Genomic DNA, 71,606 nt, shown 5'->3' with positions numbered 1-71,606 from the left:
GTTTAACAGGAAACCTTGATTTACTTTATTAGACCTTCTATTGTCTTGAATTGTTAGCTTTCAAATGTTGAGCTTGTGATAGGAAATTGAACTTACATATGAAAGTCTGGAATAGATCTGCTCATAATTAAAGACTAATAGAAGAGAAGTAAAAGTAAGGAACTTTGGAGGTACTCTTTTTCCCCTTAAGGAAAGCACATCTCTCTTTATCAAGTACATGGTTTTTAAAATTAGCATTTATTTAATTGTATGGCATTTTCATAATGCCATAACAAATTAACGCTGAAACAGACTGTTCGAGGGTCCTTTACGTCCCCTTTATATCTTTCAATGTAAGTGACAATAGTTGAATTTCATCAGAAACTTTATAGCTTTTTGATGAGAGGAACTAATACTCTTTATTTTAGGAAATGGAGAATTAACAGAAATAAGGAACTTGTGGCTACCTTTCTCTTTACCCAGAACATTAGAAATAGCTTAGTTTGCATGACTTTGTGGACTTTCATATATACGTCAAAGATTGGACTTTTCATTGGAAAAATGTGGCTTATTAATGTTTTCCTTTTATAACAATCAAAAACCGAGTCCACCTTCTCTAGTATTAGGCAGAGGCCTGTGGTAGTAAATACAAAGTCTTCTACTCAGTAGTTCTTGATTTGTGAAGGAGGTGGTCTTTGTCTTCTCCATTGAGTTCATGTTGCAGCAGAACTACATATTTGTTGAATTAATGAACCAAGCATATGTAATACTGTCGCTTCCATCTGAAAGGGCAGAAACTAAGTCTTGCTCTTTTTCCTTCTCTCAGCCCATGAGTGGTGTTTTTTGTTGTTGTTGTTTGTTTTTTTAATTAATTTTTTTAGTTTTGGCTGTGTTGGGTCTTTGTTCCTGTGCATGGGCTTTCTCTAGTTGCGGCAAGCCGGGGCTACTTTTCATTGCGGTGCGCAGGCTTCTCATTGCGGTGGCTCCTCTTGTTGCGGAGCATGGGCTCTAGGTGCGCGGGCTTCACTAGTTGCAGCACTCAGGCTCAGTAGTTGTGGCTTGCGGGCTCTAGAGCACAAGTTCAGTAGTTTTGGCACATGGGTTTAGTTGCTCCACGGCATGTGGGATCTTCCCGGACCAGGGCTCGAACCCGTGTCCCCTGCATTGTCAGGTGGATTCTTAATCACTGCGCCACCAGGGAAGTCCCCCAAGAGTGGTTTTGATTGTCATTCAGGAACTGAAAAATAAAAGCCCAGAGAGAAAGAGGGTCTGTAAGCTCTAGAGGTCATCAGACTCTGACTTTACTTGTGGCTACATTAAGGCTGCTAATCTCTCTACTGACACTTCTTTCCTTTTTTTTTTACCTGATCTTCTCTTTCTGTTACCTTCTTTCCTGAGGATGAGGTGTTTCTTTTTCCTTCTCTCCCATCTCTGGCTGAGATGGAAAGTCTATACTTATCACTCCTTGGGAAGAAAAGTGTCCTTACAGAGATTGTTCTCCTTGGTCTGACTTCAGAAGCCCAAAGAATATGATCAGACTTGTCCACAGCCTTCTCAGGGCTCTCTGGCCACAGCTTGGTTTTTCCTGATGGGCAGACACTTCACTTAAACTGTCCTGTGTACCCTGGCTCAGTCTCTCCCTTGTAAAGGCAGTAGAGAGTGTTTTACTTTTCTTAAATGAAACTGATAGCACTGTTGGATAGTCTTACTAAAATTTTAGAATTATATTGCATGGTTGGTTTTTTTTTTGAATTTTATTTTATTTATTTTTTTATATAGCAGGTTCTTATTAGTTATCTGTTTTATACATATCAGTGTATATATGTCAATCCCAATCTCCCAATTATGTTGCATGTTTTTAAGGCAAAATGTTATCCGTACAGAATATAAATGTCTATTTTATGTTGAGTAACTTTTAATCAATCTGAACTGAATCAGGTATTCTCAAAAGCCTACTAGTGGTTTAAATTAAATTTGAATCTTGGAATTAAAATATGGAGATAATTAGATCTTCAAAAATTTTGACAAATTTAGGCAGAATGAACTGTAATTTAGGTATTGATTTATTTATCCATTTTGATATTTCAGCCTGTTTTAAATTGACTTTTAAATTTACTTTTCCATCTTAAGTTCACTGAAGCTAAACACTATCATGCCAAGTTGGTGAATATAAGAAAGGAGATGCTGATGCTTCATGAAAAGACATCAAAGTTAAAAGTGAGTTGAAAATTCTTTCACAGTCTTTATAGAAGTAGAGGTTTAATTGTCTGTTTTTCTTCAGTATTCATTTTCTGACTTCTTATATATTCATATACAATAGGTTACTTAATTCATGGTACATTGTTTTCTTTTAAAACACATTCTTATTAACCCCACTCTGGGCTTTTCTACTAATAGCTGGGCTGGTGGGCTCACATTCTCTGAATATGTCACTGTATTTGTCATTTAATAATAAGAGTTTTGAGTAATAGAATTTTTTTATCAAGGAGACCTTAAATTACCCAGAACATTTAAAAACTGTGAATCACTGTATTGTACACCTGTAACTTACACTATATAGCAACTATACTTCAATAAAAAAAAGTTACCCTGAACAAATTTAAAAGTTAAACATGAAATTTATTATTATGTATTGATTACCTTAAATCAAAGCACTATTACTTAAAAATTTTTTTAAATTTTTTATTTTTAATTTAATATTTAAAGGCTACTTTTCAGTTACAGTTACTACAAAATATTGGCTATATTCCCCATGTTGTACAATACATCCTTGAGCCTGTCTTACACCCAGTAGTTTGAACCTCCCACTCCCCCACCCCTATATTGCACTCCCCCATAAATCACTAGTTTGTTCTCTAAAAGCACTACTACTTTTAAATTAGGCCATAACCTATAAGCCTTTTGCTCTCTTGGTTTTTAAATTTTTTTGACTTAGAAAAGAGCACTTAAACTGCAGCAGAAGAGGCAAAAAGAAGAGTTGGAAAGGGAGCAGCAACGAGAGAAGGAATTTGAAAGAGAAAAGCAGTTAACTGCCAAACCAGCTAAAAGGATGTGAGAAGTTGGATGTTTGTGTCCTTCCTTCCCCTGTTGATGTTCTGGATTTAAGATGACCCAGTGTAGACTGAAGTTAAGGTAGTGCCTTATACCATTGTGTTATGCTTTGAAATCCTTTTCCCACGAGTGCTGTCTCTCTATCTTCATTTCAGCCATTCAAGGAGCTTTTTTTCCTGAATAGAAGACATAATATCACTTGGTTTGGATATTTTGTATGTAATTTTTCAACTTTGTTTTGCTTTTTAAAATTCATTATTTTGGCCTTAAGTCATTTATAAACTGGAAAATGGTTTGTTTTAATAGTCTAGACTATATGTGGTTAAAAATTAGTATGAATTATTTAGCTTCTTAATAAGTGTGGATTTAAAAGTTTCAGTTTCTTATTTTATGAAATGAATTGCCTTTCTGGCAATACAGCGCTGGGTTTTGGCAGTTGCCTTTTCATTGTTTGGTTAAGAAGAATTGCCAGCTGTTTAATCTCATATTCCACTGGAAAAGAGGTGGTATAAGCCTTTGTGAAGAACATGATAGAAAAGTGTGTACACAGGAAATAGTAGCATCTTAGACATAGGATAGGTGAGCAAGATGCCATGTAGATTCCACTAACCATATACTATATCTGCTTCCTAGCTTTGTTGTTGCTGTTTTTTCCTTATGCTGCTTCTGGGTTCAAAGTAGATTATATCTATTCCTAAAGTTTGGCAGGGGTGGTGTAGCTTTCACACACTCAAATGTGTTTAAATATTTATAATTCTTAGTAACAGTCATCACACACTGAGATACAGTTGTCAAGCTGATAAGATAATGAACCCAGCTTTCCAAGTGGAAAGTCTTACTGCTAGTTCTAGCTATCCTCTGATTTGCTGTGTGGTCTTAACATGTGGTTACTTTTTCTGTGCTTTTATAAAAAATTCTTAAAGTAGAATGATACATACCAACTACCCATTTTATAGATAATGACAAGAATGGTGGAAAATTAGTAAATAGCTTCTTCACAAAAGAGGCAGCATGATACCTTTAGTGTTTTCTAGATCCCCCCTCCCCCAGTATTACATGTAGAAATTTATTATGTGAGGGAAATATTATGAAGTTTCATTGTTTTAAATTGAGAGTGTATTATTCACTGTTTTAGTATTATTTAACATCCATGATGTCCAATCTCTATTACATAGAGACTGTACAGATTAGATTACAGATTATGATTAGAATGTGTATCTTTTATAATCTACGTTACATTTGGTAAGCTGGAATCACTCACTACCTCTGATCACATATCAGGCTAACCAATGATGGAGAAGGCATTAGATTTACGTTGAGTGCTAAGAGCTGGTCTGTTTAAAGGTTTAAAAAATTTGTTTGAAAACCTTTCCCTTCTTTAGTGAGTGAATTATGATCTCACAGTTCTCTTGGTTTTGGCCTTATGTTTAAGAGTATAAATATATTTTATTTTTAAAGGCTATGTGTTGCCCTCAAACACTGGCTAAAACTCCTAGGGCAGGATCATTAGCACTGGCAGGACAGTGTCATCTAAACTGCTGAATGTACTCACTTATAACCTGACAAAGGCTGTGCATTGTTTCTTAGAGTGATTTGTGGTGGCCAGCCGCAATGACTGTTTAAAATGCTGGTTCCTGGACACCACTCTCAATCTACTGAAGCAAATCTGTTTGTTTTTCTCTTTTTTTCCTTTTAAAAAAGTTTCCTCAAGTGATTCTGATGTACCTCATAAGTTGAGAACCGCTGGTCTAGTGATCTAGGTCAGAGGTTTCCACAGTGGGCTGCATATTAGCACCTGGAAACTTAAAAAATATATACTCTTGAAGATTTTTACTCATTAGTTCTTAGGTAGGGCCCATCCACATTTTAAAGAGCCCCCCAGATAAGTCCAATGCAAGGAACCACTGGTCTAGACTTTCTAGTGATTTCTATTTATAAGGAGTGAAATAGTTTGAAAGCTACCCAGTAACTCTTGGGATTAATCTTATGAAATAAATTCTTAAACTGCTGCTTTTGATATAAAGTCAGATTTAAGACTGAAATAAATAGCAGGCCAGAAATAGGTATAGAATTCTGGTTAATTGAACTTTGTGACCTATATTTAAATAAATCATGTTTATTGAATGAATGGCAAGGCACATGTACTTTTAGAAATGTATTACTTACATTTTGAAGATTTTTTAAAGTGTCAAGAATATATATTAGGATCCACTATTTTTAGGTCAATTGTAAATCAGAAGCACTGTTACCTTGGTAATTAAAATCTAAAACTTTAGCTGTATCTCAGTAGCGTACAAACATATTGTACTGACTAAAACTGAACAGAACCCTTATAATTAGTCTTGCTGTATTTTTGCACAAAATTATGAATTGGTACTTGAGTTGAAAAAAATTGCCTATGGTGTTTTGGTTGAAAAAAATTGCCTTTGTTTTGAAACTATATCATATATATACTGAACTAAAGTGATGGGAGTTAATTTTGTATTTACTTTGTAGGAGGTATCATGTAAATATGCAGACGTTGAATGTAGTATGGATTGTGTCCGCAGTGAATTTTTGGGTGGATACAGTTTATAAATATGCCAATTATATACCCTCATATACTTGTCTGATTTTGAGCTTGTAAAATGAGGACTCCTTTTTACACATTTAATAAAGAAAAGAAAGGTCTATGAATTATCCAGTATCATTTATCAAGCACTGGTGTGCACACACCACTGTACACTTCCCTTTATGTACTTTATTTCAGACATTCCTTTCCTTTGCTTTCCTCTCCTGTCATCTTCCTCTTAATGTTCTCTGTAGGTTGTGTCACAAAATGACTGGTCGGCTCATGAAATCCTTTTCGGAAAGGTGATAGAAAGTGTTATGAAAAGATTCTACCTGAAATAACCCAACTTCATAAAGTTCTTCACTATTTGAGAATAAGAATAATAGCTACTACCTTTTTTTTTTAAATTTATTTTTATTTTATTTATTTTATTTTTGGCTGCGTTAGGTCTTTGTTACTATGCACGGGCTTTTCTCTAGTTGTGGCAAGCAGGGGCTACTCTTTGTTGCGGTGCTTGGGCTTCTCATGTTGCGGAGCACGGGCTCTAGGCACGCGGGCTTCAGTAGTTGTGGTTCCTGGACTCTAGAGTGCAGGCTCAGTAGCTGTGGCGCATGGGCCCAGATGCTCTGCAGCATGTGGGATCTTCCCGGACCAGGGCTCGAACTCGTGTCCCCTGCATAGGCAGGCGGATTCTTAACCACTGCGCCACCAGGGAAGTCCCTAAAACAATGATTCTTAATCATTAAACCTTCAGACCTCACTGTGCACATATTTTTAAAAGTTACTTAGTTTCTAGGCTTTCCTTTTGGATCAAGATAGTTCCTATTTTACATATTTGTTCAGATATTATGCTTGTACAGATGAATCAGATATTTAAGATTTGTTCCATTGATAGCTTATTCACATTGTTTCAGCTCTGCTTGCATGTATGAGGCCAGGTGCCATCTAGTCTTCAGGTTAACATTTGGGTGAAACTAGGTGTATTTTCAAAGCCATTAAGAGAGTGAAGGGGAGTAGTCAAGGGAGATGGTTCTAATGACTTAAAGCAGAAATTCCAAAGAAATACAGTGTGAAGGAAGGGCAGTCAAAGAGAAGATCGGTGAAATTTGGGGTGGGTTGGGGATGGTAATAGAGGAAGAGAAAAGGAAAGGCCAAGTCTGAGGTAGAAGGGAAAGGTGATGTGTCTTTTACGTACCTTTAATAAAGGAGGCTTATAGGCTTGTGAAGAATAATAAATTAATAATATCCACCTGTTTTAAGATGAGGTCGCCCCCTACTGTCACTTCATCGTAAACTGAAGAAAAGGTTGTAGCCTGCTGTTCATTCTGGTTTAGATAATGTATATTCCTAAAGTGCTTCAGGAGGCCTGCAGTGCTCAAATTTGGGTAATTGTGTATGGGTGCTGCTCACTCCTATTCCAGGTTTGACTTTTATTAGGACTTTGGAAAAGAGAGTCAAAAAGTATATTGAACACTTAGTACAAGAGAATAAATACTAAGAAATAAAAACGTGTATATAGACCTGAAGTTTCCTGGCCTCTGCTTTGATCATAAACCTTTAAATTTTAAAGTATATAGAACCTTTGTAATATAGTGGTTAGGATTGTGGACCTGAAGTCAGACTGCTGTGGTTTATATTCCTGCTTGATTTTTAGGGCCTTGGACTTGCTTAAACCCTGTGTACCTTTCAGTTTTTAAACTGTAAAGTTGGGATAAGTGTTTCTGGCTTCATGAGGTTATGAGGTTTTATGATATCCATATAAAAGCCCGTAACAAAATAGGAAGAGCTCAAGAAATGTTGGGTATTATATCATGGTATCTTGAAGTTACATATTCACATGTGGGGATGGTGCCTATTTTGCCCCTTTGTGCATGCCTGTTTTTGTTCACAGGATTTCCACTAGGATCCTTGGTTCTTTAATGTCTTCCTGTTAGACACCTATTTGTTCTTTGCAACTCAAATGTCTCTTCTTTATGGTTTTTCAAACCACTTCACAAAGAATTTTTTTCTTGTGTTCTATAGTACTTAATACATTTGCCTCAGCATTTACAGTATTGTTATGTGTTCACATGTCTCTCAAGATCGAGGATATTTCTTAGTCATTTCTGTTCCATGGTGCAGTAGTGCCTGGCCTATAGTTATTAATCAGGGTTCTCCAGAGAAACAGAATGAATCTCTGTGTGTGTGTCTGTGTGTGGAGAGAGAGAGAGAGAGAGAGAGAGAGGTAGAGAGAGAGGTAGAGACAGAGATATTTATTTTAAGGAATTGGCTTATATGATCGTGGGAGCTGGCAATTGCAAAATCTGCAGGGCAGGCCAGCAGGCTGGGGATGCAGGGAAGAGTTGATGTTGCAGCTTGAGTTCAAAGGCAGTATGGAGGCAGAATTCCCTCTTTCTCAGGGGGAATTTTCTTAGTCTTTTTCTTAAGACTTTCAATTCATTGGTTGAGGTCCACTCACATTATGGAGGGTAATCTTAAAGTCTGCTGATTTAAATGTTAGTCTCATCTAAAAAATGCCTTCACAGCAACATCTAGACTGATATTTGCCTGATATTTGCCCAAAAATCTAGGTACCATGGTCTAGCCAAGTTGTCACATAAAATTAGCCATCATGATTGAGACTGAATTGAATCTAGTAAGAGAAATAAACAGATATTAAAAATAGCTATAGGGCTTCCCTGGTGGCGCAGTGGTTGAGAGTCCGCCTGCCGATGCAGGGGACACGGGTTCGTGCCCCGGTTTGGGAAGATCCCACATGCCGCGGAGCGGCTGGGTTCGTGCGCCATGGCCGCTGAGCCTGTGCATCCAGAGCCTGTGCTCCGCAACGGGAGAGGCCACAGCAGTGAGAAGCCCGCGTACCACAAAAAAAAAAAAAAAAAAAGAAAAAAAAAAAAGCTATAATAAAAACCTGGATTACGTAAATGCCAAATAGGGACTATTAAAATAAAAAGATTAAGTTCCTGAAATTGAAACATGGCTTGGGAGTCTGTAATCCTTGGATAAACAGAGCCACTGCTTCCATCCCTGATTATATACTCAATTAGACTAAAAAACAAAAAAAAATGATAGCAAGTCCCAAGATCTTGGGAATAAAATGAGCTCAGAGATAATATGTGTACGGGACTGTAGAAAAATAGATGCTACATCAATTGTAGCTTTATATCTTCTATATTAATTAGGGGCTGTTCAGTTTTCTTAAAAATGGCTTTTAGGAAGAGGTGGGCAGTTTTAGAGCAGGCTCAACAGATGAGCACATCTTAAAATTAAAACCTGATGAAGCACAGAAGGGACAATGCTGCCATCTTGTGGTACTCTGCTCTCCTAGTCAACAAATTCTGTATTGTCTCACTAGTTTGATGAAATTTGGCCTAAGCGTTTTCAACTATAGTGTTTTTGGTAAGTCAGGGTTTTCTGTATGGTCTGAACTTTTGTTTAAACAATGAGATGTTTGAAAGTGATCTGTGAAACATCAGGTTTAAAACTACATTTTTCTAACTTTTTGAATCTTTTAGTTTGATGTTAGGCTTGAGGGTCGTTCCCCCCCCGCCCCGCCCTTCTCCAATCGTCTATCATCATCCACCATGCTCAGAATACTGTTCTAAGAAAAACATTCCAGGCCAAATATCTTGCTGTGGGCAAAGGTCTCAGGAGTTCTGTGCTTTTATTCACCTGACTGTCCCCATTGGACCTTTGCTGACAGGATCTGGGGTTAACACCTGGCCCAGGGGCAGCCAACCCATGGGCTCAGTGGTGGAATAATTAGCCTGGCAGGAAAAACTCTGCCTAGATGGGGACATAGAGTATCTCATTGGCCTAGTCGGTTACTGTCTTGGGAGTATGTATTAGAATACTCGGAGAGAATCAGCCCTTTAGTAATTGAAGGAGAAACCAGAAGACACACGGAAGCAGACAGAACAGCTGAGTGTTATGTGGGGAGGAGTAGGGGTCCATGAACTTCTACTTCTGAAGGGGGACAAGGTCATAGACCCCTCAAAATATCTTGGATCCCGAGCTATTTTCCTGTATAAGGCTCTGTGTGACCTGGGTGCTGGGCTTTTCTTAGGTCCCTATGGGATTTAATTACTGGGCTAAGATTCCTGTTTTCCACAGTACCACCCTCCCTTCCCCTACTTCCCTTATTTATGAGATAACCTTAGCAATTCTTTATTTATTGCAACTTTAAGCATCTAGCGTTGTCATTGTCTTTTAGATTCCTTAGCATGTTATATCTTTCAAAGTGTTTCAGTGTGCACTATCTAATTTAATAATAAGGATGCTATTTAGGAGATTATGTGTTTCCATGCCTGCTAATCCAGGAGTTCAAGGAAGAAGATAACACTGACCAGCACCCAAGTAGGAGCAGTGCTGCTGCCAGCCACACACTTACTCTCATTGCTTGCTGAGGTTTTTCTCTTGTATTATCCAGTTTCTTAGAGTGTTCTCATCTCTGGCTGGATTTCTAATCCCACATCTACTTCCAGCTCATTCCCAAGCCTAAAGTTCAGAGCCCTAGCTCTGTTGAGCATCTGTTATATGCCAGGTGCTTTATACACATCATCTCATAACAACAACTTTAGGAGTTACCACCCTAACACCATATATCCTTATCAGCATTTTATAGATGAGGACAGTTTACAGATGAGGACAGCTGAGACACATTGAGTCTGAGTAACTGCCCAGATCACACAGCTGCAAGTGGTGGAGCTGAATTTGATTCTGGGAGAAACCCAAAACTACCACGTTGCTGGGGAATTTTCTTGGGCTAGAGACCCTAGGACCAGAGATAGAAATAGGCTTGGGAGTTTTACTTTAAATTTTTCTCTAAAGCTATACCAATGATAGGGAATTATGTGGACGAACCATCTGCTAATTTGTTTAAGCCAGTCTGATAATATTGGAAGAAGTGGAGGAAGCATGGGTTTCCCTGTTAGGAGAGAGCCTGGTAGGAAGAATGCACAGAACTCTTCTTTGATTTTCCTGCAAGACTGTTTTAATTTTAGACTGACTCTGAAGCTCCACATTTCTGCAATAGAAACAAGCAACAGTGAGACTGCACCTGGGTGAGATGCGGCTCAGGAGCCTTCCCTTGAGATGCTGCTACTGCTGAAGTAGACGGAAGAAGGGCAGAGCTGCTGGGAGAAGTGAGCAACTCCAGAAGGGCCAGGACATTCCCATTACAGCTGTTTTGAGACATTCACCACCACCACTGCCTCAAGAAAGCTATCATGGATGTTGCCTTGCTCGGCCTGCATTTCTGGGTCTTCAGGTGACCACTCAGCTCCATCTCTTTTTGCACTTTTATGGCTTTGGGGGAAGAACACAGGAGGAGAAGCCAGATTTCCTCACTGGAGGCCCCCGAGCAGTTCAGTTTCCCTTAGGGGTAAACATGCAGACAGGAGGTGATCCCTAAGACTCTTCCGGCATTAACATTATGAGACACCTTGTATCCCATGGCTCTCAAGGAATGTTGGCTTATGGGCTGCTGCTTCACTAGTCCATCTGCTTGGTGCAGTGGCAGCATCCAGGCAAAAGCACTCATCTCAGATGAGATTTTTGTAGCCTTTAACTACCTCACAGCCTGGGCCTCAGAAGAATCCTAAGGTCCGTGAATTTACCCTCCCACAATGAGGGAGCTGGGAAGAGATCGCTTCTGAATGAGGGCAGATGGTACCTTTCCTGTCTGGATTGAAAGAATAATGGCGAGGAGAGAGGAGGAGAGGCACACATGAGACACCTTGCCTCTCTGCAGTCCATCCCGGAGCCTCTTATTCTACTGATTCACCCTCCTTTCCCAAGAGAGGTGTCGTTCTGAGCAGCAGCTTGTGCCCCCTTAGAAGTTAGACCTGTTATTAAGGATGCAGACTGGCATGTAAATCAGGCTTTGACACACCCACCCTAATCTTCATTCTGTGCTCCTGTCGTCACCGTGAGACTATGTCTCACACACCTCTAACTAGAGGGACCATAGCTGACCAAGGGCTCTGGCCACCGTGCTCTGAGGCGCCCCTTGCATTTGTACTGAGGCATGCTTTCTCCAGGCTGCCTCCAGCCAATGGTCTGCTCCCTGGGAGACATGGGACTTCTGTGATGTCAGCTTTGGCTCAGGGACTGCCCATTGGCTTTGATGAAATTCTGCTTAGCAGTTTAGGATGCATCTCCCCAACCTCTGCTTCTCTCCTTCACTCCAGCACACAGTCCAGGAAGGAATAAAGAGGCTGAGGAAAGTGGACATGCTGGAAGGGCTCTATTATGTAAGCCAAAAGACCCACCAGAGGATGCATCCCATGAGAGGACACACCAGTCACCAAGCTATCAAAGTGTACTGATGAGAGGGGCACCAACATCACTAAGAAGTTCTGGAGCCTGGGGATGATGGAAGGACAGGCGGTTACGAACTGAGCTTGTTAGCATCTACAGGGTTCATAGAGGCCAAGAGGTGGCACTTAGCTGCCAGAAGCCAGGAGGCCATAATTACCTCCCTCACCAAAAGGCAAGGCTGGAGGGCAGTCAGTGGGCTTTGCCAGTAGGGGGTTGTGGAGATGGCTAATGGGACATGGTGTCGATTTTGCATCTAGGGGCAAAATAGGCAGACAGTTGACAAGGCTGCTGCTTAGCATCTGTAACGGGGTCAGCAAACTTTTTAGGTAAAGGGCCAGAGAGTAAATATTTTAGGCTTTGAAGGTCACATGGTCTGTGTCACAGCTGCTCCACTCAGCTGTTACAGTGCAAAAGCAGCCATAAATAATATGTAAACAAATGTATGTAGCTGTCTTTCAATAAAACTTTGTTTACAAGAACAGGTGGTTGTCTGGATTTGGCCCATGGGGCCATGTTTGCTGATTTTTTTTTTTTTTTTTTTTTGCGGTACGCGGGCCTCTCACTGTTGTGGCCTCTCCCACTGTGGAGCACAGGCTCCGGACACGCAGGCCCAGCGGCCATGGCTCACGGGCCCAGCCGCTCCGCGGCATGTGGCATCCTCCCGGACCGGGGCACGAATCTGCGTCCCCTGCACCGGCAGGCAGACTCCCAACCACTGCGCCACCAGGGAAGCCCTATGTTTACTGATCTTTTATCTATTAAAAGAAAAACCCCAAAACACGGGAGTTCCCTGGTGTTCTACTGGTTAGGATTTGGTGCTTTCACTGCTGTGGCCTAGGTTCAATCCCTGGTTGGGGAACTGAGATTCCACAAGCCGTGTGGTGTGCCCCCCCCAAACAAAAACAAAAACAAAAACAAAACAAAATTGGAGCAAGAGGCTGAGAGCAGTCACTGTAAGAAAAAGTCATGATCTCTTGCTCAGTTCTCAGACTTTAGTCAGTTTTCAGATCTGGAACCCATTGACTGAAGAAGTGGCTGGAGGACGGACCCTGCAACACTGTGGCAAGTATATACTGTGGCGATTCCTCCAGTCTTTCCTCGGAAGAATCTACCTATGGCCATTTACTTGGGTGACTATACATTAGGACTATTGGACAAAGGTTCTGAGCTGACACTGATACCTAGAGACCCAAAGGAGCATCCTGGCCCTCCTGTTGGATTGGGGGGCCTATGAGGACCAGGTGAAAAGTGAGGTCCTGGATAAAGTCCAGCTTACAGTGGGCCCACTGGATCCACAGATCCATGTAGTGGTCACACTGTATCTTTTCCCACCACTGACCCCTCCAACACCGTGGGGGTCAGCTGGCAGGGCTACCTGCACTGCGCTTGGACCTGTTGCAACACCCTTTCCTGCTCTGGCCCCACTCAACGCTGTGTCGCTCAGTATGTGGGCCAGAGAAATATCCCTGGGGAACACAAAGAGGTCTGTAAGACAGTGTGCTTCCTTCTTTGTGACGTGGTTGTAAGGTGCAGCAATTTGTCTTCTGCTTTAGAAAGGGCTATCCCAGAATACCCTTGACCAGTAGACTTCTAAAAACGTCATTGAAATGGCCTGTTTCTGACTCTCCATAGGGTTGATTTCCCATCCTCTGAAGCACAAGCATCTTACTGACTGTAGCATTCTAGCCTCTTCTTGCTTGTCCTGTCCAATCAGGGAAGTCATCAGTGTAATGGATCAGTGTGATGTTCTCTTGGATATTTAAGAGGTCCAGAGTTCTCAGACTATAATATGATAGGAGGTGGGAGAGTTAACATAACCCCGAGGCAAACTGTAAATGAATATTGTCTGTTTTTGCTGCCTACAGAGCCTCAACCAGCATTTCTGTCAGGAGGCTTAAGGAATGTCTGATCCACAGGTATGGAATCTCATATAGCAGAGTATCCATTCAGGGGATATACTTTCAAATGGAGGGGGTGTGGGAGAGGGTCATGACCAGGGGTCCTCTGGTTGTGTTGTGTACTGCACCACTCGGAGGTAACTGGCCCAATGGATTGGGAGGGCCTTCCCGACTCACAACTGACGCGCCAGCTCTGAGAAAGCACTCTGAAAGGATGGAGTGCCGTCATTCAGAACAAGGTGTCTTTATAAATCGGAGACCTCTATATGGTGCTGTGTCCTCAGTAGGAAGGGTATAAGGGTCTGGAAACCAAGCGGTGGAAGCAGGGATGGCCTTGTTTGCTGTCATTCCTAATGACCCACTATGGGATTTTGTGCTTCCTTTCCCTGCAACTCTGGGCTCTGCATGGTTGGAGTTTCTGGCCCCCAAAGAGAACACACTACTGACAGGGGCACAATAAAAGTCCCATTGAACTATATGGTAAAGCTGCTGCTATGGGGTAAAAAGTTTAAAGGGCACTTTGAACTTTTTGTGCCCAGGGACCAGCAGGCAAGAGAGGAGTTGCTGTGGTAGCAGGCGTAACTGACCCTGGTCATCGGGAGGAGGAAGGCTGCTTTTACACAAGGGAGGCGAGGAGGAATATGTGTGAGACTCAGGTGCTTCAGGTGGGCATCTCCTGGACTCCCTTGCTCCGTTATAACTGTGAATAGACACATGCAGCAGCCCAGCCTGCGGAGGGTTTGATTAGCAAGTGTTCAGACCCCTCAGGAATAAAGGTTTGGGTCACACCACCAGGTAAGCCACCAGGACCTGCCTACGTGAGAGCTGAGGGTAAAGGGGATGTAGAATGGATAGGGGAGGGGGGAAAGGAGAGACGGTGAGTAAAAATGTGGCCTTGGGATCAACTCTAGTGATCTCAGGGGATGGTAATTTACCCAGTTTCTCCCTCTTCTGAGTTGCCCCTCAGGAGGGAAGGCCCACAGGCCCATGAGGAGCTTCTCCCTGCACCTGCGTGGAGAAGTAGATCTATAGGACACAAGGGGTGACTACGGGGACAGGAGACATGGTTCCCAGCCCCTCCAGGGAAATGCTTGCTGCCCAGAGCCTCAGCTGCACAACTTCAGATCCTCCCAGTGCTCCCTTATAGGTGGACTTTTCCTGTGTTGTTCAAACGTGCATAGAAAAGAGATAGATGAACTAGTAGATTTGCTACCTGCTCCAGGGGTCAGGAAGGCCTTAGGTCCTCATACTCTCCGCCAACTCCTGAGTTTTTCATTGACTACTATTCTCCAGGTGCTTATCAAATGCAAGTCACAAGTTTACTGGGCCTTTAACAGCCCTTAGAGGCAGCCTGTTTTAGCTTCTTTTGACACTTCTACCTGGGAACCATTCCATGGAACCCAGCACACTTTTATTGGGAAAAAGACATTGCTAAGTCCTGGGGACAAGAAGATGTAGGAGACACAGCTCCTGCCCTCAGTGGCTTTATGTTTTTCATGGAGAGATGCAGCTTGTCACATTATGCATAACTTTATTAAAGCGGGTAATAAGTAACCATGACACGAAGTACCAAAGGAACAGAAACTGGTAATGACGGGACTCACTGCTGGCACGAAGGCAGGTTTGGGAAGAAGCATCTTGAAGGAACTGATGCTGACAGGGAGCCAGCCCTCAGCTACAGTGGAGCCCCTCCTACACACCAGCTCTTGATCTTGAGGCAAAAGGAACACCCACAAGCATTTATTTGCCCTGGAGGATACATTGAGACTTCCCCCACTTTTTGCTTCATCTCTTGCTTCATCTCTTGGGAATATCAGTTCCACTCTCGGATTCAATTTTATGTCTAAGGGGCACTTTGCAGTGCAGTATATCTGTACTGTAAATAGTTAGCTTTTGTACATTTCCGATTACTCCCATCTTTGAGAAATGAGGTCTAATATTCTTATATTAGACTCAATACTATACTGTTTCATTTGCCTTAGGGCACACCTGTAGAACTTTCTCTTCAGTACCTTGTATAACGCCTGCCTGAACACTGGATAGCAATAATTCCTATAATACTATAGTTACTTTAGTAACTACAATTTACTGAATACTTATTCTATGCCAGGTATGGTACCAATCACTTTATATATATTAACTCATTTAATTTTCATAAGGATACTATGAGGTAGGTACTCATAAAAATACCCATTTTATCGATACAGTTAACCGAGGCACGTCAGTTCATTCTTTCTGAGAGTGGTGGTGTATGAACACAAAGGTAACCTTTGGTCTTCATAGTCCCACATACTCTGAGGTATTTGTGGCCCAAAAGTCATAGTGTTTATTCCTCCAGCATATCCTTGAGGTAGGAGGACATATTTATTCCTATCATGTAGATGAGGAAATTTAGGCAAAAGGAATTTCCCAAAACTGAGTTTATGAAGCTAAGTTTCTGAGAAAGACTTGATTCCAGTCTTAGGTCCTCAGAGACCCCTTTGGATGGAGAGTCTGAGTCTGCTTGAGCCACACCGTCATTCTCCAGCACTCTAATGTACATGTTTTTTTTTTTTCCTTAAATTTTTGACTGCATTGGGTCTTAGTTGCGGCACGCAGGCTCTTCCTTTAGGCAGACGGGCTTCTCTCTAGTTGTGGTGCATGGGCTCCAGAGCGTGTGGGCTCTGTAGTTGTGGCATACGGGCTCTCTAGTTGTGGCTCGAGTGCTCAGTAGTTGCGGCGCACGGGCTTAGTTGCCCTGCAGCATGTGTGATCTTAGTTCCCTGACCAGGGATCGAACCTGCATCCCCTGAATTGGAAGGCAGATTCTTAACCACTGGACCACCAGGAAAGTCCCTCTACTGCACTTGTATTCAGCAGAAGTCTTTGTTGTTCTAGGGCTGAGGGTTTTCACTATCATACCACCTTGCTTATATAAGTAGAAAACAATATATAATAAGATCTAATATGTAAGGAGCCTATAGTTGCCATTTTCCTTTTTTCTTTTTTTTCTCTTGGCCGCCTAGTATTCAGTCCCTTTCCCAATTTGGGGGAAATACTCATCATAAGAATCCTGGTGGAAGTCAGAGGGGCCATGTACACTCTCTCCTTCCTCTGACAGCTGTGGCGCTGGCCTTTGACATCAGTTTGGTCAGTGGACACTTCCATGAGGACTTGAATTCTCATTCCCTTTATATTTGTGTCACTTACTCTGGAGTCATTTGCCAAGGCAGGGGGAGTATTCTGAGGGCTGCCAGGCTGTTCGTGCTGAAAGATGGTGTTGCGTTTTCTGCTTTTTGATTTTGCAGAGCTGCTGATTCCTGTGCACTTTTCTTGCCATCATTACTTTGTCATTTTGAGGGTACTGTGAACCCCTGAAAGCCTTAATACATTCCTTTTCTGTATAAGTTATCCAGAGCTGCTTTTTTGCCTTCAACCAAGAGTGCTGATTGAGTTAGAGCTCTTTGTAGTTTGTGAAGCACCTCCATATGCATTAGTGCTTCTGGTCTGAAAAACAGCTTCATCTTCTATGTAACAGATGAGAAAACTCCAGCCACCCTGTAGCCTGATAGCAATTCTAGTTTTTATTTGACATGCAGAATGACTGTGATGAAAACAGTACATTCAGGAGGTGCTGGGGCTGCCTTTAAAAAACACCTGGCATAATACACACAATCGTTATGCTCTGTCTGCCCACCCCCTTCCGCTTCTGAGAGTGCTGGGTGGTCTGGCAGGAGGAACACTGTGTGCTGGCGGGTCCCTGCACTAGGAACTCACCCCAGCTCACACACATCTTGCTGCAGCTCCTCAGAAGATTTTTGTCAGCTGCACTGCTCTCTCAGCTAGGGAGGGTTTGCTGGGGCCAGGGGCTGAGGCTGCTTCTCTAGCTACTCAGGGAGGGGAGAATTTGCTACGGGGAAGGGACGAGGGTGGGGCGTGCTGATCCGGCTAAAGCAGGGGGTACTATTTAAAGCTTCATGCCTGTAGGAACAGCCTCTTCACAATGCTTCCTCCTGCACCTTCCTTTTCCTGTTCTCCAGAGAGCACTTTCCTCTGTTCCGTTCCCCATGCCCACCCATTCCTGTTGCCAGCCTTTCCTGCTCACTAGCCTGTGTGTCTTCCCAGAGCCCTGTCAGTTTACTACTCTGTCTCCTGGATGTTCTTGAATTGGGGTGTGTTCCTCTTCGTGTCCGCCCCGCCTATCACTTCCTCTTCCCACTCTTTAACAGTGCGTCTCCTAGTTTCCCTTCTCTCCGGGTGCACTTGCTCTACTTGGCAGACCCCACATGGGTAGGAACCGAGTCTGAGTTTTTCAGGGCTTGCTTGATGCATAGCAGGCAGGGACCCAGGGATCATCCATCATATGGAAGAATGACTGTGTGAGTGAGCGAGCGTGTGAGTGAACTCTCAGCCCCCCTTCCTGGCTGTCTCATGTTACAGTCCCAGCTTTTCTTCAAAGGCTAAAGAGAGGGCTTAGGTGAGATAATAGGATGAATACAGGTAGAAGCCCCCAGCATGTGGGATCTGCTCAGGACACCTTTCTTAACTCTGAATCTGATTCCACACCACCAACCTCAAACCACCCAGCAAGCAGCACATCTCTTGTAATTCTTTCCTGCCTGCACCCTTCCCATCTAAACCAGGGCTGCTGCTGCTGCTTTTTTTGTTGTTGTTAAAACCAGGACTGCTGATGCTTTTTTAAAAAAAAATTTTTATATTGGAGTACAGTTGATTTACAATGTTGTGTTAGTTTCAGGTGTACAGCTAAGTGATTCAGTCTTACATATACATATACCCATTTTTTTTTCAGATTCCCTTCCCATATAGCTCATTACAGAGTATTGAGTAGAGTTCCCTGTGCTATACAGTAGGTCCTTGTTGACTATCTGTCTTATATATAGTAGTGTATATACCAATCCCAAACTCCTAATTTATCCCTCCTCCCCATGTTTCCCCTTTGGTAGCCATAAGTTTGTTTTCAAAGTCTGTGAGTCTGTTTCTGTTTTATAAATAAGTTCATCTGTATAATTTTTTTTAGATTCTACACATAAGTGATATCATATGATATTTGTCTTTCTCTGACTTACTTCACTTAGTATAATAATCTCTAGGTCCATCCACGTTGCTGCAAACAACATAAGCCATTCTTTCTTATGGCTGACTAATATTCCATTGTATGTATGTACCACATCTTCTTTATCCATTCCTCTGTCAGTGGACATTTAGGTTACTTCCATGCCTTGGCTATTGTAAATAGTGCTGCAATGAACATTGGGGTGCATGTATCTTTTTGAATTAGGATTTTCTCTGGATCTATGTCCAGGAGTGGGATTGCTGGATCATTTGGTAGTTCTATTTTTAGTTTTTTAAGGAACCTCCATACTCTTATGCATAGTGGTTGTACCAATTTACATTCCCACCAACAGTGTAGGAGGGTTCTGTTTTCTCCACACCCTCTCCAGCCTTTATTGTTTGTAGACTTTTTTGATGATGGCCATTCTGACCAGTGTGAGGTGATACCTCATCGTAGTGTTGATTTGCATTTGTCTAATGATTAGTGATGTTGAACATCTTTTCATGTGCTTTTTGGCCATCTGTATGTCTTCTTTGGAGAAATGTCTATTTAGCTCTTCTGCCCATTTTTTTTATTGGGTTGTTTGTTTTTTTGATATCGAGCTCCAGGAGCTGTTTGTATATTTTGGAGATTAATCCCTTGGTCACTTCGTTTGCAAATATTTTCTCCCATTTCGTGGGTTGTCTTTTTGTTTTGTTTATGGTTTCCTTTGCTGTGCAAAAGCTTTTAAGTTTAGTTAGGTCCCATTTGTTTGTTTTTATCTTCATGACTCTAGGAGGTGATCCAAAAAGATCTTGCTGCGATTTTTGTCAGAGAGTGTTCTGCCTATGTTTTCCTCTAAGAGTTTTATAGTATCCGGCCTTACATTTAGGTCTTTAATACATTTTATTTTTGTGTATGGTGTTAGAAAATGTTCTAATTTCATTCAGGCGGTGGAACTGGGAGGTGAGGTGGGGCATTTTGGAAATACACAGGGGCATTTTTATTTGTCCAGGTGATGAGGACACGATCTCTTGGCACTTAGAGGGTGGGAGCCGGGAATACCAACATCCTGCACTCTGTGGACAGTGCCATATACAATCAATTGTCCCAAGTCCTGCGTGATTTCTGGTGCCCCCTCTTGCCCCAACATTTAAGTATGAAAAAAAAAAAAAGAAAGAAAGAAAAACAGGTGGGTTGATTGGAACACAGAGAAGAGACAGAACCAAGGGAACAGTGGAGGTGGTGCCTGTAATCCCGGCCTTCCCCACCATGGCAGCTGAGCCTGCAGCCCCAGAGAACCCAGGAGTAGCAGGGGAGGCAGTACACGTGACTCTGGCTTCCTGGCCACGGCAGTGCCTGCAGCCACAAGTAGCTGGGCAGCAGTGGTAGTGGTACCTAGGATACCGGCCCACCAGCTGCTGAGGTGCCTGTGACTCTAGCCCCGCGGTCCACGACCCCGCAAACCTGACAACACTGGACACGGCAGAGGCAACTGCATGACCCCAGCCGGCCTCCACCCTCCCTCCCAGTGGTAATGGAGCCTGTGACTCAGGGGATCTTTGACGCAACAGAAGAGCCCACCATCCTGGTGCACAAAGCAGCCACATCAGCACCACTGACCCCAGAGGAACAGAGGTGGTAGAGGGTGGAAAGTACTGATTCTCAAACATAATTTATCAGAGGCAGTGCAGGGAAGAGAAACTCAAAACCTGTGCTATAGTGCCACCTACTGGAAAAACAAAAGAAAAGCCTCTAATTTCTAAGCTGTTGAATTGTTAGAATCATGCAGAAAGTTGTTGGCTACTTCAAATGCATGGCAGAGGAACAATTCATCAAACACCATGAAGAACCACAGTAACACCATACCACAAAAAGAAAATGACAATTCTCCAGGAACCAAACGTAAAGTCACAGAATATTGCGATCTCACTGGTAAGAGAATTCAAAATAGCTCTCATGAAGAAACTCAATGAGCTACAAGAAAACTCAGAAAGGCAGTTCAGTGAGCTCAGGAATAAAATTAGTGAACAGAAGGAATACTTTACCAAATATGTTGAAACTCTAAAAAAGAACCAAACAAATTCTCGAGCTGAATAAGTCAATAAATGAGATGAAGAATGCATTAGAAAGCACTGAAAATAGAGGAGACCATATGGAAGAGAGAATTAGTGAGCTTGAAGATAGAAATCTAGAAACGATACAACTAGAAGAGGAAAGAGAAATGAGATATTAAAAAAAGTGAGGAAATTCTATGAGAGTTATCTCTTTTAGGAAGGGTGACATTACGGTAATGGGTATCCCAGAAGGAAGAAAGTGAGAAGGGAGCAGAGAATTTATTTAAACAATATCTGAGAATTTCCCAAACCTGGGGAAGGAACTGGTTATAGAAGTCCATGAAGCTAAGAGAACATCTCACTACCTAAATTCAAAAAGACCTTCTTCAAGACACATTATATTAAGATTGTCAGAAGTCAATGACAAAAAAATGAATTTTAAAGGCAACTGGGCAAAAAAGGATGGTAACCTACAAAGGAACCCCCATTAGGCTTTCAGCAGATTTTTTAGCAGAAACCCTACAGGCCAGGAGGAAGTGGAACGACATTCTTAAAATACTGAGAGATAAAAACTGTTGCCCAAGAATACTCTATCCAGCAAAATTATAGTTCATATATAAAGGAGAAATAAACACTTTCCCAGACAAACAAAAGCTGAGAGAGTTCATCATCACTAGACCTTCCTTATAAGAAGTGTTGAAAGGAGCTCTTTACCAGAAACAAAAAGGCAAAAGTACATAAAACTTTGAGCAAGGTGATAAACAGAACCAGAAAATTGCAATTCTCAATCAGAATAGGTTTTAAATACTTTATTATAGCATAAAGGTTAAAGGGGGGAGCAGGAAAAAATAACTAACTACAAATTATAAAAATAATTAAAATATAAAACTAAACTAAACTAAAAATATAAAACTATTTTTATAGTTATATAAAAATAACTATAACTACAAAAAATAACTATAACTTTGTAACAAGCTCACAACATAAAGAGATAATTTGAGACAAGAAAAACAAAAAGAGGGAAAAGGAAGAAACCCATATAGGTAAATGAAGATAAGATGCTATCAGCAGAAAAAGGATTATTTTACCTACGAGACATTGTGTACAAATCTCATGGTGACCACAAAACAAAAATCTAGAGCAGAGACACGAAACATAAAAAAAGAGGAAACTGAGAAAAATATCATAGAAAACCCCCAAACTAAAATAGCAGACAGAAACACAAGGAAAAAGAAACAATGGAGATATAGAGCAACCAGAAAACAAAAGGTAAAATGGCAGTACTAAGTCCTCATCTATTAATAATCACCCTAAATGTAAATGGATTGAATTCACAAATCAAAAGACACAGAGTGGCTGGATGGATTAAAAAACAAGACCCAACTATATGCTGCCTCTAGGAGACAAACCTCAGCTCCAAGGACAAGCATAAGCTAAAAATGAAGGGATGGCAGATGATACTCCAAGCAAATGGCAGACAAAAGTGGATGTAGCCATACTCATATCAGACAAAATAGACTTCAAGCCAAAAAAGATAACAAGTGACAAAAATAGACAATACATAGGGACTTTCCTCGCAGTCCAGCAGTTAAGACTCTGTGCGCCCAATGCAGGGGGACAACTTTATTAGGTTGCTTTTCGGAGCTCTTACCTCTGTGATTGCCTCAATTTGAAGTTTGCTAGGGTTCCTCTTTAAAAAGAAAAAAAAAGTTGACTGAAACAAAAAATTCAAAAAGAATTATTCAAAATTCACAGAACGAAATAAATGTAAAAGAAACGTAATTATACTTTCAAGGCACTTTAAAGTCTGTAACACATCTGAAGTTATAAAAGCTTAAAATTGCAGTAAGACTTCTGGACACCCTATATATGTTATAAAAAGGTGCTCTAGATCTGATGTGGTCGAGGACCACTCACCTACACTTAGCACCTACTTAGAGCAGCCAACTGAAAACATCCAGTCATCAAAGTAGGACGCAACGTGGTGTGGAGACCAGTGTCTGAAAGCCAGCTGACCCTGACCTCCACCCTGAGGGAAGAGCGCTGCTCCGACGCTTACCAAGGCAAGTTTTGGGGCTTCTCTGAGCCCCGGTTACTTTTTCTGTGAAATGGACGCGGGAACAGCTGTCTCTCTGGACAGTTTTGGGAACCAGATGAGAAGCCCAGCAGGGCTCACTGGACGACCCGAAGCAAACCGCCAGGGCCTCTATCCACAGCCCAGCCTTCACATTTGTTCCTCCCAGTTACGCAACAGTGTAGGCACCCGGGAATGGGGGGAGCGACAGGTGGCCTCCGTGCCCTCCTATGTCGCGCCAAGGGCGCCCGGCCGCGCTCCAGGGTGCGCTGCGGGTAGGGGCGTCTGCCCTGCCAGCAGCGCCCCGGGCCCTCTGGACTCGCGTCCCTGGCTGTATCCTGTGCGCGCTCGAAGCCCGGGTGCAACTTGCACTTGGCCTTGGTTCCCCGGCCCGTGGCGCCGGGCGGGGCAGCGGCGGGACCTATCCGGAACTTTCCTGGGGTGGGGGTGGGCTCGCTTTCCCCGCCTCCAGCTTCCGCCCAGGGCCGGGCGGGCCCCAGCAGAGGCGAGAGCCCTCGCAGTGAGCGGCTGCTTTTGCTGCGCCAACGCTGTGGCCGGAGGCTCTGCGCACCCCGGGGTAAGAGGCATCCCGCGGCCTGTATCGGGCACTTAGCTGGGGGAGGGGGACCGGGCGGGGACAGAGATCACCCCTAAAGCCGATTGTTAACCCAACTCTGTCCCAGCAGCTGGGACTGCGCGGCCCCTGTGTGTCGGGTTACATCCCTCTTCACACTTTTCTTCCCCACCCCCCGGCATCTACAGCTAGTGCTGCCCTTACTGGAACCCGGGTCTTGGGACTCCTTCCGGCAGTGTCGGACCTCGGGGTCGCGGAGAGGCTGACCTGCGAGGGGTGGTTAAAAACCCGAAGTATCCGTCGTCTTGTGTATGGGAATTTCTTGGTATCTTAGTGTGTGGGAATTTCTGGCACCTTCCGCTTGTTGACACTCAGCATGGTTCCCAGGGCACGAGGGGTGCTCAGCCCCCGGGGGTAGGAAGTGACGTCTGCTTGCCCACAGTGGGGCACATTTATCTACACAGCTCGTGGCACGGAGGGGCGCTCAAGGAGTCAGCTTCAGCTGCGGCTGGAACCAGCAGAGGAGAGCATTTAGGGCACCTGCTGAGCAGGAACTGGTGGAAAGGGTAGAAAGGGTCCTCTCGTGGAATTGGGGTCCTTTCCTTTCCTCTTCGCTTCTCTCTTTTAGTTATAAAAGAATCCCAACCTAGCTTCTTACTCAAAGACACAGTGAGCAGAGCCTCTGGATTTGCCTGGGCTGCCCATTGCTGTAATGTAGGGTTCTGACCCATTTTTCTGCCAATGCCACTTTGGCATTTCTGGGAAGACTAAGGACCACTTCTTGGTGCAGTACTTTTGAAGGTGTAAAATAAAAGGCATAGTATTATAAAGGAAACCTATTCCAAAACACTTGTCAACATATTAAAAGAATTTATGCAGTAGTATATGTGCCTTTCGAAAAAAAACGAATGCATTAAGTAACATGATCTAGCAGTGGATCTAATAGCTTTCATAATTTTGAAATAGTAATGAACATAAATAATATTTCAAGATTTGGGCAATGCTTGTAATATAAGAAAATATCTGTGATTTCTATTGGTGACAAAGTCATAGGTACTGCTAGTACTGCTGGGGTTTCTTGCATAAATATATGAAGAAAGTGCTAAAGTTCAGTTAGAGGTTAGTGAAAATAAAGATATACATTTTTATCTTCCACCCAAGTTCAGGAAGTCAGGTCACGTGGCTTCTGGTCTTGACACTTCCACTGACTAGCAACACGAGCTTGTCTTTTGGACTTCTTTTCACCTTGGCTTCTTCATTGTATGGTGGAGGCCATCACCATTATGTCCCCAATCCTGGTACATGGAATGTAGTCAATAAATATTGTTTGAATGAATAAGTGCATTGGAGAGGGTTGCTTATAACTACATCTAAAAAACCCAGAATTTATCCAGGAGATAGTTGGTGGTTTGCGAAATGACTCTGCTTAAAATTCGAGCTGCTTTTTCCTACTGGCTGAACAATGTAGAAACACATCTGGAGCTGGAGGGCTTGAAATGTCAGTCAGGGCCTATGGGTCTGTGCGTGTGGGTCTGTGTGGCTGGTGTTTTGCCAGAGAAAATGAAATTGAGTGTTGATAGGAAACTAGAACTCCTTTGCAGAGCAGTTTCTCCTCCATCTTGCGTGTGTCTAGGCCTGTTAATCTGATGTGATGTAACGCAGGAAATTGTCTTATAGGGAGTGGAGACAGACCCATGATGAGGCATTTCTGGGCACATAAGGACATTTCTCTTTCCTCTTTTCTTTTCACATTTCCCTGCTCCGTCACCCATTACATAACTCCTCTATGACCCTTGAAGATTTGGTAAATAGGAGCAGAATGTGAAAGTTGCTATAAGCTGCCTAGACTAGACTTAAAGCCAACTAGTTGCTTCTTAATTCCCAGCCTTAAAAGTCTATGTAATCCAATAAATGTGGAGTGTAATAGGAAGAAGAAAAGTAGATCCAGCCAGTGAACCCTGTGGTTTACTTTGTAAAATTGCTAAGTTGGGGCAGAGAGATGGGGAGAGAACTTTGTAAAGAACAGTAAATTTAGAGCACGCTGGGTCTGTCTATGCCTGTAACTTTGAAGAGGGCAAATGCTGGTGTTATGGACTGAATTGTGTCCCCTCAAAAATTCATATGTTGAAGCCCTAATCCTCGTACCTTAGGATCTTACTGTTTGGAGAGGGCCTTTAAAAAGGTAATTAACATTAAATGAAATCATAAGCGTGGGGCCCTAATCCATTATGACTAGTGTCCTTATAGGAGAGGAAAAGACACCAGGGGTGTGCAGAGACAAGACCATTTGAGGGCATAAGAAGGTCCAAGCCTAGGAGAGAGGCCTCATGAGAAACCAAACATGCTGACACCTTGATTTTGGACTTCTAGCCTCTAGAACTGTGAGAAATCAATTTCTGTTGTTTGAGCCACCCAGTCTGTGGTATTTTGTTATGGCAGCCTGAGCAGAATAATATATAGGCTGAGGAATTTTACATTGAACGTGAGCTCTTTATTCTCTTTCTTCCTTTGTTGCACTGACCTTCAAGGCCATGTGTTCCAAATGATGTTGCTAAAAGATGGAGGAGGAAGGCTCAACCCAGATAAGTTTTCTTGTATCAAGCCGCTGATATTTCTGGTCCAGTTTTTGCTGTAGGATAGCCTGATGTTAATCAAGCAGACTAATTCAACCTGGACCTTGCCTTTTGAAAACAAAAGCTAAGCATCTGTCCGTTTGGTTCTGCAGTTCCATGGCATGAACCCTCCTTGAGGCAGTGGATGCCTCACATCTGGATGTATGAGTGGGGTTGACTCCCAGGCTAACTGGGAATCTCAAGGTGAAAAGAGTTGGTTAATATATCAAAATATTATACTGCTGCAATTACATAGGGCCCCAAGAGACCTTGCTCTTGAACTTCCAGCCTCTAGAACTGTGAGAAAATAAATTTCTGTTCTTTAGCTGTGGGTTCTCTCTCTCTCTCTCTCTTTTTTTTTTAATGGCAGCTCTAACAAGTTAATATAACTTGGCACTCTATTTAAAGTCGTGATCCCAGCAGGTCCATCACTTTCTTTTAGGACCCCTCTCCTTTACCTACCCAAGAATATCTTATGCTCTCTTTCTACAGACACTCTGTATTGTCCCTTGGATCCTGTCTGAGGTTGTTAAGGCCTTCTTCACCTTCATGGTCCTGACTGTTAGGAAAAACAGTCTTAAGCAAATGACCAGCCTAGCTGCTGAGCCATGTACAGAGCAGATGCTTTTTTTTTTTTTTTGGCGGTACGCGGGCCTCTCACCGCTGTGGCCTCTCCCGCTGCAGAGCACAGGCTCTGGACGCGCAGGCCCAGCGGCCATGGCCCACGGGCCCAGCCGCTCCGCGGCATGTGGGATCCTCCCAGACCGGGGCACGAACCCGTATCCCCTGCATCGGCAGGCGGACTCCCAACCACTGCGCCACCAGGGAAGCCCCAGAGCTTTTATAAATGCATGGTGGGTGACGGGCTGATGGTGTTGGTGATCATCCTTAAGTACCATGGGGTAATTCTTTTCAGGTCATAATGAATTTACAAATTTGACCCTAGCCCAGCCCTCAGGGAGCTTTCATTCTGTGTAGCTGGGAACCAGCAGCTCTAGCCCAATCTACAGTAATGGAGAGGAAATATCTGTGTCTTTATCCTGGGACCAACCCCTGACTTCTGGAAGGGGGAGGCCTCAATATTGGGGCCTATGGTGATTTCAATCTATGATACTTTCTTTTTCCCTTGGCATTTTGCTGTAAGGCAGCCCATGGTGTCTTCATAGGAAAATGATGTGTTTTAACAATCACTTTGTTTACAGTATAGATTGTGAGAACATCCCAAGGAGGTGCTGCGTTTAGTAAATGTGGTTTTATGTTTCTGTGAGCATGTGCATGGTGCTTTAAGTGGGTGACGGGCCATCCTATTTTCTGGCCAACTGGGTTTGCACGATAATCGTGAACCTTTCAAGGTCTAGGTAATCAAATCCAAGCTTGTCTTGAGTCATAGAGTAGGAGGGACCTTTAAAGTCAACTGGACACATCCACTTATTTTACGCTCGTGGAAGAGGACTCAAAGCGGTTGCGACTTGCCCACGGCTCCACAATGTCTGTTTCCTCACTTATAAACAGGGATAATAATACCAACCTCTCGGATTGTTGTGAGAAATTATGTGAAGTTCACAGTGTAATGCCTGTCACATAGAAAACCTTCAATAATTTTTTCTGATGTTTTTGTTGTGTCTGGGATAGTGCACAGCAACTGCCCAGTGAATCATGGTCAGCAATGGTGCTGGTGTCAGACTTGGGGGAATAGAAAGGGAGATATGGTTTCCATTCTGATTATGTTCAAGGCTTGGTTACAAACCATTGTCATTCTTTGCTGCAGTAGTTCAGAGCTCCAGTCAATTTATGGAGTTAGTAGGACAAGTATTCCCATTTGAGTATCTGCTTGTGAACCTCTGTCTCCCTTTTCCCCTCGTTTAGAGGATCACAGAGTTTAAAAAAGGAAGGGACCTTTGAAACTACCCAGTCCAATCCTTTATTCCACTGATGAAGAAAACATGACCCAGAATAGTTAAGGACAAGCCCTACCTGGCACTACCTGGAATGTGGACTTGGGTCTCCTAACTCCTGACATGTCCTCAGACCAGGCTTTTGCAGGAATGGGGAACTGTGTCATTTATTTAGACATAGGAAAGACAATAGCTTAGGGAACCTGGCACACCTGTTACTGTGTCTACCCCCTCATTCTATCGTAACCATTAAAGTATTGAACTTGGCATCTCTTCAATCATGTTCAAACAACACATGTGTAACGTGTAATTAAAGAGTCTCTTCTCATTGTGTTAAGACCTCACACGCTGGATTCCATGGAACTATATGCCTGACAAATTGGCAGGTTCCTGTTTATAATGAAACTCCACTCCTCAGAGGCTTCTTGTATGTGAAACTCTGAGTGGGAATTCCAGCACTCCAGAGGCTGATGAGTAATTTTATTGTGATCGTTGAATGGGTTCAGGAGATCAAGGCAAAGCTGGATCCCTGCTGTGTGACTGGAAGCAAATTAATTCCACATTAGGCCTCCCTCTCCTGTGTGTCTTGTTGTACAGTCTCGGGATGGACACACACAGGCATATGCAAGCATTGAAACCTTCAGTATACTTGACTAGAGGCCAACTGTGAATGGTGGGGTTGAAGGGGAGCTAAATTGTGATGATTTATACACTAGAACATGAGTGGTCAAGCTCCCACTGGCTAAAACAAGCAGAGAAACAAGGCACTTCCCCCCATATAATTCAGACAAAACCTTTAACTTTCAGTTGAAATAATCCAATTGACTGTCTTATTTTTTCTTTTTCTGGAGCCGTAATGTGAGAGAATTCTCTTTCTGTAAATAGGATTTTTATTTTCTGCTTAGCAAATGTATGGTTTGGTGAAATTGTCAGTCCCCCCCTATCGCAAAGCTCTCTGATTGTAAAATGAATATAGGCTAGGGAAACTTGTAGGAAATTTCTCAGTAGCAAAGGGAGCCACTCTTTCATTGCCACGTCCTCATTAGTAACTCTTAATCAGTAATTCTTTAAAGAAAATTCCTACAGTTTCCCCCTAAAGAGTTAGAGAACTAAAAAACCCAATGTGACTCTAAACCCTGAATCATCAGGGAGCTGTACGGGATTGTTTCTGTTGCCTGGACGATTTGCTCTTGGTCCACTACTAGAGCACTACCTTCACAGCTTCGTGTTTAAACAAATATTTGGCATTGTAACAGCTCTAGAGGTAGAGTTCCAACATGGCCCTGCAGGCCTAAATGAAGATTGCCCCATTTTCTTTATTTGTTAACAAAATAGTAATTCATGTTCCTGAATTCAAGGGGAGGTGAGCTGAGAGGAAGGGCGCCACCTGCCTAATCCCTTATCGGGCTCAGCTCCTTTGGCTCCTTCGTTCTCAGGGCCCTCGAGGGGCGTGGTTTCCTTCTCTCTCACCCTGCTTTGGATCTTCAGTGCACTCTGAGTAGTCCAATACTGTTACTTACACCGTCTCTTCAGTATAGCCACCTGAACAAGGTCCCAGTTCGCATCCTTCCTTCTTTATCCCCTATGGCTAATTTGTCACAAAACTTCCTTCAACATCTGTTTTGCATTCATACCTTCATCTCTGTTCTCATGTCTATTCGAAGCCCTTGCTGGTGCCTGAATTTCTGAATCAGCCATTTAATGGGCCTTCATATTCCTGGTCTTCCCTGTGACAATAGACTCTTCTTATTCATCCCAGGTTCCGCAGTGCTTAGCACAGTGCCTGGGACATAGTAAACACTCAAAAATGCCGAACTCAACTGAATTGCTCTAAGTCATCCTCTCGACTCCCCTCCAGGGGGTCTTCTTCAGTTTCCTTAAGAACTTCCAACGGCTCTCACTGCCTTTAGCAGGGACCACAGCCCATGTGCAGCTAGGGCTGAGCAGTAGCAAAGGAGTATCGTAGACCACGTGGGGCTGGGTGAGAGCTGGAACCTCGTGCAGGGTCTAGATGGGCAGTGACGGCTCAGCTCCAGCCGAGAGTTGACATGTGAGAATGTGGGTTCAGTGTTGTCAGAGAGGCCAATAATCTGGACTCTCAAGGGTAAGATATCCAAAATTTTTAATGTTGGCACTAATTCAAAATTTAAGCAGAATTTGTGAGTCAAACAAAACTCAGCTCTGGCCTGCATTGGGCCTGCAGGTTGCTACTTTGTGACCCCTAGATGAGATTACAATTGTCTAGTATTAAGTTTCCAACCCCAAATTTTACTTAGTATGCCTATACAGTCTTTTTTCTCTGTCTTCCCAGTTGGCACCAGCTTAGGCTCCCTTCTCCTTGTCCACAGTTATGCCATGCTCATTCTAGCATTTGGGATTCTATCTCCCAAATCCCTAACTTGTCCCAAACTAGCCCAGACTGGCCCTTGCCTAGACTTCCCTGTTTCTGCCCACACAGTTCCTCTCTCTTCAGCTGCCTAGATTCAACTTTGGCTCCGTCCCCGCAGGGGCCCTTCTTACCTCTCATCCAGTCATTCTCTTTCCCTTACCTCTGTCTTATCTGAATCTTTATTTGTATTTCTAATGCCAGCACTGAATCAGGCCCTCATCATTATACCTGGACCTCTGTACTAGTCTCCTAACTGATGTCCAGAACTGGTTTTGTCTCTCTTTTGATTTAATTTTCTCCCGGACACTAGATTGATTTTCTCAAAGCTTCCCCCTCTGTTTTGAAAACTTTGATATATAAAGCCTCAGTTCCCTAGTATGGCCCTTTATAATCGGGCTATGATGTTTCTTTATTATCTACTCCTCTCAGTATCAGTCATATCTGGTTGGCCTTCCCAGCTTATTAGTCAGGGTCTTGTGAAACACTTGGCACACTCAAACAGTGCTGTTAAGAAGGGTTTAATGGGGCCTCCCTGGTGGCGCAGTGGTTGAGAATCCGCCTGCCGATGCAGGGGATACGGGTTCGTGCCCCGGTCCGGGAGGATCCCATATGCCGCGGAGCGGCTGGGCCCGTGAGCCATGGCCCCTGAGCCTGCGCATCCGGAGCCTGTGCTCCGCAACGGGAGAGGCCACAACAGTGAGAGGCCCGCGTACTGAAAAAAAAAAAAAAAAAAGAAGGGTTTAATGAAACAACTATTTACAAAGATGTGGGCAGGGTTAAAGGGAACCAACAAGAGCGGTGAAGCAGTGGTATTGATTTGGGGCCTGAAGAAGCAAGTAGAGGGAGTGATTACTAGAGCCCTGAGTCAGGGCAGTAGCTGAGGGGAAGGCCACCCCACAGGAGCCAAGGCCTTCAGCTGGAGGAATCCAGCAGTGCTCAGCTGAGGCTTGGCTGGGAGGGGTCTGGGGAATAAATATCCTAATTTCATTCTTTTCCCATCCTCTCATCTCCTGGTGCCTCCCACTGGCTGAATCCAACTGGAAGCCAGAGGACCAGGGAGGCCAGCTGATGCGCACCTCGCAGGTCAGCTCCCAGGGTTTGGAGGGGGCAGAGAAGGCTGGAGAGAGGTCTGGAGGGCAGTAGCCTACTCTTTGATTCATTTACCTATGCTGTTCCCTCCCATAGCATCTCCACTTGTCCAAATGCTGCCAACCTTTTACCTGCTGCTCAGATTCTGTTTCACCAAGTTTTCATTGATTATTTCTTCTCTCCTCAAAACACCTAAGGTGTTTAGCTCATACTGATTACATTGTACTTTGCTTCTACTAGTTAAATCTAAGATATGGGATATAAACCCAGATTTTTGGAAGCCAACGCCAACTTTCCTTCCCCTAATCCAGAGATGATGTAGGTAGTGGAAAATACAGGTGCCTCATTTTTTGGCAACTGTCCCTGAGGAGGTACCTAGAGAGTGCTGCACTCCTGGTAGGCTACAGAGGTTTTCTGCCTGTTGCCACCAACTGTTTGGACCCCAGAGTTGACAAGAAGGGCCCAGATACTCGATAAGTGTTGTGGGGATAGATGGAACCAGAGTTAGAACCAGAGTCTCCAACCATCAAGAGGTTTCAATCTCTCTGAGAAAACAGATGCATCAAAATGCCAACAAATAACTGTGACCACAAGAAAGTTCCAAGAAGGGCAAGACAGGTACCATGACTTGTAGAACCAACCTGGGCTGGAGGGACTAGAGAAGCTGGGACTTGGACTGCACTGTGGGCCACAGCTAAGATGAGGAGACAGGAAGGGGCATTTCAGAAGGGAATAATAGCCCGGGGTGAGGGGCTAACGTGTACTCCATTCCACTAGAATGTAAGTTCCGTCAGCACAAGGACCTGATGTGACACGTTCACGGTTTTTTTCCCAGCACCCAGCACAGCTCCTGGCGTAATGAAGGATAGGATCTCAGTAATTGTCTTAGTCTGTTTGGGCTGCTATAACAAATACAGTAGCCCCCTGTTATCGGTGGGGGAATACGTCCCAAGACCCACCCCCTCCCCCCACCCCAGTGGATGCCTGAAACCATGCATAGTACTGAATCCTGTATATACTATGTTTTTTCCTCTATGTGCATGCCTGTGATAATGTTTAATTTATAAATTAGGTACAGTAAGAGACTAACAAGAACAATAATAAAATAGGACAATTATAACAATGTACTATAATGACAGTTATGTGAATGTGGTCTTCAAAATATCTTGCTGTATGAATTTAATGCCTTTTCCATCCTAACTAAGCACTTATCACACCGGGGCTGTAACTTTGGCAGTATGAGATGCAACATCAATACTAACATGAATTTCTTTTTTCTTCTCCATAATTTCATGGATAGAAGATTCATTCCTACTGTAGATCTTAGCAACCTCAGTATATGATTTCTTTTATTTTCTTAAGTCAAGAACTTTCACCTTTTCAATTAAAGGGAACATTTTACAGCTTCTCTTTGGCAAATCCAAATTGCCAGCATCGCTACTCTTGTGCTTTGGGGCCTTCATTAAGTGAAACAAGGGTGACTTGAACACAAGCACTGAAATACAGTTGATCTGATAACTGAGGTGGCCACTAAGTGACTAAGGGGCAGCATATGCTGGACAAAGTGATGATTGATGTCCCAGGTGGGGCGGAGTGGGATGGTGTGAGATTTCATCACACCACTCAGAATGGCATGCAGTTTAGAACTTATGAATTTTTTATTTCTGAAATTAAAAATTTAATTTCATTTAATATTTTTGGACTGCAGTTCACTGTGGATAATTGAAACCACAGAAAACAAAACTGTGAGTAAGGAGGGACTACTGTACCACAGACTGGGTGGCTTATAAACAACAGAAATTTATTTCTCACAGTTCTAGAGTCTGGAAAGTCCAAGGTCAAGGTGCCAGCATAGTTGGGTCAGGGCCAATGTCTTTTCCCTGTGTCCTCACATAGTAGAAGGGATGAGGGATCTCCCTGGACCTTCTTTTATAAGGCACTAATCCCATTCATGAGGGTTCCACCCTCGTAACCTCATCACCCCCAAAGGCCCCACCTACTAATACCATAACCTTTGGGAGTTAGGATTTCGACATATGAATTTTGGGAGGGCACAAACATTTAGAGCATAGAATGAATTAGCAGGTGGATGGATTTATTCAGTACCTTTATATGTCAGATGTGTACACAGTGAATGAAGGTAGAACTTAATTCATTCAGAAACACTCTATTGAGTGTAGAGGAAAACACAAAGCACTAGGACACATCCCTACTCAAGCTAGAAAGGGAAAGATGTACACACATCTCACTACCTTTAACCTTCCAATATTTAAATTAGACCTTCTAACATTAAAATAACTTTCCCCTGGGGAATCCCGTGGTGGTCCAATGGTTAGGACACCACGCTTCCACTACAGGGGGCCTGGGTTTGATCTCTGGTTGGGGAACTAAGATCCTGCAGGCCACACATTGCGGCCAAAACCAAACAAACAAACACCTTTCCCCTGACATTTGGCTCACCTTATTATTGGCCTACCTTATCAGTAACTGGCAAGCTCTGCTGTTCTTCCATTAGCATCTAAAGCTAATAGACTGGGAACGGGACCAGGACTGGGTGGGGAAATGTCTGTCCATCTGCACAGGTCCTTGTATGTAGTAGGTACTCAACGAATACTTGTAGAAACATTCTTAGATACAGCAGAATTGCGGCCATGCAGATTTCATGTAACTCTTTCTTTCCATAAAGATACGATTGCACATTTAGCATAGCTAAATGTAATTTAATCTGCATACGTTTTGTGTAGGAAATAAATCTGTAAATAAAAATATAGCTTAGGTGATGTTTTTTGAGCACTTCTGGCTAATGACACCTCTCTTTTATCAAGGTTAAATGGCTAAAATATATGTGAAAACTTTCCTTGTTGGAGAAGATACCTCGTTTCAGTACATTGATAGAGTGGGACAAAAGAGAGGACCGCCCGGTGCTGTATTCTTCAGGAGTAATTACTGCATTAAAAAATCATACCATAGCTATGTTATTTAGTTGCAAAATTTGGCTCACTCACTCACATAATTATAGCATTCGGCAGTAATATGTAATTAAGTTGCTTTTTAAATGCCACCTGACAGTTCAGCGAGTTTGTAAGGAGAAGGAGTATAGCAAACCTTGTTAAACATGTAAAATCTTCCATCTGACTGGACAGTAGTGAATGCACTTTAACGTCGTGTATTAAAATGTACCTGGGATTTGTTTTCAATCAGGCATGGTGAAACCAGCACATCAGGAGATGACTGCCATGAAGGACAGAGTTTTGACTCCGAGTTCCCTAGGAATGGGAGGCCTGGTACACCATGTACCAGGGCCACATGGGGAAGCATGCACGTTAGTCAGGAGGCAGAAAAATTAAGGAAAACCTGTAATGTGGTTTTCATGAGGCAGGGGGAACAGACGGACCAGGTTTGGCATTGGCTAATTTGAGTGGGCTCTGGCGTATAGGGACTGCCCTAGTTGTCTGATGTCTGGTCCTGGGATGATTAGGGCAGAAGAATGTTGCCTTCTGGAGTGTAAAAGCCAGACAGAGAAAGTGGTTCGGGTATGGACTCTGGGTTTGTTGGCTTTACTTATCAAAGATGTGCTCCTAGACTGAGTTGTGTACTGTCTTTAGGAGTTGGTTAGCCCTGAGAGGGGCAGTCTCTTTAGGATTAACAAAGCTCCCAAATGTCAATCATAAAATACAGAAATTAAACACATGATTAATACAGTAGGATTCAAAATATCTCCGGGAAGGTTTCATGAAGTGTCTTATTCAGTGCCATTGATAAGTGCCACAAATATGCCTACATACTTGCATGTACTTCAGATTGAGATGAGATCACATTAAGGTACCATAGCATTTGGGGGGCAATGTTTGGTATTTTCCTGGCAGTCCAGTCACAGTGACAATGTCCTTCCTGAGATTTTTCCATATTTGGACCTGCCCTTTTATAGTTTAAGTCAGAGAGTGTGATGGCCAATATCATGTGTCAACTTGACTGGGCCACAGGGTGCCCAGATATTTGGTTAAACATTATTCTGGGTGTGTCTATAAGGGTGTTTCTGGAGGAGTCAGTAGACAGGGTAAAGAAGATTGTCCTCGTCAATGTGGGTATTGTCATCCAATCAGTTGAAGGTCTGAATAGAACAAAAAGGCTGACCCTCCCACGAAGAAGAGAGAACCCTTCCTGTCTGCCTGCCTTGACCTGGGACATTGGTTTCCTCCTGCCTTGGTACTTGAACTGAAACATCAGCTTTACCTGGGTCTTGAGCCTGCTGTTCCTTTGGACTGAAACTACACCATTGGCTCTCCTGGATCTCCAGCTTGCTGACTGCAGATCTTGGGGCTTAGCCTCCATAATCGTGTGAGCCAATTTCCAGGAGTGCCCTTTGTATAATAGGGAAAGTGATGATGTTTGCTTTGGTTCTCTCCCTCTCTCCTTTCCATCCCCTCCGGTTTAATCCTGGTTTTGTCCTTTCTTGGCTGTGTGGCCTTGATGTAACCAGTCTCCTGGAGCCTCACTTTTTTCAACTGGTAAAATGGGGATGATATGTCCACCTCTAGTGTCTAGCACAGTGCCTGGCACATAGGAGTCTGAGATGGTACAGTGATGAGCCAGTTTTACAATAGGAGTCAGGATCTAGCTTCAGATTGTCCAAAGTAGCCATAGTATGCTGGCAAGGGGTGGGAGGGGCTTTGGCAGAGCTCAGAACTGGTAGAGGGAGGGACCAGGCCAGTTCAGTGAGTCCCAGAAGGGTGGGTGGGCAGAGTGCCCTAGAGGAGTGCAGTAGGCACTAGAGGTGGATTTCCCCAGAAGCAAATGAAGTTTAAGCTTCAGGGCCTCTCTCTTGCACAGGTCTCTGTGGGTGCTTGGGAGTTCCAGGAGCAGAGGGGTAGCCAGGTTATAACCAGAAAGCATTATGCTTATGTTTCTGATAGACTGCCTAAAAGAGATCTCAGAAGAGTCTTGACTCACCAAGGATCCAGACATTTATTTGGACTCGTTTTCTCATTCAAAATTAATATTAACTATCTAATTTTGTATTTGTAATTTTGGGTCTCCAACGTGTATAGGCTTCACTGCCCATAAAACCTGGATCTGCCCCTGCCTGGAGGGCTGCCCTTCTGGGGGATGGCATGTGGGGCCCCAGCAAAGAGGTCATCTTGAGATCCGGAGCTGGGAGAAGGTCCAGACTGGGAGCTCTCCACCTCTGAATTGCAGGCTCCCACTAATGCCTGCATTGCTGCTCCAAAGGGCATTCAGAAAAAGTTGCCGTTCACGGAAAGGACTCACTGTAGCTCTGACCCTGCTGCAGATTCAAGTAACCTTTGGAAGATCACCTTGGCCCTCTGAGCCTCAGTTTTCCCATTTGTAAAGTGGTATCAATACCTCCAGTGTAGACTCAGGTATGGATCCTGTGAATTGTAAAGCTCCAGGCACTTGGGAGGGAAGTATTATAATTGTGTTGCTACTACTTGTATTTCTGTTATCTTGCTATTACTTGAAATATGCTTAGACCTTAACATTTCAGTGACTAAAGAGCAAAGGTACTGTCCACCCTGAGACACTGTTTTTTGATTTCTGTTTTTTGCTGTTTCATTCATTCGTTCATTTTAATTTTTTATTGAGGAACCTTTCCGGCATGTACAAAAATTCGCAAATTACCACAAGGAATGCCCATATATATATCCATAACTTGGCTTCAGATTATTATCAACTCTGAAATAATGCCATTTGCAGCAATGTGGATGGACCTAGAGATTATCATACTAAGTGAAGTAAGTCAGACAGAGAAAGACAAATAACATATCATATCACTTATATGTTATGTGGAATCTAAAAAAATGATACAAATGAACTTATTTACAATTACAAAACAGAAGTAGACTCACAGACATAGAAAACAAACTTATGGTTACCAAAGGGGATGGCAGGGGCAGGGATAAATTTGGAATCTGGGATTAATAGATACAGACACTACATATAAAATAAACAATCAGGACCTACTGTAGAGCACAGGGAACTATATTCAATATCTTGTAATAACCTGTAATGGAAAAGAATCTGAAAAAGAATATATATATATATATATAAAATGGAATCACTTTGCTGTACACTTGAAACATTGTAAATCAACTATACTTCAATTTACAAAAATTATTATCAACTCCTGGCCAATCTGATGTCATCTACACTCCTACCTACTCACCTCCTGTAATATTTTTGAGCAAATTCCAAATCATTTAAACTGCAAGAGTCCCATTATTTTAAAAATTTAAGGGCCCATAAAAACTTACATCAGTACTATTATTCTACCTCACTCATCCCCCAAAAAACTTAAATTTTTTTCTTCCAATTTGTTTAGTAAGCTAAAATTTAATATCATATGTTCCCTCCCAACTCACTCCCTGGGGCATAAGCTACTTTACATTTGAATTAAATAAAATTCAGCTGGTAGGCATTTTCCCTGAATTATCTCTTGGAATATCACTGAGAACTCAATTGAGGAGTAAGTTTGAATTAAACTCTGCTCTTCAATCAGTGAGGTGACCTTAGGCAGGTGCTCTAACTTTACACTAAACCTCAATTTTCTCGTCTGTAAAATGGGGATACTAACACCCTCTTTACAAAGTTATTGTCTCTGAGACAACATAAGTACAACTAGTAAACACTCAATAAATGTTAGCTATTATTATTATGATAGTTTCTCCCTACTTTTTCTTATCGAACCCTGTCTTCTGGAAGTAATTTTGTTGAGAGATGTAAATAACTGATGATAGCCTTGGCTGATTTAAGTTAAAAGGCCCAGCAAGCCCAAGGGGGAGGAGCTAATGGAGGAGGAAGAGCCTTCCAGGAGTCTTACCACCTGGGCACTAGGTGTAAGCCCAACGCATGCTGTGTAGACAAGGTTCACTTGTGTCTCAGAGACTGGGACCCACGGGGATCCAGACCCTCAGGACATCACAGCTCAGCATAAGCCTGGCTGGGAAGCTGGAGGTCCAGAGGTCAGGTAGGAGGAACGGGGTGGGTGGTGAGAGGTGGAGGCTGTTCATTGTCTGTTTTCCTCTTTGATTTTTGAAGTTTTCTACAAAGACGATATAATAAAGGTTGGCCTTGTAGTTATTGGAACCGAAAGCAATGAGGGCCCAGCCTGGCATGGGCTTGAGATAAGACAATCGTGACCCATACAAAGACCCTCTGTTTCCTCAAGAGCAAAAATAGCTGAAAGATTGACTAAGTCTTGCTGGCCTGTTGGGCCTTTCATTAAGATGCTCTGAATAATCCTTGTTTAGAAGCCAGCTCTTTTTGAACTGAGCCAAGTGTCCTAGCTGACACCCAGTGAGTGGCATGCATGTGGCATAGGATTAGGGAGCTCTTGACACTGGCAGTCTGCGGCTTGTCCCAGAAAGGCTGGCTGTGAGAGGTGGGGAGTCCCAAAGACTTGTCTAGACCAGGGGATCTGGAGTCAGCAGCCAGCGATGTAAGTAGGAGATGCCTAGCAGGCTGTATTATTTTTCAATCAGCAGGGATTTTACTTCAGTCAGACTACAGCTATAACAAAGCATTTATTTTGATTCTTTGAAGGAAGCACTCAATTAAGTTAGCATTAATTGAATTTTTATCTAACTTAAAAGCATGATGTTATTTAACTAGGACATGTATTTTTTATATGAAATACATTTATTTCAATTAAATAAATGTGCCACTTGTTAAATGAAAGTTAACTTTGCCCTATTTATTGATTCTTTTAAAAAGTGTGTGTTTCGCCTTGTAAGCGGGTAGAGAGAAAGCAGCTGCATTCTTCTGCATCGTTAGTGGGTAATTCTTATTTCTTAACCTAACAGGTAGATGTGTTTCAGGCTACCTTCTAGGGAGACTCAGAGACTTAGACTTATGCTCCTTAGTACTTTTGTTGACAGAGGTTTTTTATTTCTTTTCTGTTGACTTCAGGGTCAAGTTTGGCCTTTCCTTTTTTTTACATCTTTATTGGAGTATAATTGCTTTACAATGGTGTGTTAGTTTCTGCTTTATAACAAAGTGAATCAGTTATACATATACATATGTTCCCATATCTCTTCCCTCTTGCGTCTCCCTGCCTCCCACCCTCCCTATCCCACCCCTCCAGGCGGTCACAAAGCACCGAGCTGATCTCCCTGTGCTATGTGGCTGCTTCCCACTAGCTATCTGCCTTACGTTTGGTAGTGTATATATGTCCATGCCTCTCTCTTGCTTTGTCACAGCTTACCCTTCCCGCTCCCCATATCCTCAAGTCCATTCTCACGTAGGTCTGTGTCTTTGTTCCTGTCTTACCCCTAGGTTCTTCATGACATTTTTTTTTCTTAAATTCCATATGTATGTGTTAGCATACGGTATTTGTCTTTCTCTTTCTGACTTACTTCACTCTGTATGACAGACTCTAGGACTTTCCACCTCATTACAAATAGCTCAATTTCGTTTCTTTTTATTGGCCTTTCCTTTTTTTTTTTTTTTTTTTTCATTGTGGTTAAGATTGTGTGACCTGCTTCCTTCAATTGTCTGGTTTTTTGATTGTTGCTCCAGACTTGGTTTAGGTCAATGTCAGAAATTTCTCTTGGTTCCTGTCGATATTTTTTCTGACACTACTTCTAACACCAGGTGTATGTCTTTTCCAACACCAGCCAGTTCTCTGACACCAACTGGGTGTTCAACAGCTCATTTCTGATGTTAGCTCCCAGAGCTGCAAATGGCATCCCAGGCGACCCACACTTCTGCCTGCCTGACTACAAATTTTGGGGCTCCCAGGATGCCCTCTTAGGTTTGATAATTTGCTAGAATGACACACAGAATTCAGGAAAACACTTCACTTATGCTTACCAGTTTCTTATAAAGCTTATTTCAACTCAGGAATGGCCAAATGGAAGAGATGCGTGGGGCAAGGTATGGGCTGCGGTGGGAGGAGAGGGTGGGGGGGTGCCACAGAGCTTCCATGACCTCTCTGGGTGTGTCACCACCCTCCCAGCACTTCAGCACGTTCACCAACCCTGAAGCTCTCAGAATCTCATTGTTCAAGAGGTTTCTCTTTTGTTTTTAATTTTATTTATTTATTTATTTACGGCTGCGTTGGGTCTTTGTTGCTGCGTGCGGGCTTTCTCTAGTTGCAGCGAGCGGGGGCTACTCTTCCTTGTGGTGTGTGGGCTTCTCATTGCGGGGGCTTCTCTTGTTGCGGAGCATGGGCTCTAGGCGCGCGGGCTTCAGTAGTTGAGGCACCCGGGCTCAGTAGTTGAGGCTCGCGGGCTCTAGAGTGCAGGCTCAGTAGTTGTGGCGCCCGGGCTTAGTTGCTCCACGGCATGTGGGATCTTCCTGGACCAGGGCTTGAACCTGTGTCCCCTGTACTGGCAGGCGGATTCTTAACCACTGTGCCACCAGAGGAGCCCCTGTTCAAGAGTTTTTATAGAATTCAATCTTCAGCCCCATTTCCTCCCAGAGACTGGGGGCGGGGCTGGGAATTCCAACCGTCTAATGACATGTTTGGTCTTTCTGGTGAACAGTCTCCATCGTGAAGCTATCTAGGGGTCCCATCCTGAGTCACTTCATTAACATAAACAGTTATGGTTGAAAGGGGCTCCTTATTATTATTTGCTATTGAATAACAACTCCTGTCACCCAGGAAATTCCAAGGGTTTTAGGACCTTTGTACCATGAACAGGGAATAAAGTGCAAATATATATATTTTATTATACCACAGTTCCAAAGTGGGATACTAAAAAATTATGATTATGCATTATTGTCCTGGGATTTTTCTGGTCTTTGACTTTGTATCATGCCCTACCTTCTCCACAAATAGCATTAGATTGTGGTTCTGGTTTTTCTGATCTGAAAGTGAGGATGACATTACATTGTTAGAATGAGAGTGTTCCTGAGATTTTCAAGTGTTTTCAAGCTTGGAACATTTCCTCTAACACGTTCTTTTATGTTTGTGAAATTTTTGTTTATGGTTCGCAAGTGAAATTTGACTGCAAAGGCCAGGATATTCTGCTTGATGACTGTTTTTAATGAAGTTGATAGAACTGGTTCAGAGGACTTTGTGTTTATTTACACTGAATCCAGAAATAGGCTATGGGTAACTGCTGAAATAAAACAGAACTAGCCTTCTTGGCTGAATGAGGGAAATATTTGCATAAACTCTTCCTCTTTCAAGGGGAGAACCATGGGGTATTAGGCTAGAAGGGAATTAGGAGGTTGAAGAGCCTCAGATGGCCTGGCTGGAAAGCAGAAACTTAGCCAGGCCTCCTTTTAGATCATTATTTTGTAGCTCTTTCCATGGAGTTAAGATGTTGTGTCAGGACCATGAAAAAGTGGTTTCCCTAAAAGGCAAGTGAGGAGTTTTGCTGTGATTCCGTTGTTCTGTGGACATATAGAAAGGCAGGATGTGATGACTGTCTATTCACCATAAAATATCTTCTTCCCTAGCAAACAGCAATATCTTACTTGGTGATTTCCTCCACTCCTCAATGATTAAGAAACAAAGAACGAACAAACAAAAAACCCAACCAAACAAATAAAATCAAATTGGGTGATTTTTAAAATTTAAAGCTCATTAAAGAAAACGTGAGAAAAGCACATGCAAAGAAGAGGAAAAAAATCAGTTATAGTGTTATCAAAACATTGCTAATATTTAGGTGTCAGTACCGTGCAAAAAGTGGTTTCCCTTTTGTGGGAAGTGTGGAAAAGATATCTGGATTTTTTTCATTTAAGATTATCATGTAAGCACTGTTTTGTTGTTGTTGATAGAGGTAATAAATATAGTGGTTTAAAGCAGAGGCTCTGGCACTGAAGTGCCCAGGTTCAAATCACAGCCCACCATTTGTGAGCTCCCTGCCTCAGTTTTATCATCTGTAAAATGGGGATGATAATGACAGCCATCTCACAAGTTAAATGTTTATGTAAAGGACTTAGTACATGTTTGTTATTGTCATCAAAATTGATTTCATTATTATAACATTAATATATGTGTACAGTAGAGATTTTATAAGATAACAGAAAAGCAGAAGAAATCAAAATCACCCATTATTCTAAAACCCAGAGAAAAACCACTTACCCAGTGTTAACATTTTGCTATTTTTTAAAATACACTTTCTCTTACATAGTAGAGCTCATATTGTAATTCCAGTTTACATCCTGATCGTAACGTAATTATTCTGGAAAAGACTAATTATGTAAACATAATTTGAAAAGACTGCATAGGTCACCTTGTGTAACCATATTTTACTTAACCCTTCCCCAAAGTTTTAACATGCAGATGGCTATTCCTGCCCATCTCCCCGCACCGCCCCCCCCCCCCCAATATTTAAAAGAGAAGTAATCATAAATTAGCCTTGGTTAGAATAGTCTGGAGCCTGAGCCTTCCTTGGCCAGTGTGGAGCCTGTAGTTATTTTTTCTGTAACCAGGACGTAATCATATCTGATCCACAAACCAGTTAACTTAGGGTTGAATGTATTATGAATGAATATGTGAGATATATCTTTGTAAAGGTTTGTCTTCTTAAGTATTAGAGGTTACTTCCTTAGAACAGAGTCCCAGAAATGTAAATGCAGGGTCAAAGGATGAGAAATGTTTTCTATAAGGGTCATACTGATTTAAACTTGTGGCAACAGTGTATGAGCCTGCCTCACTTTTTGTAGCCCCCATGTCCCTTCTCCCAGCTCTGGGTTGCTTTTCAGATCTGAAACATTGAGGAAATTGTCAGGGGTTCCAAAACGCTGGAGTAGAGTTAATCTTAATTAAAATCATCACTCCGGCCCCTCCTTCTCACTCCTCCAGGGCCCTGCTTTCTTCCTTTCCTTTTCCCTCCCAGCTTTCTCTAATTCCCTCGTGTAGCCTTCCTCTTCTCCACTGCGGGGGGGTCGGGGTGGGGGGGAGTCATATAATTAAGTTGTTCCCATTAAGAAGTTGGTTAACTGGGGCTTCCCTGGTGGCACAGTGGTTGGGAGTCCGCCTGCCGATGCAGGGGACACGGGTTCGTGCCCTGGTCCGCGAAGATCCCACATGCCGCGGAGCGGCTAGGCCCGTGAGCCATGGCCGCTGAGCCTGCGCGTCCGGAGCCTGTGCTCCGCAACGGGAGAGGCCACAACAGTGAGAGGCCCGCATACCGCAAAAAAAAAAAAAAAAAAAAAAAAAAAAGAAGTTGGTGACTTAGCAGCTAGAAGTGTTATCCCCCCGCTGGGTACTTGCATTTTATTTTATTTTATATTTATTTATTTATTTATTTTAATGTTGGGGGTAGGAGTTTAATTAATTTATTTATTTTTGCCGTGTTGGGTCTTCGTTTCTGTGCGAGGGCTTTCTCCAGTTGCGGCAAGCAGGGGCCACTCTTCATCGCGGTGCGCGGGCCTCTCACTATCGCGGCCTCTCCCGTTGCGGAGCACGGGCTCCAGACGCGCAGGCTCAGTAGTTGTGGCTCACGGGCCCAGTTGCTCTGCGGCATGTGGGATCCTCCCAGACCAGGGCTCGAACCCGTGTCCCCTGCATTAGCAGGCAGACTCTCAACCACTGTGCCACCAGGGAAGCCCGGTACTTGCATTTTAATAAAGGGTTCCTGGAGCATTGTTGAACCCACAGGACTGAGCTTGATGGTGGAATTTGGGGTGCTGTAATATGCAGGGAGGGAGATATTTTGGTCTGGACCCCTCAAGTTATACAATAGACTGTATCCAAGATGTAAGGCCGGATCTATGGATGGGATGACGCAAAGGCCAGCTTCTGAGATGCCTTCATTTCCTCACTGCCAAAGCACCAGCTGCTCAGAGCAGAAACACCTTTTCCTAAAGGTAAAGTGTGTCTCTTGGAAAAACTATTCGGGGAGATTATTTACCGAATTGGATGGATATAATAAAAGACTGGCCAGCAGCATATGCAGATTCTTTTGATAAAATATAACTTTATGATACCAGGCAGGGCTCCTTTTATGGCTTTTGCATCATCTGGTTGAAACTGCCAAAGATATGGAGGGCCTTTGCTTATGTGTCCGTAGCCAGTGATTTAAATCGTGTGTCGCTGGGCAGGCAGATCCGGGTACTTCTTAGTGGGGCTGAGGCTCTGATTACCTTGGCCTGAACTCTGAGCTACAGAGAAGGTGGGTTACTTGCTGGACCATTTCTGTTTCAGCAAGGTCTCAGGTGCCCTTTGTGGCAAGGGATTGTTCAGGTGTCTATCTGTAGACTCATACATATTTGGTGGACTGAAAAGCCAAAGAAAGAATTGAGGAATGTGCCTGAGAGGAGAAGGATGACAGCGGGATCTGTAGATGATGCCCTAGCTTTAGGGAGGGACAAGGAGAGGTACAGGCACATTATGAGGAGAACTTAAAAGATGAGACTTACTTGGTTCAAAGTCTGAGATGTCCTGAAAGGAGGAGGAGAGGGAGAAAAGGAAAGCTTAGCCAATTGTTAGCCATCTCTGGAGCATTCCCAAGAAGCTCTTGACCACAGCCAGGTGGGAAGGTGGTGTTGAAACGGCGGCAACCAGCTAGAGCCGGCCAGATGACAGCCTCCCGTCCCTCCCTGAATGAAAATGCTTTGGTCCCATAGTGGCTCCTTCCTTACACAGAGCCTTATCTGTTCCTTTCTAGCCTGATTCAGCCTGAAGATGACCCCGCTGGCCACTGTGGTGTCTGGCCCCCGTGTCCGACTCTTTGCCTGCTTCCTCAGGCTGGGCTGTCAGCAGGCCAAACCACTTCAGCTTCACACAGGGGCCAGTCTCGCAGCCAAGAACCACTATGAGGTGCTGGTGCTGGGTGGGGGCAGTGGTGGGATCACCATGGCTGCCCGCATGAAGAGGAAAGTGGGTGCAGAGAATGTGGCCATCGTTGAACCCAGCGAGGTAAGTCTCCCCCTTTTGAGTGCGTGTGTGTGTGTGTGTGTGTGTGTGTGGTGCACATGCATGCGTAGGTTAGGGGCTGGGTTGGGGATGACATGCCTAGGCCACCATGTTCCCAGGTTAGTGCTTCTCTTTCTGGGCATAAAAAGCAGGTTGTCCAAAAGAATTGGGAGAGGTGGGGGGAGGGAGAGAGCGAGGACAGATCTCTTGGCTTATGTTCTTCTCTCTGTTAGTTTCTTAGGGCTGCCATAACAAATTACCACAAAGGGCGTGGCTTAAAACAACAGATAATTTATTCTTTCACAGTTCTGGAGGCTAGAAGTCCAAAACCAAGGTGTTAGCAAGGCCATGCTCCCCTTGAAGGCTGAGGGAGAAGGGGAAGCTGTCTCATGCCTCCCTCCTAGTTTCTGTGGTTGTGGACAGTCCTTGGTGTTCCTTGGCTTGTTGTAGATCACTCCAATCTCTGCCTCTGTTTTCACATGGCCTTCTCTCTGTGTGGCTCTAGTGTCTTCACATGACCTACTTATAAGGACACCAATCATTGGATTAGACGTTAGACAGTTTGATGGATAGACATTAGAGAGTCAAGGACATTCTAATCCAATGTGACCCCATCTTAACTTGATTACATCTGCAAAGACCCTATTTCCAAATAAGTCACGATCGCAGGTCCTGGGGTTAGGACGTCAGCATATTTTTTGGAGAGAAACAATTCAACTCGTGTCATCCTCCACCTTCAGTCTTGTGTCCAGAGGAAAATCAGTGGCCGTTGCGCTTTCCTTTCCCTGTTCCAGTCTGGAGAAAGGGTGATGAGTTGAGGGACAGTGGGGAAAAGGTGAAAACCCACTGAAAAGGTATCAGTGGGTTTGAGAAATTTAAGTGTAAGAGATTATAAACAGATTATAAAGCAGAAAAAGGTAGCAGACACGAGGCGGGAAGTTGGGAAGTGTTTGTAAAGCACTGTTTCATGAAAAATATTTTAAGATTGTCCAACGCTTCAAAAAATAGTCAAGATTTTTGGCAGTTGGCTTAATGTTTCCTAAGGAACTGGGTGTGTACCAGTGGGAAGCTGTATCTTTGGGAGGAAAAAGCAAAATGGATCTGGTGCTGGATTGGTGGAGAGGGTAGGGCAAGAAAGGCACAGCCCTTTTCAGGAAGTCTTCCCAGTACCAAACGAGGCTGCCCAGGGCTTTTTTTGCAATCTCCAACTGGTACGTTGTGATTTGTGGGGAGACTGGAGGGCACTCTCCGTCTATTTCCTTTTAAAAGTGACTTTAATTCAGGGACAACATTTTAAATGACAGTGGTCTGAGAGCTGTATCAGGTGGCCTGTGGTGGATTGTAGCTAACCCATGGAAGGCCTCCTAGTGGGGCTACTCTTTGTGATGAGACAGGCCCCTCCAAGGCACTGGACACAATTCAGGAGGCCAGAATGGAGTCTGTCCTGCTCTGTGAGGAAGTGCATGACAGGAGCTGTCACAGGAGCTGCCAGCGGCTCAGGCCTTTGGCACTTTCCCTCCTGTGTCTGGTTTAGTGATTGCTAGAGCGCGCATGCTTGTTTGCAGCCTAAAAAATAATCTGAGTTTGTATTTTCATTCCCTTTTCTGTTCAAGATGGACTTGAAATCGTTGAGCTCTCACAGCTGGAGCTCTCACAACTGGAGACCTCTAACCCCCTTATCTTATCTTATCTTATCTTTTTTTTTTTTTTTTTTTTGCCGTAAGCGGGCCTCTCACTGTTGTGGCCTCTCCTGTCACGGAGCACAGGCTCCGGACGCGCAGGCTCAGCGGCCACGGCTCACGGGCCCAGCCGCTCCGCGGCATGTGGGATCCTCCCGGACCGGGGCACGAACCCGTGTCCCCTGCATCGGCAGGCGGACTCTCAACCACTGTGCCACCAGGGAAGCCCTAGCTATGACCCTTTTGATCGGCCTCACACTGAAATGAATCTCCAAATACTTTGTTTCTTAGAGACATTTCTACCAGCCAATCTGGACCCTGGTGGGAGCTGGTGCCAAACCATTAGCCTCATCTGGCCGTCCCACAGCGAGTGTGATTCCATCTGGTGTAGAGTGGATCAAAGCTAGAGTGGTTGATCTGAACCCAGACAAGAACTGCATCCACACAGACAACGACAAGGAGGTAACCATCCGGGTCCTTTGGCTTTTGTTAACCTGAGGGCTTGTATTGAATGCACAGCCATTATCAAACTGGACAGCTTCATGGTAAGAGCGCGGTATACATGTGCGTGCGTGCATGTGTGTGTGTGCTGAATACTGCATGAGATGGGAGGGGGTGTGGGGAATGGAGGATGGGATAGATGGAAGGACTGAGTGATGCTGCATTAATAAATGAACAGCGAAGACAAGTATTTATTGAACACCACTGTTTGTCCTATTGCTTGGTACAGTATCATATGCCTGAATTTTTATTGCACAAATATTGCTGCTCTGTGTGAAAATACCAGGTACCTCCCTCCTTTTTCCTTTGAAGCAGCCAGCTCTCTATCTGACCCCTGGTCCTGCAGAGGAAGCGGGTGCTGGGAAGTATCCATCCCAGTCACACTCGGGGGAGCTCTGCCAGAGCTGTTAGGGAACTGTGTGACTGCGGTGGTGCCAGGGCTGAGAATTGCTGCTGCTGCAGCTTGAGGCTCATGGTTTCTCTGCACCATTTAGAAGTCTCCTCCCACCCCCGCCACACAGGGATCACAGCTTTTCAGCAACTGCAGCCCGTGTCTGACTGAGGGGATGAGGGCAGGATGGTGAGAAGACAGGCTTAGGAGCCGTCGGGGCATCGTGTCCCCTCGTCTGCTGCTGAGCCCAGGACAGCCATCGTGCTGCACAGGCCTGTTCCGGGCTCCCATGGTTCTTGGGCCCCCAGGGTGTTATTGGCCTTTATATCCTGACCCGGCTCCCTCCAGACTGGGCACTGCAGCATTTTCACAGAACTGTGGAATCTGAGAGTTGGTGGGAATCTTTCAGATCCAACCCCTTGCTCTAAGCAGGGACCATTGGCCCCAGGCATTCTCAACCTTTCCTTAGGTTATGGATCTTTCTGAGTGTGGATCTTAATTAGCCCAGTCTAGAAAATGCATATACGTACCTAATTTTGCATTAAATTACAAGGAGTTCAGAGATTGTTTGCAGCCTTTCCCTGAACCCTGACCAACCCTGAACCAACCCTCCTTCCCCCCTTCCTTCCTCCCTCCCTCCCCACCCTCTCTCCCTCCCTTCCTTCCTCAATATTTATTAAGCATTATTATAACCTAGGTACAGTTTTAGGGATATACAAGTGAAGGAAAATAGACAAAAATCCTTATTGTCCTGGATTTTATATTCTAGTGGAGGAGGACGTACAATAAACAGTAGACATAATAAGTTATATAATGTGTTAGAAGGTGATGAATATTAATTTAAAAAATAGAGCCGAATTACTGGGATTGGGGCATGTGGGGTAGGGGGTTGAATTTAAAATGGGTTAGTATTTACACTCTCCAGGACCAGGGACTTCTCTGACAAGTTATCCCTCTTCATTTTTTATAGACAGACAGGTTATATGAAAGTTCTGCCTTTAATGAGTCAGAATCTACCTTCCTGTAACCTCTTTTTTGTTCTTTCTTGGGCCAAGGTGTCAGTGGCCATAATACTGCTCTTGTCCCTTATTCTTCCTATAGTGTGGGAGAGAAGGCCTTCTCTCTTTTCTGTGGAGAAACCCTCCAACTATTTGAAGGTGGCTCTTAGAGTCTGTATCTGTCTTCTCCTCAGGTAGACTTGTCCTCCTGTCTCCACTTTCCTCAGATTTCATGAGCTCCAGGCCTCTCACTACCCTCTTTACCCTGCTTGAGACATCATCTGGCTTGTTTTGCCCCCATGATCCATGGCCCCTAGAGGTGCCTGGAAGAGTAGCCAACACTACAGAACAGCCCAGAATAGAGTGGGGCATTCTCTCCCACAACTAGATAGAATCCAAGCTAGCATTTGGCAAGTTATCACAGTGCTGATTCATGCTGGGCTAGAGGTCAGTTCAAACCACTGGGTCTTTTTTTCACATGATCTACTGTCAAGTCAAGCATCCCCCATCCTAAAATATATACATACATATTTATTTATTTACATTAAAATAAAATTTTATATATTATATATGTATTATTTTCTCCCTGTTGAAACACTTCCATATTTTCCCCAGCATGTCCAGGAGAGCAGACTGGATTAAACACAAGATTGTTCTCAATTCACAAGATTGAGTTTTGGGGCTCATTTCCCTTGCCAGTCTGCTGCCAGCTCATGGGACCAGCTGACTTGTATCTTCTAATACACATCCCCCTTTGGTACAGCAGTGCCTGCCTCCTAGTGAGACCCCTTTGCATTATAGGAATAGCTCAGAGTCCTCTGTGATTGGGTTTGTGTGTATCTTAAGGAACATAAACTTGTCTTATCTCTTGAGAATGAGAGGCACTGGAAGGTGCTTTCACTTCTGAGTCCTGCTTCAACATCTAAGGCCTAGACCCTTGGGAGAGTTGTAGAGTCTTGTTTTAGGGCTGCGAAAGAAGTTGGTGTTAGTTGGTGAGACTCTTCTCCGAGATTTTTTAAGCAAAAGTATTCCATAGCCAGATATCAGAAATCTACATATAATGTCTCTTCTTCTTGGTTTTGGTTCACCCTCCCAGCCTGCCTGGATCTTTTAGATTTTTTTTTTTTTTTTTTTTTTTTTTTTGCGGTACGCGGGCCTCTCACTGCTGTGGCCTCTCCCGTTGCGGAGCACAGGCTCCGGACGCGCAGGCCCAGCGGCCATGGCTCACGGGCCCAGCTGCTCTGCGGCATGTGGGATCCTCCTGGACCAGGGCACGAACCCGTGTCCCCTGCATCGGCACGTGGACTCTCAACCACTGCGCCACCAGGGAAGCCCTCTTTTAGATTTTTGATTCAGACATCCAGTTAGCAATTTTTCCTTGCCATTATCCATGATGGTTTCATTTAAGTTCAAGGTTTTAATTCTTTAACATGCCCCTAGAGAACTTTTTTCTAGCTTACATCAATCAATCAATATTCTTTTGAAAATATTAAAAAATTTACCAAATCATTTCCATTCTTTGTTTACACTTTCCTATCCTATTTACAATGCGAGGGTACTGCTGAAATCTAGCCTCAGTGTGTCTGTGTCTCTGACTTTTCCCTGATTCAGAGTTCTGTTTGTTTGGAATGTGTCCCCCAGGCCCCAGGTAGACTGGTCCTTGCTCCTTCTCCAGATTTAACCTGATTCTGTTCTCTTCCTTGTTCCTACTCCAGCACACTGGCCTCTCATTTCCTCAAATACCTTGGCCTCCTTCTTCCCCAGGACATTTGCACATGCTGCTTCTACCTCTTCCCCTAGCTAACTCCTGCTTATCGTTAGCTTAGAGATGACATCTTCAGGCAAGCCTTCCCTGATCTACAAGACTAGTCAGATTCCCCCTTGACATGCCATCACAGCATTCTGTGGTTTAGTAATTATGTGTGTGATTATCTGATAATGTCTGTCTTGCCCACTAGACTGAGTTCCTGGAGGGGTAGGAACTGGGTCTTTCTTGTTCAGCATTGTATGTCCAGGACTTAGCACAATAACTTTCACATAGAAGGTGTTCAGTAAATCTTTGTGATCAAGTTGTGCCTCAGTTTCTTCATCTGTAAAATGGTACTACTAATAATACCTACTTCATTAGGTTGCTGTGAGGATTAAATTAATTAAAACATGTAAAACATTCAGAACAGTGCCTTGTACAGAGTGAATGCTCAAGAAATGTTGCTGTTATTGTTTTTTAAACAATACATGAAATAAACAAATGAGACTTAATTAAACTTAAAAGTTTTTGCACAGCAAAGGAGACCATAAATAAGACAAAAAGACAACCCTCAGAATGGGAGAAAATATTTGCAAATGAAACAACAAACAAAAGATTAATCTCCAAAATATACAAACAGCTCATGGAGCTCAGTATCAAAAAAACAAACAATCCAGTTAAAAAATGGGCAGAAGACCTAAATAGACATTTCACCAAGGAAGACATACAGGTGGCCAGAAGACACCTGAAAAGATGCTCAACATCACTAATTATTAGAGAAATGCAAATCAGAACTACAATGAGGTTCACCTCATGCCGGTCAGAATGGCTATTATCAAAAAATCTAGAAACAATAAATGCTGGAAAGGGTATGGTAAAAAGGGAACCCTCCTGCACTGGTTGGTGGGAATGTAAATTGATAGAACCACTTTGGAAAACAGTATGGAGGTTCCTTAAAAAACTAAAAGTAGAACTACCATCTGACCCAGCTATCCCACTACTGGGCATATACCCTGAGAAAACCATAATTCATAAAGACACGGCACCCCAGTGTTCATTGCAGCACTATTTACAACAGCCAGGACATGGAACCAACCTAAATATCCATGAACAGATGAATGGATAAAGAAGATGTGACACATATATACAATGGAATATTACTTAGTCATAAAAAGAAACGAAACTGAGTTATTTATAGTGAGATGGATGGACCTAGAGTCTGTCACACAGAGTGAAGTAAGTCAGAAAGAGAAAAACAAATACCATATGCTAACACATATATGTGGACTCTAAAAAAAAAGTGGTACTGATGAACCTAGTTGCAGGGCAGGAATAAAGATGTAGACATAGAGAATGGACTTGAGGACATGGGGTGGGAGGGGAAAGCTGGGGTGAAGTGAGAGTAGCATCGACATATATACACTACCGAATGTAAAATAGTTAGTGGGAAGCAGCCGCATAGCACAGGGAGATCAGCTCCTCAGTGCTTTGTGATGACCTAGAGGGGTGGGATAGGGAGGGTGGGAGGGAGGCTCAAGAGGGAGGGGATATGGGGATATATGTATGCATATGGCTGATTCACTTTGGTGTACAACAGAAACTAACACAGTATTGTGAAGCAATTATACTCCAATAAAGATCTATTAAAAAAAAAAGAATACATGGAATAAAGGAAAAGGAAAGGTTTATTGAGTATCCGCCCTGCGCCCGCAGAGTATTTGACTGCTGACTGATGGAAAGCAGGTTTACAATCTGTGAACACATGCTGATGCTTTTCTTTTTCTAAATTATTACGAGACATCTGTTTAGTAGATGAGCCTGGAATTTTGAAATGTTTAAACATCCTATTTACTAAATTGTTAGTGTCAGAATTTACCTCCCCCATCCCCTGTATAAAATTAGAACACTTGCCCATATTTAGCCTTCCAGCGGGGTCTGCACCGTTCTCTGAAATTGCTCAAAAGTTTTGTCTACAAGGTTTTGCAGTTCCTTAGAGTTAGGTCATCTGGCCTGGAACCTTGAACTCATTCAAAAGACTTGAGGCTTTCTTGTGTTGTTTGCTACTTTAGGGTTTATTCTCCCTTATTTATTTATTTATTTCATAATCTTAAGCATGTCTGTTACTAGTCCTTAAAATAATCAATATTATGCTCTAATAGAACCATCAAGGCATGCTCAAACCAATGGCTTTTCTTGCTGACAGTGTGCATATGTCTTACCTGTAGGGCACCACCCCCAGACCCCATGCCATCTCTGACCTCACACCCTGAAGACTCAACACAGTTCACTCAGCCATTTAATGGGCCTGGTACACCTTCCTACAGACCAAGGAATTTAAGGGCACCCAGTCTCTATGGGTAGGCAAATCATACAGGTGAAGATGTATATATTATCTGTCCACTTTGATAAGCTGTATTTTTCACAAGCAACTGAAATCAACCATCCACCTATCCTTTCATCCAGCAAACATTACCAACTTCCTCACTTTAATTTAGTGACTGTGCTAGATTCTAGGACTATAGGGAACAAGACATAACCTTTATCCTCTAGGAGCGTTCGATGTAGTGAGGAGAACATCGCTGCTGTATAACACAAGTGCTTCTCTATTTGGTACAAGACTGTGGCAGTCACCACCTGTGGCTCCATTCTGGGCTCCTGTCACGGCAGTCGATCTCCAGTTTTCTAGGCAAGTCCTTTCACTTTACATCCTTCTTGCTTACACTCTTGTGCTTCAACTTGTCCAACTTCTGATCCTAAACCCCAATTTCCATCACAATAAATATGGATACTTTTGCCTTCAGCATGGATAAGCACAATGCCCATATTTAAAGAGAGGAGTTTTAAATTCCAAGCAGATCATTAAACAAGATCAGGTAGGTTATATCACACACATCCTTTTTAGTGACCCTCAAAAGAGCAGTTTCTCAGTTACGATATTGATCCAATTCATACGACAGGTCAGATTTGCTTGGGATTCACAAGCTACCAGATAGCTTTTAAAGAAAGCTGATTGTTTTTGGAATGTTACTCAGCCATAAAAAGAAACGAAATTGTGTTATCTGCAGTGAGGTGGACGGACCTACATACAGAGTGAAGTAAGTCAGAAAGAGAAAAACAAGTACCGTATGCTAACACATATGTATGGAATCTAAAAAAAAAAAAAGGTCATGAAGAACCTAGGGGCAGGACAGGAGTAAAGACACAGACGTAGTAGAGAATGGACTTGAGGACACGGGGAGGGGGAAGGGTAAGTTGGTACGAAGTGAGAGAGTGGCATGGACATATATACACTACCAAACGTAAAATAGATAGCTAGTGGGAAGCAGCCGCATAGCACAGGCAGATCAGCTCGGTGCTTTGTGACCACCTAGAGGGGTGGGATAGGGAGGGTGGGAGGGAGATGCAAGAGGGAGGAGATATGGGGATGTATGTTTACGTATAGCTGATTCACTTTGTTATAAAGCAGAAACTAACACACCATTGTAAAGCAATTATATTCCAATAAAGATGTTAAAAAAAAAGAAAGCTGGTTGTTTTAAGATTTGAAAGTCATCCTCCCACTCTTCAACCTGAAAAATGTTGTGTTAACACAAGCACTAGGGAAGCACTGTGGCATCTTTGCTGTCGTTCTCCACTGTGTAAAAATACAGGTCTCTCGAGCTCCCAGAGGCCAGGCAGGTTATACAATATTTGTGAAGCAGTGGGGTGTGAGGCAGCAGAGAACGGTGGGCATGATGGCAAACTGGAACGTGCGTCCCTGCCTGCTGTCCTGCGCACTACCCACAGCCCCAAGTCAGTCACGGTAAAAAATGGAAACGCAGTGTTGGCCACACACATTTGGGGCCTGAGTCACCCCTTGGGCTGCCACCTTTTGGGTCCTGGTCTAAAATGTCATTTTTTTGTGTTGCAGATTTCCTACAAATATCTTATCATTGCTCTCGGAATTCAGCTGGACTACGAGAAGGTACTGTTTTAAGCTACTTTTATGTTACACTGGTGTACTTATGCTACGATCAAAACAGCGTTTAGTTGCTTTACATTCATTTTGACAAGAAAGAGTATTAAGAAATCCCCTTCTAGTTTTATTTCTCAGCAGTCTTTTTATGGTTTTAAAAAAGTCTTCTCTAAGATTCTGTCAATGATCATGATATGTTCTAGCTTTAAACTTTAATCAGAGTTCAGCGTGTCCATGGCCTGATGGTAATTCTTGCAAAATAGCAGCCTTTTCCACACTTACAAGAAAACTACCTTTCTCTGTAGGACTTAGTTGGTTATATTACAGATTAAATTTTCCTTTGAAAGTAAGATTTAGATTGTGAATTCCTAAGCAGACTTTAAGGGTAGAATACCAGCAGTTAGCTTATCAGGAGCTGGAAGGATGTCTGAGTTTTGTTGCATAGAGCTGGGTTTTTTGGTATGAAGTGACTGACACAATATAAATGCTGCCCTAGAAGTTCCTTAGACCTCCCTTTTCAGTGAGCTAGAGAGCCCGATGCCTTCTGACAATTGTGAGTTTCAAATTTATTTTCCTAAAACATAACGGGGTGAGTTAGTAATTAAGATTTCCAGAAGCTTACTGGGGACTGTGGATAAGTAGCTGAAGCACATAAAGCATTGTGATGACCAGGTCACAAGTTTCAGGAATGCGGTCCAGGTGAGGGCCACATCTGAGTTGGATCAGCAGGGTCTTTGAAGTGTGTTTCTGTGCAAAAAACCAGAATCATGACATGTCCAGGGTAGGATGTAGTGAAAATAACCTGGGACGTGTTCTGTGAAGGTTTAAACAAGCCGTGACTTGGTGTGAAGGTGTGATGAATTTGGTGCCATGGGTCATGAGCCTCATATAACGACGAACTGTGGAGGAGACTCTATGGAGAAAGGTGCCAGTTACGATTTCTGGGACATCCTTGCCTCTTAAAAAGCCCACCAGAGTTGACTTAGCAAAGACAGCCCATCTTCACCATCCTGTCATCCCGACAGCCCAGTGCCGTGAGAGGAGGACTGTTTGAAGAGACCGGTGCTGAGAGTTCTTAGCACCCTCTTGCAGTAAACCAAGAAACAATAATATTTAAAAGTAACTGTTACTATGGAGTCTCTACTATGTACAGGGACCACGCTAGGAATCTAATACTGACTCCTCACAACTGCTTGTGAGGTAGACTTTTTTTTTTTTTTTTTTTTTTTGCTGTACGCGGGACTCTCACTGTTGTGGCCTCTCCCGTTGCGGAGCACAGGCTCCGGATGCGCAGGCTCAGCGGCCATGGCTCATGGGTCCAGCCGCTCCGTGGCATGTGGGATCTTCCCAGACCGGGGCACGAACCCGTGTCCCCTGCATCGGCAGGCGGACTCTCAACCACTGCGCCACCAGGGAAGCCCGAGGTAGATATTTTTATCTCCTCTTGATAGGTGAGGAAACTGAGGCTAAGAGAACATGAATAACATTACTAGGGCTACTGTGTTACTTAGCAGTCTTTGCAGATACTAGAAAACTACCCAGGTTAGTGTAAACAAAAAGAGATTTCTTTGATGAGGATACCAAGGTGTTTGGATCTCGGGGGGCAGGAATGTAGTTGGGCCTCCAGAAGGGCTGGATCTCTGATCTGGGCTCTGTTGAACTGCAGCAGCTTCTCTCTGCCCAGCTGCCTCCGCCTTTTTCCCCCACCAGCTCCCAAGAGCGTCTCTGCAGCGCCGTGTCCTGCTTGCTGGTCTGCTCAGTGCAGTAGGACGGTCCACAGCTCCCAGCGCACAGCCTGTTATCTCATCTCAGACTTTCCCGGCTCCTTCTGCTTCAGGGTTCCCAGAAGCAACTTGGATTCAGTGGCGTCATAAACTGCCCTTTATGACCAAGTCTCCTTAAAAGGAACTTGATTACCACTTTATGGCACCCTTTTCCTTAACAACAACCTCTTCAGACTAGAGAAAAACGATGAAGGCAGATTTGCTGTTTGTTTATCTCTTGGATACTGAGTTTTTCTCTGGGAGCCAGGAAGTATGGAGGTCCTGTGGGAAGAGCCACAGGCAGTGGTCAGGGGCCTCGGGATCTGGTTCTGTAAGAGTCTAGGTGGGTCTCTCAACCTTGCTCTTCAGTTTCCTCGTCTGTGCCTGTGGGTCAATAATATTCCACCCGCTCCCTCACAGGGGTATAGTGAATAGAGTGAATATTAACATAGATGGGAAACTGCAGAAACATTAAAATGCAAGGTGATTTTATGGTAATAAATGGTTACTGTTGTTGAGACTGAGAATATTACAACTACTTAAACTGCAGCAGAAGATATGGTCAGTAATCAGAGGAATAGTTGCTGTTAATGTTGGATGCAATGGAGGAGACCATAGGACTCTGTTTCCTCGAGACCTGAGGAATAGGTGTTGGGTGACTCTGCAGGTGGGTGCCCTACAGCTGGGAGAACAGGCTGGAGAACAGCCTGGGGAGGTTCTAAAGGACCAGGCCATCTTGATGACTGTTTTTGATGGTTCCCTGCTTGTGCCTGAGTCTCTTAACTCACTCCTTTCCATCTTCATTGCATTGTATGAACCTTCTAACATTTAAGACAGGGACCCAGTTAATCTTCCTGGCAGGAATACACTAATACTTACAAAACACTACCACATTAAGTGTCATTTTTCTAATCACCTTACATGCTTGGTTTCCTTTATTCCTGCTAACAACCCCATGAAGCAGTTACTTTTATCCCCATTTCACAGATGCTGAACATAAGCTTCTCAGTGTGCATCAGAATCACCTGGAGGGCCTGTTAAAACAGATTTCTGGTCTGGTCTCTGAGTTTCTGATCCAGTAGGTTTGGGGTGGGGCCTGATAATTTGCATTTCTAACAAGTTCCCAGGTGGTCCTGTTCTGGGGACCACACTTGAGACCCATCAACTGATTTATTGGGTAATTTACACAGGATCACAATGCTTGTAAGTGGAAAAGCTAGGACTCAGGCTGAGTCTGTAGGGTTCCCAAGTCCATGCTTTTAATTTCCTGCCTTTGCGGCCTTTACCAAGAGCTGGGCCTGGTCCAGCCTGATACAGAGTGATTTAATTTTGTTAGTCACTGACAGTATGGCTCTTGGTTCTGCCTGTTGTTCTTTTTCTTCCCAGTAAGGCAACTGGTTCTCCAAAAAGGAAGTAAGCCTGGCTTCTTGTCCTCACTCTGATGGTGGGAAGAGATAGGTTCAAATCCTGGTCTCCAGGCCAGGGAGGCCGAGGGTTTCCGCCGGGCCAAGCCTGTTCTGTGCTTTGTCAGGTGACTGCAGGCACCACAGCTCTGGGCTTAGCAGATCCCTCAGCCACCTGCCTGCTCCACTGTGTGTGAGTCCTGGGGCTAATGCTTGTGCTGAAATACTTGAGAGGTTGTAGAAATGGCAGAGAACAAGGTCTCTAAACACAGACTCCATTTGCACTTTTGTTAAATAATAATTTCTTTGTGTGCTTTGTTGCAGATCAAAGGCCTCCCTGAAAGTTTTGCCCATCCCAAAATAGGGTCCAACTACTCAGTTAGGACGGTAGAGAAGACATGGAAAGCTCTGCAGGACTTTAAGGAGGGCAATGCCATCTTTACCTTCCCTAATACTCCAGTGAAGTGCGCTGGAGCCCCGCAGAAGATCATGTATTTATCAGATGCCTATTTCAGGAAGGTATGCGTCTTTTCCAGGGATAGAGACAAGGAGGGAAGAAGGGATTTCATTTTTATCCATGTCAAAATACCTTTTTTGTTTTTAAATTTTTATTACATATGTACAAAATTATGTAATTGGAAGTTTACAAAATAGAAAAAAAGGAAGAAGTCATTCATAATCCAATTGCTTTGGTATAGCTGCTGTCATCAATTTGACATGTACTTCCATTTTTTTCCCTATACATGTTTTTTTTTAACATGGTTATAATCATACTGTACATACAAATTTATATGTATTATATGTTATTAAATAGTCTTTGTAATATACTTTTAAATGTGTGTATAAAAGTCTACTGGTGAGATATGTTAGAGATTGTTTAAATATATCCGTGCATTTGCACAATTAGTTGCACATTGTTCATGTTTGTACATAATACTATCCTCAGCCACTCCCGCTCAACCTCAGTGTTATGAATATTTTTTGGCTCTTACTATATATTCTTGGATTATAATAAGCAAACTGTCAACTCTAAAGACAAAAAATTGTTCACTTAGAACTTTGGACCTTAGTGGAAAGAGATGTTTGGGTGGGGATGCTTTCTCAGCCTTCCTCAAACACCTTCAGGTGTCCACAGCTCAGGTACGCCTGGTGAGAAGCTGTGGAGAAGCTGCTGTCACCCTCCTGCCCATGTGTGGGATGTCACAGTTGGTTTACCAAAGCACTGTTTGACTTGAGACAGTGACAGGATTCAAAGCAGCCTCTGGTTCTGTAAAGGGACAGGTGGGCAGAAGGGGAGGGGAAGGTGGGACTGAAGAGGTGTTGAATGTGTGCTTGGAGCCCGGCACTGGGAAGGCCTTCCCCTGAGTTATGTAAACCTGCCCCAACCCTGTGGGGTGGGCAATTAAGGAACAGGTCCACCATCACTGCTGTTTCTAAGAAAAGGTCACTCCTGGGTCATGAGAATTCTGGGTTGGCACAGCCTTTTGAGGTTCTTACCCACCCATCTTCTTTCAAATAGTGTGATCCAGGTGAGCAAATCCTAAAAGGAGCTGAACAGAAGAAAAGAGTCAGAGGTTAGCTTTCTTCCCTCCTGGAATTCTCTTTGCATAACATCTCCCAAGTCTTAGATGGCCTGAGAGGAAGGTTCTCTTTCAGGTGCCTTAAGATCTCAGGCACTTGGGAGGATACCAGCCTCTCTGAAACATATGAACAATACGCATATGAGCCAAGTAGACGGGAACTTTGTTTTGTTCACTTCTGTCCTCTCAGCACCTAGAATAGTACCGGGCCAACTCTAAGACCTCATTAAATGTTTACTGAGTGAATCAACAAATGAATATATGAATAAACAATTCAGTTCTATCTTCCCTTGGACTTGACTTTCATCTCTGGCCCTCTTTGAACGGCGTCCACCTCAACACCTGAATCCAGTTGCTCTTAGTTGCTGTGTCACTGACAGAAAATGAGGAGGCAGTGGATTGGTCCACAGCTCATCCACCAGTGCATAGTGATGGAGGAAGCAGGCGGGGTCTCTTCTGAGGGTTTTAAGTCTTAGGCTAAAAAAAAAAGGGTGGCCGGAGTAATACTTTGATGTTGGTTGTTTCTATTCTTTTCTTTTTCTCAGACAGGGAAGCGATCCAAGGCCAATATCATTTTCAACACTTCTCTTGGAGCAATTTTTGGGGTCAAGAAGTACGCAGATGCCCTGCAGGAGATTATCCGGGAGAGGAACCTCACTGTTAACTACAAGCAAAACCTCATTGAAGTCCGAGCTGATAAACAAGAGGCTGTTTTTGAAAATCTGGACAAACCTGGAGAGACCCAAGTGATTTCAGTGAGTGTGGAGGTGAAGCTGTCAGCTGAGCAGTGCCATAGATGCAGGCGACGCTGAGGCCCCCACTTCCTTGTCCATCATCATCATGTGCTTGGGGGGCTGGTTACAGTGAGCATCTTAGGGTTGCAACAGGGGAGACTGTGGACCAAAATGGATGGGGAAGAGAAAGAGATAAGAGGCTGTGTCTATGGGAGGTGAGGAGGGCTCATCTACCGGTACCAAGTGAGTTTTCATGCTATTTTGTGTGCACGTCCTTGGCATTGAGTCACTTGAAGCTGCCAAAAATATTTTACAACTTCAGTTATTGCCTAGAGTTTAAGAAAGGCTCCTTAAATGCAGGATTTGGGGATTGTCTCAATTTATGGTTTGTGAGAGTCAGCCCTGCTTGTGGGTAGTTCAAGAATGATGGGTGGGCTTCCCTGGTGGCGCAGTGGTTGAGAGTCCGCCTGCCGATGCAGGGGACACAGGTTCGTGCCCCGGTCCAGGAGGATCCCACGTGCCGCAGAGTGGCTGGGCCCGTGAGCCATGGCCGCTGAGCCTGCGCGTCTGGAGCCTGTGCTCCGCAACGGGAGAGGCCACAACAGTGAGAGGCCCGTGTACCGCAAAAAAAATGATGGGTATCTTTCATCTGTGGAAGGGGCTGTCTTTAAACATCTTTCACCTGTGCCTGAAAGGAAATGCTTAAAAATCCTTGAAAGATCTGGTGGAGCCACATCCTGCTTGGAAAGATCTAGCCTTTGTATATGGACTTGGCTTCTATGTGTCTGTTTCTTCTTCTCTGAAGTGTGGGACTAGTACATTAAGAACAAGATGTAAAGGCATCTGGAGAAGATGCATGAAGCATCATTTGTTTATGTCATTCTGGCAAGAGCTGTTACTAATGAGGAAACAGTACATAGAGTCACAGTTTATTCATTCAGCATTTTTAGAGGAATGAAGGAGTCCATAAAAGGAAATTTTGAAGTGAACAAAAGATTAATTTTGTAAACATCAAAACTTCACATTTTAAGCTTCCTAGTACAAGCTCTTTTTAAAATGTATTTCACACATCTTTCCTTTCTTAAATGACATGTAATGACTGTCATTTAAAATGTTGCTAATGACTCAAGGTCATATTTTTAAAAACTTTTAATTAGAAATAATCTCAAACTTAGGGAAGTTGCAAAAATAAAAATTGTGCAAAGAAGACTGTATACAGACTTTACCTAGATTCACTTATTATAGTTTTACTCATTGATTTCACTTTCTGTTTCTCTCTCTTTCTCTCTATATGTAAGTATAATGTAATGTAATGTAATACAATATATTTTCCCAAAGCATTTAAAGGTGAGTTATGTACATTGTACAACATGGTCCTTTACCCCTAAATATTTCACTCTAAATTTCCTAAGAGATAAGAGTATTCTCTCTTTTTTTTTTTTTTTTTTTTTTTGCGGTACGCGGGCCTCTCACTGTTGTGGCCTCTCCCGTTGCGGAACACAGGCTCCGGAAGTGCAGGCTCAGCGGCCATGGCTCACGGGCCCAGCCGCTCCGTGGCACGCAGGATCCTCCAGGACTGGGGCATGAACCCGTGTCCCCTGCATTGGCAGGCGTACTCTCAACCACTGTGCCACCAGGGAAGCCCAGGAGTATTCTCTTACATAACCACAGTACAGTTATCAATTCAGTAAATTTAGCATGGATACAATATTTTAATCTATGAGTTACAGTCCGGTTTTGTTGATTGACAAGTAGCATTTGTAGTGTATCCCCTCCAGGACAGAAGCCGGTATAATTGCCATGTCTCTTTAGCCTCCTTTAATCTGGAATGTTTCCACAGCCTTTCCTTGTCTTCCATGACACTGACCTTTTGGAATAATACAGTGCCCTCCCACCCCGCTCTTATTTTTTAATCGAATGTTCCTCATTTTGGGTTTGTTTATGTTTTCTTTTGATGAATTTCAGGCTCTGCTTTTTGGACTGAAATACCGCATAAGTGGTGTGTCTTTCTAGGGCATCACATTGGAAAGCACACAGTGCTCATCTGCCCCTCGCTGAAGATGTTCATTTTGATCGCCAGTCAAGATATGGTCCAATTTCTCCACTGTATAATTATTATTCTTTTTCTTCCTTGCTAATAATAAGGAGTTTGGCGGGGCTGGGGGGGTGCAATTTCAGACCATGCAAACACCCTACTCAGTAAATTTTCCCACTAGATTTAACATCCATTGATGATTTTTGCCTAATCCAGTCTTTACTATGATGGTTGCAAAATGATGTTCCAGTCCAGCATTCCCTCCACCTTTACTGGTAGACTCTTGGCATCCTGTCAGCAAAAGCCCTCTCTTCTCAATTAATTAATTAATTATTAGTATGAACTTATTAATTTCTGTTTTTTCCCCCCAATGGTTTATAATTCATCCCTGTCCTTAATTATTTTGGTGCTCAAGTTGTCCCAGATTTGGTCAGTAGGAGCCCTTCCAGGATGGCTCCTATGTCCTTGTGACATGTCCCCATCATATTTTGGAGCACTTCCTTGCTTTCTGGTGTCACAGTATGTCTCAGGCTCATCTACTGGCCCCAGCTCAGGGTCATAATTTTGCATAGCTCTTGCATAGTTATGCTCTTAGGGCCTACTGGGTTGTTTAGGGCTAGTTATCACCTTACAAAAGAGTCTCAGACTACTCTGTTACTTGATTTTGTGTGTGTGCCCTTTGTGGTTTTCCAGTTTTCTTTTTTCGTGGCTGTCAGGCAGTTGTGACTTTGGAAGGTCCCTCCAGCTTCAGCTCTTTTAAATCTCTATTTCTGATTTTTTATTGTCTGGAAAATGAGATAGCCAAACTCATTAAATGTTATGTAAAGTGAAAGCAGATGGGCTATGTGTGAGGGCCCACAGCATACTTTTATGAGCAAAGTGTATGAGCTTGAGTGCCTGGACTTAATTTTGTTATTTGGGCCTTTTTACTTTGGTTCTCAGCTGTGCTGTGGATAGTTGAGGCTGCAGATAGGGACTTGCATAAATAAATGGTTATGGTTCTTCTAAAGGGTTTATAAGGAAAGAAGATTATTTGTGCCCTTTTGAAGTATAGGATTTTAGGTAAGATTTTCCCTCCAGACCCAATTCCACTGTTTAAATATGAATTTCAAAAAATCGACCAAAAGGCTTTAGAGCAGTGGCTCTCAGCCCTGGCTGCACATTGCAATAACCTGGAGAGCTTTTAAAATGTGCTGATGCCTGGGTCTAACCCCCAGGGATTCTGGCTATTTGGTCTGTGGACCTCAGTGTGGACTGAGGATTGGGAATTTCAGAAGTTCCCCTAATGATTCTCTGTGTAACCAGGATTGGGCACCACTGCTGTAAAGAATTAAATGTACCCAAAAGCCTATAGTCTCTGATCCTTCATAGAGAGCTTGTGAACTGGTTCAAGTCTCCTATGTTTATAACTATCTAAACTTTTTTTATATCATGGAGTCCTAGAACTAGATGAGATTTTGGAGATTGTCTAATGTAGTGCATTTCCTTATAGATGAGGAAAGGAAAGGTGAAATCACTTTCTAAGTAACAGCATTTCATTTTTCATTGTAAGTGAACCTGTTCCTTCAAGCCAGAGCTTCTAAGACTATCATCTACAGGTTTCATATGTCAGAATCACTAGGGGATTTTGTTAAAGTGCAGATTCCTGTTCTTCTCCCACACCTACTGGATTGGAATCTGGGGGTGGTGGGGCCCAGGAACCTGCATTTTCCACAAGTCTCCCAAATGCTGCTAATGAACATTACAGTTTATATTCTGAATAGATGATTTATGTTAATGAAGGAGAACCAAGTTATTTATCAGGTTCAGTTTATGGAAATAATGGATAAAGAACAAGCTACAACTGAATGCTAATGTTAATTTTCAGCAAATCTATAAAGCAGACCCCAGTAGTTCTTTTCTCAAGTAAAACTTCATACCTTTATGATGATTATGTGGAAATATTTAACCTTCCTTCTAGAAAAGATGTATGAAATTCATGTGTATTTGTGAAATTCAAGCACATTAACTTCAGTAAGGTTTAGCCCTCAGCTAAAAAAAGTGGTCTGGTTAACTGCAGAAATATAGACATGGCCTTAATAATTTGGTGGATGACGGTTCTTGACAGTTCCATCTGCTGTCCTGCAGACATGTGCTCAGTCTCCAAGTAAATGAACAGACCCAGCCTCAGGGACCCAGGCCCCTAAAGAGCCACCCAGAGTACTTCGCAGAACACTGCCTATTTGTCCCACTCCTTCTACCTTAAGGCTGATTAAGCTTATAATTGTCTGATAGTGGGAATAAATACAAGCCACCTTCCTAACTCCCTCTGCCACCAATGACTGCCAGGCCCTGGTGCGGGGACAGAGCTCCTTATGGAAACCAGGGGTTGTTGACTATCACAAGGTTAGGATTGTCCTAAGATGCTAAAGTTTTCACCGTAATGAGATGCTTTGTGAACATTTAAATCAATTTGATATTGCTAGATGGAGTTTAATAAATGAAAGGAATAAAAAGGATAAACTGCAAAATATCATGTAAACAAAAAAGAACAAAAAAGAACATTACATAAACAAAAGAGTTAAATGAGCCATTAGAATTGACCAGGTTTGGTTAGTGCCCTATGGCCAAGGGTAACCCTGATACAGGTTTTTGGAAAAAAAATCCACCCTGCCTCCCACATGGTTCAGTAAACCCAACACTGAATCAGACCCCACCTTCTTCAGAGTGCTAGCCAATATTCTTGCCACCTTTATTTCACCTTAAATTGGTGTTTTGATGGTTTCCTTTATGTATTTTGAGTGTTGGCCCACATTTGGGAATGGTGCCCACTTATGAGCTCCTAACATGGCCTTTACAAGTTTCAGGTGCTCTGAGAACCTCTTTGCAGAATAAAACTGAAGTTACTAGACTTTACAAGTCGACAGCTGAGGGCCAGGGAGAGAGCAACTGAGATACACCCCCTGCTTTCTTTTAGTAATAAATAGAAACATCAATGAGTTCTTTCAAAATGTTAGTGAGGTTTACTCCAGTATTTCGGATTCCCCCATGCCTACTGCCCAAGGGATCACGTGCCCTCTGTATAGGGAGACCATGTCAGTTATTTTATCACCACATTGCACAGGAGCATGTAAAATCTTGGAGTGGGTGTGGATCAGTATGAGCACTAACTTACACTGCTCCGTGCAGCCATAGTACAGTGTGTGGGTTAGGGAGTTAGGACGGGAGCTTGTGGGGCTATAGAAATCACAGAAGAAACACACATTTGGATGCTCTCCTTTTTTGCAGTATGAAATGCTTCACGTTACACCACCAATGAGCCCACCAGATGTCCTCAAGACAAGTCCTGTGGCTGATGCTGCCGGCTGGGTGGACGTGAATAAAGACACGCTGCAGCACAAGCGGTACCCAAATGTGTTTGGGATTGGGGACTGCACCAACCTGCCAACGTCAAAGACCGCTGCTGCTGTAGGTAAGACCACGAGCTGTGTTTCTTCCCCACTCAACATGATGTCATCCTAAGGCACCGTCATAACAAAAGCAAAAGTTGGGCACAAGTGGCATTTCATTATGTGCTAATTATATTAATGAAGATACATTTCATCATCTTCATTAATAATGAAGAAACTTTTGTGGCCTAAAAATGACTTTGGCCTCCCCAGCACAGAAGCAAGTTGTCAGTGAACCTAGTGTTGTGTAAAGAAGAAAGTATCTGTTGAGTGCTTTGCACCTCATCTGCCTTTTCTCTGTCAGAGGGGTGGTTTTCAGGGGAGGGGGCATTAGAGAGAGAGAGGTACCGCTTTTCCAGCTCTCTAGAATTCTGTTACTTCTCATACTGCCGTGCTCGCATCCCTGGCCTTCTTTGCCCCCAGTGCCAGGCAGGTTGGCTATTTTTCTTCTGCCTGAAACACCGTAAAACTAGGGAAGCATTTGTTTCCCCAGAAAACACATGTAAGTCAATGAAAGCTTGCAGAGCAGAAAATTGCACTGTTAAGACAGATACAGTGGAGAGTGCCCTGATTGGTACATGATTAAGGCCTCAGCCTGGGAAACTAAATTCTTCATGTCGATGTTCTGCTCTAGCAGTGATGGAGGGAATTGCCTTTTAGGTTCTGTTTTCTGTAGACAGGGACTGTCTTCTTTAGATGCTATGAAACACGGACCTCCCTGCTGACGGGTATGGGAGCATTTTGTGTGAATTACACACCTGCCAAACATGTGTTACTTCTGCTTGACTACGTCAACCTAAGAAAGACTTTCTAGGAAATCCACTGAATGTCTTTTTCATTATTATTATTACTATTTTAAAATTTATTTTTGGCTGCGTTGGGTCTTCGTTGCCGCGCGTGGGCTTTCTCTAGTTGCGGCGAGCGGGGGCTACTCTTTGTTGCGGTGCGTCGTGGTGTGCGGGCTTCTCATTGCTGTGGCTTCTCTTGTTGCAGAGCGTGGGCTCTAGGTGCACGGGCTTCAGTAGTTGTGGGACGTGGGCTCAGTAGTTGTGGCTCACAGGCTCTAGAGCACAGGCTCAGTAGTTGTGGTGCATGGGCTTAGTTTCTCCGCGGCATGTGGGCCCTTCCTGGACCAGGGCTTGAACCCGTGTTCCTTGCATTGGCAGGCGGATTCTTAACCACTGCCCCACCAGGGAAACCCGTCTTTTTCATTATTAACAGTAATTTCCCCCCAATTTTTCATTTCAAAAATCTCAAATCTATGAAAAATTTGAAAGTACAGTAAATACCCATATACCCTTCAGGTATTAACCAGTTATTAAGATTTTGTGACTAACATAATAATTAACCAATAAATTAATATTTTGCTTGATCACTATGTACATTTTTTGGTTGAGTCATTAGAAAGTAAGTTTTGACATCCTGATACTTCACCCTCAAACACTTCAACCTCTATCTCCTAAGAAAAAGCACTTTCTCCTCTATACCCACAAGACCATTATCATGTCCAAGAAACTGAACATTGTATTATAAAATCATCAATACCATCTAGTTTGAATTTCTTCATTTTCCCTAAAAATGTCCTTTATAGCTTTCCCTGTCCCCCGGCCCCAATTTCCCTTAAATTCATGAGCCAGTCAAGGGCCACACTCTGTATTGGTTGTCATGTCTCTTTGGTTTTCTTTAATCTACAAGCCTCTGACATTTGTTTTTGTTTTTTTTTTTTACTTTCATGACATTGGCATTTTTGAAGAGTCCAGGCCGGTTATCTTGTAGAATATCCCACAATTTAGAACCATTTAGTACTTTTTGATGATCAGATTCAGATCATACGTTTCGGCAAGACTTCCACAGTGAGGTTGTGTAGCTCCCACTGTGTCACCTCAGGAGCCCCTCATGTTAGTTTGTCTTGTCCCTGATGAAGCTAGATTTCATCACTGGGTTAAGAGTTGTGCTCTAGTTACAATCTAGAGGGATGGGGTCTTCTTAACTTGTTCACATTAAAGTTATTTGCAAATTAGTTTTCAGGGAAAATCTAGATGCTTATGTTTTTCTGACTTCTCCATTTCTCATGTAGCTGCCCAGTCAGGAATACTTGACAGAACAATTTCTCTGATTATGAAGAATCAAACACCAGTGAAGAAGGTTTGTACGCCTTGTAAGAATCACTGTCTCAATTTACCACCTTCCATTCTGCATGAGAACAGTGTTTTCCCACAATTTTGCCACTTTCTTAATTAGTTTCTCTAATATGGGCACTTCAGTTTTTGCCTTTAGTGTATTTGTGTTATATAATTTCTATTTTTTCACTGTACAAAAAATTAGAATATACAAAAAAAGAAAAAAATTACAGCTGCTCAGAGTAAATAATAAATTCTAAAGTATCTACATAGCACCATAAAAGAAGCCACTTTCCAACTCTGTCTTATGGCCAATTTTAGTATGATGGCTACACGTCGTGTCCGCTGGTGACTGGCTACAACCGTGTTATTCTCGCGGAATTTGACTACAACGCTCAGCCCCTGGAAACCTTCCCCTTTGACCAGAGCAAAGAGAGGCTTTCCATGTACCTCATGAAGGCTGACATGATGCCCTTCCTGTATTGGAATGTGATGCTAAGGTCAGTGCATTACCTGGGGGAGAGGCACAGCTGTTAGCAGATCGCACCACCGACTTGTGCAGGGCGGTTGTTTCCAAAAGGCCTTCCAGCTTCAGGAGATATGACCCCGAGCAGGACTGGCGAAAGGGAACCACCTTCCTGTGCCAGGTCTCATAGATTAGTGATGGCCGCCTGAGAAGGGTTCTGAAGCCTCAGCCAGATGTGGTGGGAAAGAGGCTGCCCTGGGTGAGGGAAGGGAGCCCTAGCACAGCTACCACCCACAGGGGATGCAGCCTGTTGTCTTCATTATTGGCAGTGACCGAGTCTTCTGTCTTCCAGTTTCTGGTTCTCTCTTGTTGCTGGATAAATAATAGTAATCATCATAGTAAATCACTTTGACATGTCAAGTACTTTATCGTCTGCTACCTTGCCTTTGTTTTTCTTATGTTATAGGACAAAGAAAACATAGCGATTAAGAGCATAAGCTTTGGAGTCTGACCTTCGTTTGAATCACGTGTCTGCCATTTACTAGCTGTGTGTCCTAGGGCCAGTTGCTTAAACTCTCTGTGTTTAAGTTTCTCATCTGCAAAATGAAAGTAACATTGTCTTCCTCACAGGATGGGGAAGAATGAGACAATACATAAAGAGACAACTACGTAGTAGGCATTCAAGTAGTAAACAGAGTACCAAACTTAATAATTCCTCTTTTTTTGTTGCAAAAAAAAGGATCTCATTTGACTTTCCTAAATCCTTTAAGAAAAGTAAGTCAGAATATCGATACCAGTGTTTTTCAGCCAGGGGTGGTTTTGCTCCCCAGGGGACGTTTGACAACATCTGGAGATACATTCTGTTGTCACAACTGGAGGGGATGCTACTGGCATCTAGTGAGCAGAGACCAAGGATGCTGCTAAACCAGACAGCCTCCACCACAAAGAAGTATCTGGTCCAAAATGTCAATAGGGCTGAGGTTGAGAAACCCTGACCTATACTTAATTCATGAGCAAGTGAAAGTAGAAAGGATTGCAGTCTGCACGTAGTAGGGGCTTTGTTTGGCTGAATTGAGTCAGCATGTTCAGGCTCACATAGCAAGTCAGTGTCAAAGCCAGGACTTGTCCCCTCCTAGTCCTGGGATCTTTCTACTTCACTGTCAGTCTTGCTGTATGGCCTGGTAAGTGTTCTGTGTGAGCAGCCGCCAGGTTGGCCAAAGTCACCCCCATCTTTTCCGATGCAAAGAACTTTTCTGTGTCATTTCTTACAGGGGTTACTGGGGAGGACCAGCCTTTCTGCGGAAGTTGTTCCATCTGGGTAGGAGCTGAGGATGGCTCAGCTTCTGGATGGCTTGGAGGGATGGCCATCCATCCTTGGATGGCTCCTGGACCAAAATCACAGCCACTGATTGACCGCGAGCAGCATGAAGAACTCAAAATCTAACCCCGTAAAGAATTTACTGCTGGATGATGGTGATCAGACGCCTCCCTTTTCAGTCCCTCTGGACAGCCACCATGCAGGCTGCCCAGGATGAGCTTGATTCTTTGGAAATACGCAAATAAAAGAACAGACTTCTATTTTTTAAATAAAAGCTTGCCCTTGATTGACATTCTGTGAGAAAATTCTATCTTGACTAGTGGAATGAAAAGTTATGGCCCTGGGGAGGAAAAGATGGTGGTGGTGGGATAGCTTACCTGTTATCTACTTCGAGTATTCAACTGATAGCGGGCATAATTTCACCAGAGCCTGTTTGGATTTACAGAAAACAAGAGTCATTCCAGGGAGAATAGTATTTCAAACAGTGTCTGTGAAAGCCCCGAAGACGTGCGGCCTAGAACCGGTGCTGCGGGGGCAGTGGACCGAGAGCCCGGCTGCTGCCCCTCTGCTCTGCCACCACGTTCACGCGGAGGCCACGTTCTCCTAGCCAGTGACTGATGCGGGGAGTGGGGTGGGTACTCATGCTGGCCTATTCCTACAGGATGTGGAACTCTTCTTCCTGGCAACTTTGGCTCCAGGATTTCCCATTAGCCTGGCTGAAACTTTCTCGGGACTGCATCAAGCCTGAGGCGGTTCTCTCCCATTCCTCCTTCCTTCCCCTGCTCCTTTCCCAGGTGTCCCTGCCGAATCATGGTCTGAAAGCCCTCCCTTGCCTTCTCCTGTTCCTCCTTCTTTAGCCTTGACAGACATTTCCCCCAATAAATCTCTTGCAAATCTAATTCTCTCATGGCCCCTGCTTTGCAGAGAACACACACACAGCGAGGATGGCGTTGATTCAGTCCCAATATTGGCCAATAAAATTTTGAATGAGATCACATTGGAAATATTGCAGGAAGTAGTTCCAGTTTATTTGGAAGCTTGCAGTTTCAGTTCAGTCTGGTATTTGAAAGCTTTGCGTGTTTCACATTTATGTATACACTCCACCAAAGGGCATTGCTTAGCAGTCTATGCAATGCCTTAGATTTTTATAACAGTTCAGAGTTCAAACCTTAACTGTTAACCTAGTTTAGGTAACAGTGTTACCTAGGGTTGCTAAGTCTCTCTGGTTTCCTGACGTTCCCTGATGACTTTAGAAACTCTGCTTAGGCATTCATTCATTAATTCAGCAAGGATTTACTGAGCTCCTGCAAGCTGCCAAGCACTGTCTTGGCCCTGGAGATGCAGTGGTGAACCGACAGATAAGGGCCCTGCCACAGTTTTGTGGTTCCTAAAGGATAGTTTCCTCTCCTTTCCCTGGGATGCTGGGGAGCTTGCCGAAAGAGGCCTTGCTCTGATGTGGAAAGTAGACTTGCCTCAGGGGCAAATGTTCTGAGGAGGAACGGGGTACCATCCTAGCAGCAGACCCCTAATCTGGCACCAGCAGTGGGAGATGTTTTCTGCATGACCACACATCTTCCTGTTTAATAACATCTGTTATTCTGGCATAGCTATCAGTGGCGCCCCCTTTCACTCTCCGAAATGTCCTATTTGGACCCTAGATTATATTGACCACTGTAGTGATTGCACTGAGCCCTCCCACTCCCACCTCAGTTCTAGAATGGGAGAGCAGTGCTATAATAGGTGGCACTGTTTTTCCCTCTGTGCCGCTCTGAAACAGGCAGAGGTGGGGTGTTTCTGCCCTGTTCTCGGAGTCCCTGGGCCTTTACAGAGTTCCTGCCTGAGACTGCTGCAGCCTGCCTCCTGGTGGGCTGCTGAGTCAGCGACAGCTGGGGGCTCTTCACCCCAAATGATCTTTCCCTGCAAGGTCCAGGAAGTCCTGGGAATAACCAGCCAGGACTCTCTCGCTAAACGTGGACAAAAATGTATTTTCAGAGAGTGAGGCTGTGTCTCTGGGAATGGCTGAGGCTCCGGGGTGAGTCACTGTGAAATCCCTTCCCGGGGTGAGCTGGAGCTTCTTGGGTCTGTTTATGATCATGCATTCCGAATAAACCCCCCAGCATCAGGAAATTGCCTCAGTT

At 43.6% G+C, this 71,606-nt stretch overlaps 2 protein-coding genes across 2 annotated transcripts in view; both read left to right on the top strand.

Moving 5' to 3' along the window:
- Positions 1–3,034, top strand: part of BLOC1S6 (biogenesis of lysosomal organelles complex 1 subunit 6) — a gene marked incomplete at both ends in the record, with an annotated part of 13,600 nt that extends 10,566 nt beyond the window's left edge. The window contains 2 exons of the mRNA XM_079699550.1: positions 2,110–2,196; positions 2,915–3,034. Of these exons, the coding sequence (XP_079555676.1) occupies positions 2,110–2,196; positions 2,915–3,034 (207 nt within the window). The remainder of the gene's footprint in view (positions 1–2,109; positions 2,197–2,914) is intronic.
- Positions 3,035–23,495: 20,461 nt separating this feature from the next.
- Positions 23,496–69,760, top strand: SQOR (sulfide quinone oxidoreductase). Its single transcript, XM_079699043.1, has 10 exons — positions 23,496–23,537; positions 45,103–45,353; positions 47,321–47,491; positions 54,577–54,630; positions 58,112–58,306; positions 59,913–60,122; positions 65,404–65,587; positions 67,642–67,709; positions 68,006–68,184; positions 69,422–69,760. The coding sequence occupies exons 2-10, from the start codon at positions 45,120–45,122 to the stop codon at positions 69,477–69,479; spliced, it is 1,353 nt and encodes a 450-aa protein (XP_079555169.1). The 5' UTR covers positions 23,496–23,537; positions 45,103–45,119; the 3' UTR covers positions 69,480–69,760.
- The last annotated feature ends 1,846 nt before the right edge of the window (positions 69,761–71,606 follow it).

Source organism: Hyperoodon ampullatus, assembly GCF_949752795.1.
Source record: "Hyperoodon ampullatus genome assembly, chromosome: 3".
NCBI classification, from domain to species: Eukaryota; Metazoa; Chordata; class Mammalia; order Artiodactyla; family Ziphiidae; genus Hyperoodon; species Hyperoodon ampullatus.
The sequence above is the reverse complement of the archived record's forward strand: the minus strand, read 5'-3'. Positions and strand labels throughout refer to the sequence as shown.

Excerpts from the sequence above, each read along its gene's own strand:
- SQOR (XM_079699043.1), top strand. The coding sequence starts at position 45,120 with ATGACCCCGCTGGCCACTGTGGTGTCTGGCCCCCGTGTCCGACTCTTT. Across the intron at positions 45,354-47,320 it reads CCATCGTTGAACCCAGCGAG|AGACATTTCTACCAGCCAAT; the intron begins GTAAGTCTCCCC and ends TTTGTTTCTTAG. Across the intron at positions 67,710-68,005 it reads ATCAAACACCAGTGAAGAAG|TATGATGGCTACACGTCGTG; the intron begins GTTTGTACGCCT and ends GGCCAATTTTAG.